The following is a 72,089-nucleotide window of genomic DNA, read 5'->3' as shown; positions in this document are numbered from 1 at the left end:
AGGATGAATCAAACAACCAAGGAAAAACAGTCTCCTACAGGAAAAGTGCTTTTGCCATATATCAAAGGAATTACTGATCAGATGGGAAAGCTTATGAAAAAGCATAACCTCCAAGCAGTATTCAGACCCACCCGAAAAATACAACAGATGCTACGATCAACAAAAGACAGTAGAGACCCCCTCACCTCTGCAGGAGTATACCGTATACCCTGCAGCTGTGGACAAGTTTACATCGGGACCACAAAGCATAGCATCCAGACAAGAATAAAAGAACATGAAAGACACTGCAGACTTGGACAACCGGAAAAATCAGCAGTGGCTGAACATAGCCTAACTCAAACAGGGCACAGTATCTTATTCCAGGACACCAAAATACTGGACAACACTTCCAACTACTTTGTCAGACTGCACAGGGAAGCCATTGAAATTCACAAGCATAAGCAAAACTTCAACAGGAAAGAAGAAACCTTAAGAATGAACAGAGCATGGTTTCCAGTTCTGAAAAACACCAGGCTAACAAAACACTCTACACCCGACAATAGCCCTGCAGAGAAGATTAGCACATCAAGCACCAATCCATATGCAAAAGAACCTCCTCAGGATACAGTGAAGCCTCCCGCCATTAGCATTCCACACCCTGGGAAACTCTTACAGGATGACTCAGCTCAGTCCCACCCCTCCTGAGTAGATATAAATGACCTGCCACATCTTTTCCACACTGTGACACTGAGAGATCTCTATCTTTTGGTGCTACACCTCTGAAGATGTCAGCCACAGCTGCTGGCAAAACGTCAGGAACTACAATGCCAAGACCACGGCAATACAGCTCGGAAAACCCACAACAACCACCTTATGAGTTATATCATCCTGCTTTCAGATAATACTGCCAGTCATTGCTGCATCTCAAAATAATCTAGGAGACTCAAAGTTATCTCAGAAGTCTCAGTCAACATGAGAGGAACAATCCTTACTGAAACTACTCCTTTTTAGCTCTCCAGAGAGCCAGCTAAAAAGAAGAAAGCAAACAAACTAAGTAACTGCAGACAAAAGTATCTCCTTTTCAAGTACAACATAGTTCTCTCTCTCATTGTCTCACAGCAAACATGAGAAGGGGGTGGGAGCATAAGACACTCTGTTGTGCCAGCCAGGAAAAAGGTGGGGAAATAGCTTCCAATGCTACAAAAAGAAACTTTTCAGAAACTTGAGGAAGCCAAGCAAGAAGTGAGAAGGAAAACAAAAGGGAAAAGGTGGGAAACTGCCTCCAGAGCTAAGAAAAAAAACCAACTTCATAGAGCAAACTGTATGCCAGCAACACCAAGAGAAGCGGCAGAGTGGAAAACACTAAAATCTTCACAGCTATTCTGCTGTGTCTGGAAAGAAATGGGCAGAAAGTCAGCTTCATGGCTGCAATAAAAGGGAGGAAAGTAGGGAAATTCTGCTGTAGCAATGCACAGAGCATACTTGCTGCAGAGGAACAAGTGCAAGGAAAAATACCTCTGCACTAGAACCTACAACTATATAGTCAAGCTTTTAAGGTTTCCTCAAAATCTGAAAATCCTTAAAAGAGTTATGATGACCTTGTCCAATCCTTAAGGCCACTTTTGGTACGTGCTCGAGAGGGAAAACTGGTCAAGACCAATTTGTCATCTAAACCTTGGTTTGATCAAAGCTGTATTTGTGCTAAAAATGCTTTAATCTATGCCTATAAGCTAGCACTGAGAGCTGATGAAAAGACCAGACAGGATGCATATCGTTCTCTTTCATTTTTAAAAAAGAAATATAAATCACTGGTTGCCCGCTGTAAGAAAGAACATACCAGAAAACTGTGGGCCAATATAATTGAAGCAGCTACGAGCAAAAACTCAGTGGTGTTCTGGAAACTAGTGTCAAACCTCGCCTCCACAGCCGCCTCCTCCTTGGCTTCCTGTATCCCCCCCAGATAAATGGACCCCCCCCCAAATGTATGATGATCCTATTCAACCCCCTCCTGCCCTAACAATAGAAAATCTGGCCAAATGCCCCCCAGTTCATGCCGAAGAGGTAAAAGCTTATATTAGCCAGTTAAAGAATGCAAATGCCCCCGGGCTTGATGGAATAACTCCAGAATTACTAAAAACAAATAAGGACTGGTGGGCAACTTTCCTAGCCTCCCTGTTTACTTATATTGATGAAACCAGCTACATCCCCAATGACTGGGGAATGGCTATAGTAGTCTTCTTCCATAAGAAGGGAAAGAAGGAGGATCCATCCAATTATAGACCAATCAGCTTACTAAGCATTGTAAGCAAGTTGTCTACAAAACATCTGCTGGAGAAATTTTTAGACTGGCTAGAACAGGAGGATATAATTGCTGATGAGCAAGCTGGGTTTAGAGCTGGCAGGTCAACAATAGATCACTGCCTAGTAATGCAACACCTTGTAGAGAAATACGCTACAGGAGACCAAGCATCACTTTACCGGGCATTTGTTGATTTAAAAGCAGCTTTTGACACAGTCTCTAGAAATAGACTTTGGAGGAAACTGCAGGCCTCCTCTATTGATAGGCGACTGCTGTTCCTTTTGGGGGCTATGCACAAGCAAACTGCCCTAAGTAAGGTGCAGCCGAATTGGGCATTTGACTGACCCCATTCAAACTTACAGGCAGGTGTGCCTTCTAGCCCCCTTTCTGTTTATCTTCTACATCAACAATTTGGTAAACCTTTTGAATGACCCTGGATTGCACCCTCCCAAATTAGCAAATAGGCACATTCACGTACTGCTCTATGCAGATGATGCTGTATTACTTTCTAGGACCCCCATAGGGCTGAAACGAGCCCTGAAAAAATTATCCCAATTCGGAGATACTGAACACCTTCTAACTAATTACCAAAAAACTAAGATCCTGGCTTTCAGTAAAAATTCAAAGATCAGACGATGGGAGCTTCAGGGGCATCAGTTAGAACAACTTACCAGCTTCAAATATTTGGGTGTACTTTTGCAAGCCTCAGGTACCAAAACAACACATAGCACCTTCATTGCTGATATGGGAAAAAAACAGCACACGGTATACTGATATTCTATAGATCACAAGGGGGGGCAGTATGTACCGGCTGCACTCAGATTGTTTAAAGTCAAACCATTGGCCCAATTAGTATATGGATCTTTCTTGGGGCTGCCATCCTCCTCTTTCTCTCAACTTGAGAGAGTGCAGTACAAATTCCTTAGAGCCCTATTACAAGTGCCCAAATGCATGCCTAACTCATGGGTTAGACTGGAAACAGGAATGTTAAGAGTAGAGGCCAGAATCACCATCCTTTCAATTTTCAAATGGCTGTCAGGACGTTTAAACCCGCAAGGTCTGCTCCCTCTGTTATTCCAAGACAAATTTCAATCTAATTGGCAAAAGGCGACTCTGAAATCCCTGGGAAAATTGGGTCTTTCCCCTCAAAGTTTGCTAGTCATGGGGTTAGACCGAGCAAAACCACTCATTAAGCAGAGAGTGACAGACATTGAAAGACAAACAGATTTACTTAGAGCACCAGGTTTTATTTCTTCAGATACTACTAAATATATTGCCGCTCCTGCAGCCTACTTTTACTTTCTTGAATCCAGTAACTTCAGAAGGGCTAGAAGTTCAACTCTACCCTCTGCCGTTCTGGAAGGAAAGTTTAAAGCTGTCCATTACTCTCTTAGGCTTTGCTCCTATCCCCTAAGAGAAATTGACTCAATGGAGCACATCTTCTTTAACTGCCCAAGTCATAGTAAAATTAGAGCGGAAACCATCAGTCCATTAGTAGAAAGATGCCCTGGAAGTTCAAATAAAATCAAACTTGATTATCTTTTGTCTGATCGGAATCACCAGACAACACATCAAGTAGCAAGATTCTGTGGCCAGGTCTACAAGCAACGTAAATCGCATAAGGCAGACTGAATGTATTTTAACCTTTTAAACAACTAATTTATGATGATCTTATTTTTTTACTCTTATATTTATTCATCGTTCTTCCCCTGTATCCAGTCTCGACTGTTTTTAAACTGATTTGCAAATGGTTTTATATGTACTGGTCACAGACTGTAATAATAAACTTGACTTGACTACCTCTGCACTAAGAACAGCAGAAATACCTGAACCTACTTCATGGGGTGAATTATCCTAGCTACCACCAGAAGAAGCTGAGAAATGGAGAAAAGCGGAGGGTGTGGTGTCGGTGTTGAAGAGAATGATAGCACATTGAAAGAGCTCCGTCTCTCCCATGCCTGAAATTTAAGATTTATGTTGGAAGGGCAAAATAAAAATATTTACCCTTCCAACATAAAGATACACTAAGAGATCCGAAATGCAGATTCATATTTATTAAAGGCACTACAGAAAACCAAACTTACACATTTGGCTAAATTTATGCCCCAAGCCAAGACAGCCTAATGAAATTCTAAAACAAAGTTCATTAGAATACACATGTATCACTTAGTATAATGTGCTCTAAACCATATTTTCATGACAAACCCACAGAAACAGCAGCAACATCATCTAAGAGTAAATAGAAACAGAAGGATTAAAAGTATCCTGCTCACTAGGTTGGAGGCAAGTTCTGACAACAACAGGGCCAACAACAAAGATTCTCAGGTCAAACTCCATGGTCAAGTAACAGATTCCAAAATCAAAGACTGTGACCCACCAAGGCTCAGGCAGCCAGAACCTAAGAGCTCACCAACAGCCAGGTCCAGAATACCACAATTGTGACTAGCTAATCCCATGCTAGCTGCGGCCTTATAAAGGGAGTTTCTCCTACAGGTGAGGCTGGGTTCATTAAGCTTCTTTCTCCAAGCTGGCTCATCTCTGCTACTCAGGAGTAGATCAGATCCTGTACTGGCTCTCCTGACATTTCCTCAGCAGGGAGAAGGCCGTGGGCTGCCAGGCATGCGCTCCTGTGCTTGGTCCATGCCTCTGCCCTTACCCTCAGCCTTCGCTGCTCCTGGGGTTCTTTGGGAGACAGTGGCAGGTCTGGCAGCAGGCAGGTCCATGCTAAGGCCACCTGTCTTGATGACACTGTGGTTGCCAACCCTCCTGGAGATCCCCACAAATTACAACTGATCTCCAAATGACAGATTTTAACATTCTCCAAGACATGGAGGCTTCTTAGGCTGGCCTATGTGGAATTATACCCCACATAGGTACTACCTGACAATTGATGTCAACCAACCTAGAGAACTCTGAGAGTTACAAATGACTTTCAAATGACAAGTTTAAATTATCTCAAACAGAATGGTGGCTTTGGAGTGTGGCTTCTGTGGAATTATACCCCACTGAGGACCCTCCATATTATGATTGCCGTACCTGGAGATCTCCTTCCATTTCAGCTGAACTCCATATGTCCTATTTTACCTAAATTGGAGACAATGGTGGTATTGGGTATTGGCAACCGGGGTGTCTGAAGCACCTCCTTACATTAGTTGCCAACTTGGGGTTATGGGGGGCTTATATTTTCACCACTTCCTTCTTCTTTTTTTTAAAATATATATATATTTATTTCAATTATTAACAAAACTGTTTACAATATGAAATACAACATGGGTAAATTGTTAAAAACTACATAACAGAGAAGGGTAAAACATGGAAAGACAAATTCAAGTTGAATGATCTGATATATTTTGGATTATAGATTCAGGATTGTTTGGTATATTTTATTGGGAGGATATAGATTTTCTTTAGAAATGTATTCAAAAAAAGGGAACCATTTTTCCATAAAATTTGTTGTTTGGGGGAAATTTTCAGCTTGATAGATTCCATCATTGATTTTTTCAAATAAAAAATGGTCCCATATTTTAGAATACCAACTGGTAATTGTTGGTACAGTATGTGATTTCCATTTTAAAGCAATTAAATGTTTTGCTGCCATTAAGAAGACATTGATGAGGTCTCGTCGAATTGGTGGGATCTCTATATCATCCCATTGATTCAGAAATATCAGCTCAGGTTTCTTTGGTATTTTGTAGCCAGTTAACAAAAAGATTTGGTGCAAGATTGTATTCCAGAATTCTTCTGTGTAATGACATTTCCACCAGCAATGTGAATATGATCCTGTATCCCCACATCCTTTCCAACATAAAGATGAACTGTGAGAGTAAACAGCTGCTAATTTTTTGGGTGTAAGATACCATCTTGTTAATATCTTATAGGACTGTAGTTTAATATTATTTGTTGATGAATTAAATATTTTAGAGGACCATAATATTTCCCATTGTTCTTTTGATAATATTTTGTCACAGTCTTGGTGCCATTTTGACTGATATGTTAAGGTTTCAAGTTTAAGGTTTTGTAGCAAAATATTATAAATTTTGGAGATTATTCCTTTATTTGAAAGGCCTTTCCTATCTATAACTTGTTCAAATGCAGTCCTTGGTTGTTTCATAATGTCCTTTAAGTTTACAGAAGAGGCTAGATTCTTTAATTGAAAATAAATAAACCATGATATATTACTATTAACCACTTCCTTATTCAAAGCCATGTCTAATACAGGGTGCTTGGAGGGAGGCCACATTCGAGGACTTAGGTCCAGAACCAGAGACTGGATCAGCACCAGCACATGTCCTCTTGTAGGGGACAGTCTCTGGATTTCAGGGGTGTGTGATTTGGGGTGATCCAAAGATTGTTTGGGGTTTCAGAGGGCTTATATTTTCACCACTTGCTTATTCAAAGCCATGTCTAATACAGGGTGCTTGGAGGGAGGCCACATTCGAGGCCTTAGGTCCAGAACCAGAGACTGGATCAGCACCAGCACATGTCCTCTTGTAGGGGACAGTCTCTGGATTTCAGGGGTGTGTGATTTGGGGTGATCCAAAGATTGTTTTGGGTTTCAGAGTGCTTTATATTTTCACCACTTCTGTATTCAAAGCCATGTCTAATACAGGGTGCTTGGAGGGAGGCCACATTCGAGGCCTTAGGTCCAGAACCAGAGACTGGATCAGCACCAGCACATGTCCTCTTGTAGGGGACAGTCTCTGGAGTTCAGGGGTGTGTGATTTGGGGTGATCCAAAGATTGTTTTGGGTTTCAGAGGGCTTTATATTTTTACCACTTCCGTATTCAAAGCCATGTCTAATACAGGGTGCTTGGAGGGAGGCCACATTCGAGGACTTAGGTCCATAACCAGAGACTGGATCAGCACCAGCACATGTCTCTTGTAGGGGACAGTCTCTGGAGTTCAGGGGTGTGTGATTTGGGGTGATCCAAAGATTGTTTTGGGTTTCAGAGGGCTTATATTTTCACCACTTCCGTATTCAAAGCCATGTCTAATACAGGTGCTTGGAGGGAGTCCACATTCGAGGCCTTAGGTCCAGAACCAGAGACTGGATCAGCACCAGCACATGTCCTCTTGTAGGGGACAGTCTCTGGATTTCAGGGGTGTGTGATTTGGGGTGATCCAAAGATTGTTTGGGGTTTCAGAGGGCTTATATTTTCACCACTTGCTTATTCAAAGCCATGTCTAATACAGGGTGCTTGGAGGGAGGCCACATTCGAGGCCTTAGGTCCAGAACCAGAGACTGGATCAGCACCAGCACATGTCCTCTTGTAGGGGACAGTCTCTGGATTTCAGGGGTGTGTGATTTGGGGTGATCCAAAGATTGTTTTGGGTTTCAGAGTGCTTTATATTTTCACCACTTCTGTATTCAAAGCCATGTCTAATACAGGGTGCTTGGAGGGAGGCCACATTCGAGGCCTTAGGTCCAGAACCAGAGACTGGATCAGCACCAGCACATGTCCTCTTGTAGGGGACAGTCTCTGGAGTTCAGGGGTGTGTGATTTGGGGTGATCCAAAGATTGTTTTGGGTTTCAGAGGGCTTTATATTTTTACCACTTCCGTATTCAAAGCCATGTCTAATACAGGGTGCTTGGAGGGAGGCCACATTCGAGGACTTAGGTCCATAACCAGAGACTGGATCAGCACCAGCACATGTCTCTTGTAGGGGACAGTCTCTGGAGTTCAGGGGTGTGTGATTTGGGGTGATCCAAAGATTGTTTTGGGTTTCAGAGGACTTATATTTTCACCACTTCCATATTCAAAGCCATGTCTAATACAGGGTGCTTCGAGGGAGGCCACATTCGAGGCCTTAGGTCCAGAACCAGAGACTGGATCAGCACCAGCACATGTCCTCTTGTAGGGGACAGTCTCTGGAGTTCAGGGGTGTGTGATTTGGGGTGATCGAAAGATTGTTTTGGGTTTCAGAGGGCTTATATTTTCACCACTTCCTTATTCAAAGCCATGTCTAATACAGGGTGCTTGGAGGAAGGCCACATTCGAGGCCTTAGGTCCAGAACCAGAGACTGGATCAGCACCAGCACATGTCCTCTTGTAGGGGACAGTCTCTGGAGTTCAGATCTGTGTGATTTGGGGTGTTCCAAAGTATTTTTCTGCTGCTGCCGCCGCCCCTTTCTTCTTATTGAAATGTTCTGTGGGCATCCTATTTTGAAGCTGTTTACTCAAGATCTGGGTTTCGTAGAATGACCCAGTATAGGTCCGCTTAGAGTGCTGAGTCTTCTGAACATGGAGGTGTATCATATGTGCCCCTGCAAACTTCATTTTGGAGTTACAGCTTTTCAGTTTTCCCACAATATTTTTCTTTGGCTTTGCGAATAACGAATAAGGAATAAGGAACTGAGAATAAGGAACTGGGAACTGGGAACCAACTTCAGCTTCGTAAGGATTTGGGACCAGTGGCACCTTAGAGGCCAGCAAGATTATCAGGGTGCAAGCTTTCAAGAGTCAGAGCTCTGAAGAAAGGAACCTTGACACTCAAAAGCTTACACCCTGAAAATCTAGTTGGTCTCTAAGGTGCCACTGCACTCAAAACTTGCTGTTCTACTGCAGACTTACATGGTTACCTAACTGAAACTATCTTTGCGGATCTAGGCTCTCTTCTACACTGGAGTATACTCAAGACTTGTTGATAAAATTTTCTCTGAAGATTTTGAATCAGTTTGAGGAGTAGAATCTTTGCATGCCCTCCCACCAAATGTTCCTGGACTCCATGTGACTTTTCACCCCCTTAGATTTCTTGGGCTACTTGCCCTTCAGATAATCAAACTTTAATTCATCTTGCCTCTCAGTCACCCTTGCATACACCATTTATTTTTGGTCCTGCATTTATTACTTCTTCCTAGGGCTTTTTTTCTGGACAAAGAGGTGGTGGAACTCAGTGGGTTGCCAGCACAGGGGGCAACTCCTGGTGGGAGGTGCCACATGCACACGTGCAAAGTGCGCACGGACTTCTGGGACCGCACAATGACATCGCTTTGGGTCAGCTGGAACAAGGGGGGAGTTTTTTAAAGTTTAAATCGCCCTCGGAGAAAAGGGTCACACGGCCAGTGGTCCTGCCCCCTGATCTCCAGACAGAGGGGAGTTTAGATTGCCCTCTGCGTGTGGCACAGAGGGTGATCTAAACTTCTTTCTGTCTGGAGATCAGGGGGCGGGGCCACCAGCCATGTGACCATTTTCAAGAGGTGCCAGAACTCCATTCCATCATGTTCCGGCTGAAAAAAAGCCCAGCCTGGCTTCCTCCCTTCATTGGCTGTCCCGGCCTCTTAGCCCACTCACTCTCAAACATCCGGCTTGCTGCCCCACCCCCTGTGAAATGTGCAGTCCCATCTGTTCCTTGGCCCTGTGACATGAGCTGTGACAGGCCTTTCATTATCTCCTTCTCTGTTTTCTGCCTACCTGTCAGCTCCACAGCCCACAACCCAAGCTGGATCCTGGCTCTCCATTTCTCTGTTCATCTCAAGATTCTATTTTCCCATCCAGGTGTCATAAATCTAACCATTCTTATTAATATCATATTCATTTCCAAACTTGTTGCTAGTGAACTTGTCAGTTCCAATTGGTGATTACAACTATATAGTGCTAACCCAAAGGGAATAATTGGAAGAAACACCGTTAGCAGTAAGGCTCCTCCCTCATACTGAAAAGGGCAGTTTATTAATGTAATATCAAATCCTTTCCTCTTATGCCATAAGCAAAAAACACTGCCTGGCAAGGCAAAATAGATGCCAAGGCTGGCTGGAGTCCTGAAATTACCAGAATGTGTGTCAGATTGACTAGTTTGGTGTAGTGGTTAAGAGCGGCAGAGTTCTAATCTGGAGAGCCAGGTTTGATTCCGCACTCCTCCACTTGAAGCCAGCTGGGTGACCTTGGGTCAGTCACAGCTCTCTTGAAGCTCTCTCAGCCCCACTCACTTCACAGGGTGATTGTCATGAGGAGAATAATAACACACTTTGGAAACCACTCTGAGTGGATGCTACGTTGATCTGAAGGGTGGTATGTAAATCAAATGTTGTTGTTGTTAGCTGCCCCTTGACAACCTGGAAAAACACTTAAAATAAAGAGGTCTCCCAAGAACTCCCAGTTAATCTCATCAACACCCTTCGTCCCTTCCTTGACCAACCTTTTCTAATCAGAGCTATTCAGTGAATCTCATAGCTCTCCCTGTCTGGCAATTGCTTGGTCATCAAGCCCTATTCACATCTTTTGTCCACCTCAGGTAGCGCCATTAAGCCTCTCCTAACATATTGTCCAAATCTCCGGACAAGCCATCAAGCCATTATCATTGAGGGAAGACGTCAGTTTTGCTTCAGGACACGTTTTGGCCAATAATTGGGCTGCCCTCAGCAAAGTATAGTGTGTGTTCTGGGACCCATCCATGCACCCTCCACTTATGTCTGAGCACTCCCTTCTCTTATGTGAAGCACTCGTCATTTTGCTGCTGTTCCCACAACTCTTCCTCATCTCCAAGACTGGTAAATATCACCCTACCCTGCATTGCTCTCCCCTTTTCCTCACTGCTTTCTTAGCTAGCTCTATGTGTATGTTGTGTGTGTGGTTCTCTGTATACTTGCCTTTTATTCCTCTATTAATAAAGAAATCTTTCCTGTTCAACATCTGTCTGTTCATTTGAGAGTTCTCTAAGGGAATGATCCTGGTATATATATATATATATATGATCCTGGTGTGTGTATATGTATATGTATATGTATATGTATATGTATATGTATATGTATATGTATATGTATATGTATATGTATATGTATATGTATATGTATATGTATATGTATATGTATATGTATATGTATATGTATATGTATATGTATACGTACATATAGGTGTGTATGTGTGTGTGTGTGTATATATAGGTGGAGATCCTGCAGTTATCCCCGTCTTGCTGCATCTCCTTGAGTGCTAATTCCCTCAACTCACAAGGAGACCCCCATTAGGATAACAGTGTAACTGTCTGGTGTAACTCAGTGTGTTATCTCTCCCTGTGTAAATTCTATGAGGCTAACCAAGAAGAGACCTTGACAGACAAACTTCAGAATTTGTCAGAATTTCATTAGCTCTGGAGGAATACCTCAAAGGCATACATGGGGATAATTGCTGAACTAAAACATGCAAAGAAGAGGACAGTTTTAGGGGAGTAGTTGTGTTGGTCTGCAGTAGATCAGCAGGATGTGAGGATCAACAAGACATTTAGGATGTATGCTTTCAAGCGTCAGAGCTCTCTTCTTCAGAAATGAGCCTTTATCTCCCAGCCAAGGGTGGGTGGGGTGCCTTTCTCCCAAGCTTTTTGCCTCATGCAAAAACAGTGCAGGGAAGTAGAGTTTTCTCCTGTCTGCTGCTGCATGTGCACAAAACATCTCCATGGGGAGCAGCAGAAATGGGAAAATGTCTTCGTTCGCTGTTCTGAGTGAGGCATTCATCTGTCTAGAAGAGTGGTATATAAGTGCAGTTATTATTATAAGGGAGCTGTTGTAGCATAGAAGTTAAGTGGTAGGACTGCAAATCAGCACTCTGCTGGTTCAACTCCCACTCTGGCCATGAACTCTGCAAGTGACCTTGGAGAAGCCACTCCTCTTAGCCCAGCTCTCCAGCTATATTGTGGGGATAATGAGAACACTGACATTGTCCACCATTCGGAGTGGGGCACTATTCTGTCTAGAAGAGCGGTATATTAGCACAGTTATTTTCATAAGGCAGGTGTTGAAGCATAGTGGTTAAGTGGTAGGACTGAGAATCAGTACTCTGGTGGTTCAACTTCCATTCCTGCCATGAGCTCAGCAGGTGGCCTTGGGGAAGCCTCTCAGCCTCCGCTCTCCAGCAATATTGTTGGGATAATGATAACACTGACTTTGTCCCCCTCTCTGAGTGGAGCACTCATCTGTCTAGAAGAGCTGTATATAAGGGCAGTTATTATTATAAGTAGCAGCTCACAGCATGGGGAGTGTCATTTGGCAAAAAATCCGTGGGCCAGCGCTGAGTGCTGCTACGAGCCAGCTCTGGCCTGTAGCCCCTGTAGCATGGGCAGTGCTCCTGTGACTTGACTTTTTCCTGAACATCAGTTGTCATCCAGGACAGCAGCCCATTGGGGAATTCAGGGCCTAGTCCACCCCAGCAGCTAGTGGGTAGAATGTAGGTTGGGTGGGAAGGAAGGAAGGAAGGCAATATGCTGGTAACACCTCCAGGCACCAGTGTGGAGAGGGGAAGTTGACCCAAGCCATTCTCTGTAGGCCCGTCAACTTGAGAGGACCTGAGACATAGAAACCTTTGGCCTCACCAGCCCACTAGGTTGACCACTCCGGGGCCGGTGATATGGATTGCATACCATCAAGAATTGCTGGTGATACAAAGCAAAATGTAACAGGAGCTTTGAACCAGCCAAGGAGCTGTCCCAAGAAGAGAAGCAGCAAGAGACGACTAATTCCCCAAATCTTACCTATGAGTCAGTCAATCCATACAGGGGAGTTGTGTGGGAGAAGGGCTGGCAGATCAACGGTTCGATACTTCTGCAGACTTTGTTCAATCCAGTGTGTGCACGGAGGGCAAAGTCAGCTTGTGCTCAGAGCCACACCGTAATTATTCTACGGCATGCTCTGAGGGGTATGACTACGACCTCATCGGAAAACTGCTGTGCTTGAACTAGTCTGCTGAAATCTCCAGGCACGTCTTGGCAGACCTGTTGAGATCTCCAGGGAGCTCAGCTTAGAGGCCACCCTACAGTTGTTCCAAGGCCAATACAGATATTAATTCTTGAAAGTTAGCAAATGGTGATGTACCAAATGAATGGTGCTGGGGCTGAGGCCTGCTGGAGGACTTCAGCCCGCAGATGTATTGATTTGCCTGCTTGTTAGCTACAATAATACACCACCTTTCCGCCATGCATTTAAAGCGCTGGTCAGTTTCAAACAGTTTTCTACTATATAATAACACATAGCACAAAAGCACAAAAGAGTGGGGAAGGGAAGGTGAGAATAAGCGACTCTGATACCAATAGATATATTTGATTTAAATAAAAATACCAAAAGATGGTTTGCAGTGTAGTGATTAGAATACGGGATAGTGACGTTCATGGGGTAACTGCTCATTCTCGTTTATCCTAATCTACTTCACAGGGTTGTTGTGAAAAGGGTGAAAGGAGAACCATTTATGTCACCCTAAATTCCTTAAAGGAGATGGAAATGCCAACCAAATCAAGAATGCCATCATTGTTTATAATAAATTCGTGATACGCCCACTACAGATTGGGTTGCTAATTGGGTTCGGCGGGCCTGTAAGATGGAGATGTTCCGCCAGGCATATGGTTGCAGTAGGGTTGCCAGCCTCCAGGTAGTGCAACCGACCAAAGGCAAATGCAAAGTGCAAAAACCAAGCTATCCCAACAACAGCACTTGCAGCCGTAAATAATACACAACTTACACCAAAAGTCATAGAAATTGCTTCTCAGTTATTTCAATAATATAAAGTGCTCAGTGCCAAAGTGTACTTTACACAATAATACACAAATACTGCAAAACCAGCGTTAGTAATAAAGTCAAATCTAGTCACGTCCCTTTAAGGCAGTCTCCCAGTGCTCTTTGAGTCGTTTGATTAGCGTGTATTCTCGCGTTAAGACCTAGAGACTTCCCTCAAGATGATACGATGTTAATCCAAAGTTTAGTTTGAAATGAACATGGGACCCTGACCATGTCCAAGAGATTCCAAAACCAGCAAAATGCAGGTAAGACTTGAATGGAAACGGACTAATTTTCCTCTCTTCTTCTTTATCTCCTTATGCAGGTGGATTTCAAGGAAGAAGGGAGAGCACAACCGGGGGCCCCCTGGCCCTACAAGCTGCCGGCTTGATCGTTCAGCTTGTTTCACGACACGTCCACTTCCTCAGGGGCCACTCTTGTTACCACCATAATAGGACAAAAAATTCATGTGCAAGAATTCAGTGCACTGTTTCAACCCCATTCCACCCCATTTTCTCCAGGTTGCTCCAGGTTTCACTCTCCAGATCTCCAGTTGTGTAAGTTGTGTATTATTTACAGCTGCAAGTGCTGTTGTTGAGATAGCCTCCAGGTAGCGGCTGGAGATCTCCCGGAATTACAACTGGTCTCCAGGCCACAGAGATCAGTTCACCTGGAGAAAATGGCTACTTTGGGGGATGGACTCTATGGAATTAAGCCATGCCAAGGTCTTTTCCTTTCCCAAACCCCATTTTCTCCAGGTTTCTCCAGGTTTCACCCTCCAGATCTCCAGGAATTTCCCAACTTGGAGATCGCAACCCTAGGTTGCAGCCAGCACTAGACCCATCTAATTAGCCTCCCTGCTGGTCTCCTGCCAGTGGGGGGGAGCATATGGTCCCTCTGCCTCCCCATGCTTGAGGAGTTAGTTTCACCAACCTACACCTCCAACCTTTTCTTCCCTTGTGTACGGTGGGCAGGGACAGGGGGAAGGGTGCACCATCTAGAATGCTGAAATCCATGTTGGTACTGAGATGTATTTTATTGGCTTTATTTATTGTAATTTATTTAAGATTGTAACCCGCCCTGAGCCTGCTTGCAGGGCGGGCGGTCTTAAAATCTAATCAATCAATCAATTCCATGTTAGGAAATTCCTGGAGATTGGGGTGGGGTAGTGAGGAAAGCAGTTAGGAGGCTTTTCCTACATAAGTAATAGTATTGAACTGTAAGATTGTGGTTTCAGAGATGAATCGATAAATGGATAGGGAGGGACTGTAGACTATACAACTATGTATTGCCTGTTGCTGTAAGTATGATCCTACTGGGTAGCTTCTGCATTGTTGAAGATATGTTTAAGATTGCTTATGCTCTGTTTCGGGATTGTTTCAACTCCGTATTGGATTTCTGCTTGTTTTCACATCTCTGTGACTTTGCATTTTCATACACCATTGCATAGTTTATTAACTGTCACTGTGGTTGATTGTGTTGACTTACATTGTGTAATCCACTTTGAGTCCCAGTGAGAAAGGTGGACTATAAACAAATAAATAAACAAACAAACAAACAAATAAATAAATGGTTATTACATACAAAGCTTTTCATGGCCTTGGCCCAGTATACCTATTAGACCATGTCTCTCCCTATGTCCCTCCATGGCAGTTTCACTCATCTGCACAGGGCCTCTTGTAGTTACCAGCCTGCACATGGGCGAAATCAACAGCAGCCAGTACACGGGCTTTCTCGGTGGTGGCCCCTACCCTATGGAACAGCCAGCCTGAGGAGGTCAGGAGAGCCCCCACTCTCCTGGCTTTCCACAAATGATGCAAAACCGAATTATTCAAACAGGCTTTTGTATTGTAGGGAGGGGGTCTCAGATGCTTCGCTAATGAGTTAGGAACCATAGACTTCACCACTATGTTGCCTTACATATTATCTGTTGCTTTGATTATGTACTCTTATATACTACCTATGCTTCATGTTATCTAATGTCAGTCCTAGAACTGATTATATTCTGTTTCAGCAGTTCTTCAACTCTGTATTGGATTCTTGCTGATACTATTTCTTTGGAGAATCCTATGACATTGTTTATGGAAATGTCCTTGACACTGTATGGAAATGTCCTTGCTACTGATTGTACTGATCTCACACTATGTAATCCATCTTGAGTCTCGGTGAGAAAGGCGGACTATAAATGACACAAACAAACAAACAAACAAACAAACAAACAAACAAACAAACAAACAAACAAACAAACAAACAAACAAACAAACAAACAAACAAACAAACAAACAAACAAACAAACAAACAAACAAACAAACAAACGTCTTCACCTGGAGGTTGGCGAGTGGCGACCCTAGCAGTGATTCACAGTGCACTGTTGAACAGAGTTACCTCTGTTTGGGACTGCATGGTTGACTGCACGAATGAAACATACCCTTCCTAGAAAAATACCCTGTCTTCAAAACAATATACTTTTTAACCTAGCTGGATGCACAAATTAAGCCATTTGTGCACATGATAGGGCATAATTAAATCCCTTGTTATTACTTGGAAAGAATGTATTTAAAATGGGGAAATGCACTTGGGGTTGGAACTACATCATTACAAAAATGATATTTGCTTTAACTGAGGATGTATCCCAGTTAGAGGCAAATACGCACAAACACCAACTGAAAGTTTCTGTTCTCCCCTAACAAGGCCAGGATCAATTTCTCTGATATGACAGCTGCCGGAAGAGAACTTTTGCAGACTGCATTGTTAGGCCGTGCCTCTTCATTCCCTGATGGCTGCTGTCTCCCTTTCTTGAATAGGTGCCAAGAGCCGGAAAACAGCATGGGGCTTAATTGCCCTCAACAAAACAAAATCAATTAACCTGCTGCTTAGAATCTCTGCGCTCTCGCTGTTCGACTGCAGTTGCGTGTTTGTCATTTCTTCACCACTTCCTTGAAGAAAACACATCGTTTCGGAGTCCTGGAATCAATTACAAACAAAAGACACACAGAGAGAGAATAGAATGTACTACGCATTGCAGAGGAGATGGAGAATTTCAGATGTTTTTTTTTTAATGATGAAACACAACTGAATTACATTCCAGGGTGAGAAAAGACAGCTATCACTATTACAGGCATATATCTAGCAATGCACGTGACCATTTGGGTTAGATTCAGTTTGGTGTAGAGGTTAAGAGCAGCAGGACTCTAATCTGGAGAGCTGGGTTTGATTCCCCACTCCTTCACTTGAAGCCAGCTGGGTAACCTTGGGTCAGTCACTTAAGAGTGGCAGGACTCTAATCTGGAGAGCCAGGTTTGATTCCCCACTCCACCACTTGAAGCCAGCTGGGTGACCTTGGGTCAGTCACAGCTCTCTCAGAGCTCTCTCAGCCCCACCCACCTCACAGGGTGTTTTGTTGTGGGGATAATAGTAACATACTTTGTAAACTGCTCTGAGTGGGTCATCCTGAAGGGCGGTATATAAATTGAATGTTGTTGTTGTTGTTGTTCATTTGCATCATTGCAATAGGAAATAATATTTTGAAACGCGGTATTTCCCCTGCTTTGTTGAGAAGTCAGAAGAGGATAATGGTAAGGTAGGGAGTTGGAAGAAAGTGGGGTTTTTTTGCAGCTGTATTACTTCGTTTTCCAATAGCAATGCTGGATCCAGTGTAACCCCTAGGCTCTTAACATAGTCAGCAAAGGGCAGCTGAACCCCATTGAAAATGGGAAGCACAAGGTGCTCCAAAACCTCTGCCTTCCCAGCCAGCATCACTTCTATCTTGCCTGGGTTCAGTTTCAATTTGTTCTCTTTCACCCCGGCAGTTGCTCAAGCCCTCTTCTACTGCATTGTCAGGGGATTTGCATAGCAAAATATAGAGCTGGGTGTCATCCACTTACAGATGACAGTCAGTTCAAAAGCTGTAAATGGTTTTCCTCAAGGCTTTACATAGTGGCTGAATAACGTGGGGGGTTAGACTGCAACCAGTGGAAACCCATAAGATAATTCCCTTAGTGAAGATAGCGGATCACCAATAGAACACTGAGTAACCCTCAGGATCCTTTGAAGGCTGGGTTGGGTGATGTCATGGCACACAATATTGCAATATTACTTCTGGTTTGGTACCTGGAAGTGACATCACAGCATCATAGAGATGCTCCGGGAACTTCCAAAATCTCTATGGTAAAAACCATAAAGAACTGGGAAATTCCTAGAGCATCAACATGATGCTGTGATGTCCCTTCGCCCATTTCCTCTTCATTTGGCTCCCACTGATCCACCAGCAGTGACAGGAGCTAGAGCCTTAGACACAAGACCTGGCTGCCCTAATCCTTTAGATATCAAACCTCAAATGCTGGAGACAGCATGATTGTTTTCCATGCTAAACACTTGCTAGCACGATGGTAGAAAGAATGACAGCATGGCCTTCAAGCAGATATTTCATGATTAATCTTCAAAGGGTGGCTGTTTCTAAAGTCATTTTAAGAGGAATATGTTTTATAAACATAAAAAGAGATATTAAAATGCCATTATCTCCCTGACTTATATGAGAAATTGGGGCTGAGTTTCCCTTCTGACAACTACATTTTCAGATTTTCTTTAAAAAAAAATATTATTGGATTAGAAATCAAATTATTATTCATTACAATCAATTCCCTTTAAGTATTCCAATTCTAACCCCCTCCCTTCCCCCCCTTTTGTTGACTTCCAACAGTTTTCCAACCCCTTATCTATCTTTTTCCTTACTCATTTCAAACCTACTTTATTCTATTAAACATACACTTTCGTTCTCTTCTAAGCTTATCTATTATAACACAGTGCTATCTCTATTCCCTTCCCCACTTAACTTATCTAACTAAGTATTACATTCCTAACATATATTCTTTAATAATGTAACATTTTATCTGTTTTCCATTCTCTATTCTCTAACTTGATCGTTCTAGTCTCTTCAATATGGGACAATCAATTTGTCCCCTGTTCTACATGACTCTAAATACTTCCATAAACATTGTATACATTCAATATAAGTCAATCAATTTAACTTATACTCCATATGTTACTGTTTACTTTCTTCCATCTTTCTTATATTCATTCTATTTTGATTATATAGTTTACCTATTATACGATTATCTGTCAGAAACATACTTAGTTAACTTATATCCTTATAATTCTTAAAGTAACACCTCTATTATTTAATACTGTATATAATAATCTAATAAAACAATTGCTTAGAACTTCTTATTTAACCTCCCTCCCCCCGGTAAAGTCACTTCTCTCTTCTTTTATTATATTTCAGTAATTTTCAAACTGCCACAGTTCTCCCCCCACCTCCCATTTTTTCACCAGATATTGCTTCAACTTCTCCCAATCCATATTAAACTGTCCTGGATCGAGATCTCTCAGTTTCCTTGTCATTTTGTCCATTTCCGCCATGTACAGCAATTTATAAATCCAGTCCTCCATAGTTGGCACTTCTTGTACTTTCCACTTTTGCGCGTACAAAAGTCTAGCCGCTGCTGTCATGTAAAATAACAATGTCCTATGTTGTGCTGGGATATCTTCCATTCCCAAGTTCAGTAGCAGCAGTTCTGGGTTCTTATTAATTTGAAATTGTAAAATCTCACTTATTACTTCTATTATTTCCCCCCAGTACTGCCTAGCTACCTCACAAGTCCACCACATGTGATACAAAGATCCTTCGTGCTTTTTACATTTCCAGCATTTATTAGACATGTTAGAATTCCCTAGCGCAATTTTCTTTGGTGTCAAATACCAACGGTAGATCATTTTGTAAACATTTTCCTTAATATTAGTGCATGTCGTAATCTTCATCGTATTTTTCCACAAGTACTCCCACGCCCCCATTGTTATCTGTTTGTTAAAATTTATTGCCCACTTCACCATTTGAACTTTAACTATCTCATCTTCTGTTAGCCATTTTAACAACACTTTATAAGTCTTAGAGATTTCCTTTTTATCCTCTCGCAGAATTACCTCCTCTAGTTCCGAATTCTCCATTCTTACCCTTCCCTTCACACATTCCGAGTTATAAAGATCTCTAATCTGTCTGTATTGGAACCAATTATAACTTGGAGACAACTCATCCTGCGTTTTAATTCTTAATTTAGAAAATTCTATTCTTGTTATCTCCTTATACGTTAAGCATTGTTGTTCATTGTCAACAGCTCTCGGATCTATTACTTCATATGGAACCACCCAGGAAGGGATTCCATCCTGTAGGTAAGTTCTGTACTTCTTCCAAATTGTAAAGAGGCTTCTCCGAATATAATGGTGTAGAAACATAGAGTCAGCTTTTACTTTATCATACCACAAGTATGCGTGCCATCCGAATATTTTTTTGTATCCCTCTAGGGCCAGTAGTTTGCGGTTTTTCAGTGTCATCCAGTCTTTCAGCCACACCAAACAGATTGCATCGTAGTAGAGTCTTAGATTGGGCAGTTGCATTCCCCCTCTCTCTTTTGCGTCTTGTAATACTTTCATTTTCACTCGAGGCTTCTTGCCTGCCCATACAAAGTCTGATATTTTCCTCTGCCATTTTTCAAACTGCTTGGAATCCCGAATAATTGGTATTGTTTGTAACAGAAACATCACTCTCGGCAACACATTCATCTTGACTACTGCAATTCTTCCCAACCCTGACAAATTCAATCTATTCCATTTGATCAAATCTTGCTCTATCTGTGTCCACAATTTCTCATAGTTGTTCTTGAATAAATCTATATTCTTTGCAGTCAGTTCAATTCCCAGATATTTCACCTTATTTGTTACTTCACAGTCTATTTCCATTAATTGCTGTTGTTTTTGTTTGGTCATATTTTTACATAATATCTTTGACTTCTTTTTATTTACATAAAATCCCACCAGTTCTCCAAATTCCTTAATTTTCTCTATTACCTTTGGCATATTCTCAATTGGATCCTCTACAATTAACATTATATCGTCCGCAAATGCTCTGACCTTATAGGAAAAGTCTTTTATTTTTATTCCACGGATTGCATTGTCTTCTCGAATCTGTATCATCAATATTTCCAGAACCAAAATAAACAACAGTGGGGACAACGGGCAACCTTGTCTTGTACCTTTACCTATGCTCAGTTTCTTAGTCATCTCGTCATTCACCACAATTGCTGCACTCTGGTCCTTATAAATTTCTTTCACTGCTCTTATGAATCTTTCCCCCATTTGTAGCTGTTCCATGGTGGCAAACATAAAGTCCCAGTTCAAATTGTCAAATGCTTTTTCAGCGTCTACGAAGAAGAAGCCAACCTCCTTATCACAGCGTTTGTCATAATATTCAATAGCATTTATCGCTGTCCTTACATTGTCTTTAATTTGTCTATTTGGTAAAAATCCAGCTTGTTCCTCCGCAATAACTTCGGACAACCATCCTTTTACTGATGTATTGTCGAAGGCTTTCACGGCCGGAGAACGATGGTTGTTGTGGGTTTTCCGGGCTGTATTGCCGTGGTCTTGGCATTGTAGTTCCTGACGTTTCGCCAGCAGCTGTGGCTGGCATCTTCAGAGGTGTAGCACCAAAAGACAGAGATCTCTCAGTGTCACAGTGTGGAAAAGATGTAGGTCATTTGTATCTACTCAGGAGGGGTGGGGTTGAGCTGAGTCATCCTGTAAGAGTTTCCCAGGGTGTGGAATGCTAATGGCGGGAGGCTTCACTGTATCCTGAGGAGGTTCTTTTGCATATGGATTGGTACTTGATGTGCTAATCTTCTCTGCAGGGCTATTGTCAGGGATAGAATGTTTTGTTAGCCTGGTGTTTTTCAGAACTGGCAACCATGCTCGGTTCATTCTTAAGGTTTCTTCTTTCCTGTTGAAGTTTTGCTTATGCTTGTGAATTTCAATGGCTTCCCTGTGCAGTCTGACAAAGTAGTTGGAAGTGTTGTCCAGTATTTTGGTGTCCTGGAATAAGATACTGTGCCCTGTTTGAGTTAGGCTATGTTCAGCCACTGCTGATTTTTCAGGTTGTCCAAGTCTGCAGTGTCTTTCATGTTCTTTTATTCTTGTCTGGATGCTACGCTTTGTGGTCCCGATGTAAACTTGTCCACAGCTGCAGGGTATACGGTATACTCCTGCAGAGGTGAGGGGGTCTCTACTGTCTTTTGCTGATCGTAGCATCTGTTGTATTTTTCGGGTGGGTCTGAATACTGCTTGAAGGTTATGCTTTTTCATAAGCTTTCCCATCTGATCAGTAATTCCTTTGATATATGGCAAAAACACTTTTCCTGTAGGAGACTGTTTTTCCTTGGTTGTTTGATTCATCCTGGGTTTGATTGCTCTTCGGATTTCATTTCTGGAGTAGCCATTTGCCTGAAGTGCGTGGTTTAGATGATTAATTTCCTCATTGAGAAAGTGCGGCTAACATATCCGTCTTGCACGATCCACTAATGTTTTCATTATGCCTCTTTTCTGTCGGGGGTGGTGATTGGAGTTTTTGTGTAAGTACCGATCAGTGTGAGTTGGTTTCCTGTAGACCTGGTGACCTAACTGAAAGTTTGCTTGATGTTGTATCCCTGTTTACCAAGGTTCCAGTAAAAGACACTATTGCACTTATTAATCAGATTTTCCCAGAGGATGGAACAGCTTTATTCCACCATTGTCTGACAACCAGTTACTTCCAATGGGACAACGAATTCTATGAACAGATGGATGGGGTGGCCATGGGGAGCCCACTCAGCCCAGTTATAGCAAACTTCTACATGGAACATTTTGAAAAAACAGCTCTAGAATCAGCACCCCACAAGCCTAGTGTATGGTTCCGGTTTGTGGATGATACATTTATCATTTGGAGCCATGGGGTGGAAGAATTGATGGGGTTTTTGAATCATCTCAACAACATCCACCTGAACATACAATTCACAATGGAGAAAGAAATCGAGGGAAAACTCCCATTCCTGGATACCTTGGTCATCCGCAAAGCAAAATCAGCAGTGGCTGAACATAGCCTAACTCAAACAGGGCACAGTATCTTATTCCAGGACACCAAAATACTGGACAACACTTCCAACTACTTTGTCAGACTGCACAGGGAAGCCATTGAAATTCACAAGCATAAGCAAAACTTCAACAGGAAAGAAGAAACCCTAAGAATGAACAGAGCATGGTTTCCAGTTCTGAAAAACACCAGGCTAACAAAACATTCTATCCCCGACAATAGCCCTGCAGAGAAGATTAGCACATCAAGTACCAATCCATATGCAAAAGAACCTCCTCAGGATACAGTGAAGCCTCCCGCCATTAGCATTCCACACCCTGGGAAACTCTTACAGGATGACTCAGCTCAACCCCACCCCTCCTGAGTAGATACAAATGACCTACATCTTTTCCACATCTGGACTACTTTGTCCAGTTCGGGATGCTGTACTTTAACCAAGACGTCGGCCTGCACCCCCCGGTGTGGTATCCAGGGGCAACAATGTGTTTCCTGGTGCTTGCTTCACTTTTTAAAAACTAATTTCATAAGAAACCCAAATCACCACTCATAATTTTTATGCTGTTGTTTGCTATCATCATAACAAAATAGCAATGGTCATAGAAATGAAAAAGAGATCAGTGATTCGGCTTGTAAAAAGAAGTTCTTAAGCTCCTTGCCACTCTCCCAAACAGGAGATAATAATTAACCATTTGTTAATGAGTGCCTCAGAGATATAGTCAGCTGGCAGCAAACAGGTAGTAACTAATTAGACTGGAAAGAAGTAAAGGAACAGTCACTCTGTAAAGTTGCAGCCTACCTGTCATTCTTTTCTAGCAGGTGGAAGATAATTGGGGGGGGGGGCAGGGATCAGCTCAGCACACCTGGGTTCATTTGAGCAGAGTCAAGAATGTTCCATGTTTTCTAGTTGCAGAAAACCCACCAGTGATGGAAGAGGGGATTTATTTTTTCTTGTTCTTCTGTGTTCTGATTTGTGTTTTGCTAGTTAATTCCTGGAGACTTCTGGGATCTATTGCTGAACACGCCCTCCAATTTTCTGTATTTAAGACATACGCCATTCATAGCTCTTAATTGTGTGAAGAAGAAAACCAGTATGGTGGTGAATAGTGTTGAACCGGGATCTGGAAGACCTGCATTCGAATCCCTGCTTGGCTATGAGGCTTGCTGGGTGCCCTTGGGCTGCTCACACTCTTTCAACTCAACCTAACCCACAGGGATGTTGTGAGGATACAGTGGGGAAGAGAGAATTGTGTTCACCACTCTGAGCTCCTTGGAGGAACCTATGCGGAAGAGTCCGGCTCTGCAGTTGGCTTTTAAGGGAAAAAATAATCGCCGCAAATCAGGTCTGAGCAAGTGACAGAAAATGCTGGAATGCAGTAGGTCGATCGGGACATTATCTAGATTGCCTGTAAAAATGAGTGAATGAAACATGGCAATTCCCAGAGAAAACATCTAGCATTGAACTGGATATTGACTGCTGCAGCACTCTGAAAAACAGCCCATGTATTAAGCCAGGTAAGATCTATAAGACGCTCACAGTCTTATAGTCTGCTAAGCACAGCTACACCCTCCCATGTCAATGGGCTCAGAAGGGTGTAACTTTGCATAGGATTTGGTCTGTAATTTACCAGAGGATGCTTTGTGGTTTTTCAAAGTTGATATAATTTAATTGTTAACAGAGATAGATATGTAGCCTCTGACTTGGTTTCCATCAGAGGTGGATGGGCCCTTTAATTTACTGTAAAGGATCTCAGTGGGTTGCTGCTGCTGTGGCCACTCTATACCATAGAGTTTCCAGCAATTGCTAGAACTACCGACTATCACTTTTAGGGTTTCCCCAGAAGTGACACTGTCATGCTCGTAGCAGAACCCCTCCGCCATGTCCCAAGACCACTTGCTTGGCATGTAGAAGGTTCCATGTTCATCTCCAGTTAAAAGGACCAGGTAGTAGGTGATATGGAAAACCTCATCCTGAGACCTTGCACAGCTTCTGCCAGTCTGATTAGAAAATACTGACCTAGATAAACCAACAATATGAACATAAGAACCTAAGAGAAGTCATGTTGGATCAGGCCAATGGCCCATCCAGTCCAACACTCTGTGTCACACAGTGGCCAAGAAACCAGGTGTCCTCAGGAGGTCTGCCAGTGGGGAAGGAACACTAGAAGCCCTCCCACTGATTGCCCCCCCCCAAACACCAAGAATACAGAGCCTCACTGCCCTAGACAGAGGGTTCCATCTATACCTTGTGGCTAATAGCCACTGATGGACCTCTGCTCCATATGTTTATCCGATCCCCTCTTGAGGCGGTCTATGCTTGAAGCTGCCACCACCTCCTAAGGCAGTGAATTCCATGAGTTAATCATCCTTTGGGTGAAGAAGTACTTCCTTTTATCCGTTCTAACCCGACTGCTCAGCAATTTCATTGGGTGCCCACGAGTTCTTGTATTGTGAGAAAGGGAGAAAAATACTTCTTTCTCTCCCTTCTCTATTCCATGCATAATCTTGTAAACCTCTGTCATGTCACCCCTCAGTCGTCGTTTCTCTAAGCTAAAGAGCCCCCAGTGCTTTAACCTTTCTTCACAGGGGAAGTGTTCCATCCCTTTAATCATTCTAGTTGCCCTTTTCTGCACTTTTCCCAGTGCTATAATCTCTTTTTTGAGGTGTGGTGACCAGAATTGTACACAGTATTCCAAGTGAGGTCGTACCATTGATTTATATATGATTCAGCATAAGGCAGCTTCATGTATTCAAGGTAACTTTCTGCATTCATGAAGCCTCCCAAAAAATGTTTCAACAGCATTTCATGGTGGTAGGAAATCTGTAGCTCTTTAATAATTTTGTTTGGGATGAAGTAAATTGGGAAAAGATGGCTCTTTTCAGTTGTAGAATCTTTGTATGTCATGTATGCCTGCCTGCATGCCTGCCATTAATGTGTTTTGCATTTTGTGCTGATCATAACTGTTTGCTGAGGTTGTATTCTGTACACTGTGTTGATCATCTGAGAGCGTGTAAACTGCTAACAGGAAATGTACTGAGCTAGCGAGGGTTGTCTGTTATCTGTTGAAGGTATTTACTTTGACTTGTAGAGTGGTCCAGGCTTAGGTTGATAGTAGGGTGAATTCGTATGCAAATTTGACTCTGTCAAGCTGGGACTGAATAGGGACTATGAATGGTTATCACATTATCACAGGTAACAGATTTCCTTTACAGAGGCGGGGTCTGGGGGAGCTCAGTGGCACCTGGCGTGGGCTTTCGGGGACCACAGATCTCTTTGTCAGATGCATCTGGCAAGGAGAGCTGTGGTTATCGAAGGCTCATACTGCATTGGAATTGGATGGTCTAGCTGTTTGGCTGCTACAAACTAACAGGGCAAACTCCTTTGAAGCCAACTGATCCACACACCAAAAGGAGATGTTTACATACACTAGCAAAGGAATGTTTTGGTTGCACTCTCCCCTTCCCCCCCTAATTGCCTCTTCTCTCTCCTCCCCTTCTCCTCCCTCCTCTTCTATATTTGACCAATCTCTGAACCATGCATCTGACGAAGAGAACTTGATTCTCAAAAGCTTATGCTACCAAAAAATTGGTTAGTCTTAAAGGTGCTACTGGACTCTTTTTGATCATTCTGTACTATGTCTAGCCTAAACGAATCAGTTCCCAAATAACTCTTTGGGGTTTTCGTGCCAGAATGTCAACGGACCCAAAGGGTGGGAAGTTTCCCTATAATGAACATTCCCCTTTTTGAATAGTCACTTCTGCCAATGCAGTCGTATAGATCACTTGGACTGTATAGATCTCTAATAAAAGTTACTTCAACCGATTTATTTATTTATTTTATTTATTTCAAATTTGTATTCCGCCCTCCCCGCGAGCGGGCTCAGGGCGGATAACAACATATTAAAAATACAATTAAAATACAATTAAAATTCATGTTCATTAAAAACAGCACATTTAAAACAAGATGGTGGACAGCCTTCACAGGGAGGGTTTTATATGCCCCTTTTTCCCAGGCTGGCAGAGGGCCAGCCTCAGCCATATGCCTGGCAGAACAACTCTGTCTTGCAGGCCCGGCAAAAAGATAGTAAGTCCTGCCGGGCCCTGATTTCAGCAGACAGAGCATTCCACCAGGTGGGAGCCAGGACTGAAAAGGCCCTGGCTCTAGTCAAGGCTAGGTGGGCCTCTTTGGGGCCAGGGACCACCAACAGCTGTTTGTCCCCTGATCGGAGTGTCCTCTGGGGAAAATATGGGGAGAGTGTCAGAATATAAACTCACTTGCACATGTGTAAAGGCTGTTGTGCCCTTTAACATAGGGTGAGTCAGCAGTTTTTTTGACAGGCTCACACCTGATCAATTAAATTGGTGTTGCAGCAAGGTTGCATCAGCCTTGTGCTGATTGGCTGACTCCACTTCACCCTATAGGCTAGTGGACACTTAAAGGTCCAGCCAAAGGTTTGTACTGTGCTGATCTGCTCAGCTTAGTGCCTGGTGCAAACCTTTGTCGCTCTCTACGAACTCGGATAACTCTGGATACTGACCTAAGGACTGGACTCTGGTTTTTGCTCTCTCTGTCTGTATGTATGCTGAGCACTTTTTGCCCCTGTAATATATGGACTTGTAAAATACACCATCTGCACTTTATCACAACGTCTTGGCTCCAGTGTTTTTGTTGTTGGGCAAAGCGGGTCGCTTGGCAGCACTAATTACAGACGGGTATTCCGTCAGAGAGACGGTCCTGTAGATACGCTGGTCCCAGTCCGCACAGGGCCTTATAGGTCAATACCAGAACCTTGAATCTGATCCGGTACTCCAATGCACCTGAGTGCTTGCTGTGAGGGTCTTGGGGATCTACCTGCCAAGGACTGACATCGTACTTCATTCTATCCTCTTCAGTATATATGAGACGGGGAAATAGATCAATCGAACAAACTGGCATCGCTTCCTAGCCATTTTCAAGAAGCTGCCAGCTTAATTTCCTCCCCAATCTTCTTTCATCGTGCAATAGAGAAGAGCTGTGGAGCTGAAAGAGGATTGCTTTCTTTGTTAATGCGTTCGGCTCAAGGATGAAAAGGAAAATGATCAAACTCTCCAGCATCTTTTTAGAGATCTCATAAACACGGAACGAAATTGGACTGATGCAATTTCATCTAGATCTTCATTGTATTGTTCCTTTTTTTTCCTTTTAAAAAAATGTTATTGGCATCCTACCCTAACTGGAAAAATTGGAAATGGCAGCAGAGCCGTCATTCTTTGCTCACACTTCCCCCAGAGTGATATTTGTAATAAATGTATGAGAAGAGCTTTTATAATTTTCAGCTGTAGCATTATCAGATTAAAGCAGCAGTTGGTAGAGAATAGTGAAAAAATAATAATGTAGTTCTGAGTCAAGGAAGGTCTCAGCTGAAGTACCTTTTCAGAGCTATGCTGAGAGAGGGTGGAGTTCTTGGCAGCCACAATCAACCTGAGGACAGATCAAGATGGGTAGCCGTGTTAGTCTGTCTGTAGCAGTAGAAAAGAGCGAGAGTCCAGTAACACCTATAAGACTAACAACGTTTGTGGTAGGGTATGAGCTTTTGTGAGTCACAGCTCACTTCTTCAGATAGAAAAGATCAAGAGTCCAGTAGCACCTCTAAGACTAACAAAGTTTGTGGTAGGGTATGAGCTTTCGTGAGTCACAACTCACTTCTTCAGATAGAAAAGAGCAAGTGTCCAGTAGCACCTCTAAGACTAACAAAGTTTGTGGTAGGGTATGAGCTTTCATGAGTCACAGCTCACTTCTTCAGATAGAAAAGATCAAGAGTCCAGTAGCACCTCTAAGACTAACAAAGTTTGTGGTAGGGTATGAGCTTTCGTGAGTCACAGCTCACTTCTTCAGATAGAAAAGAGCAAGTGTCCAGTAGCACCTCTAAGACTAACAAAGTTTGTGGTAGGGTATGAGCTTTCGTGAGTCACAACTCACTTCTTCAGTTGCATACGAGAATGCACCAACCTTACCACAAAGACTAATGTAGTACAAATCTTGATACCTTGAATGTCCCTCTAGCCAATCATGATAAGACACACACACACACGGAGTCCTGTAGATGAAGCAATCTATAATTGTTTATTAAACAATGGAGGAATGATGGTTACACAGAGAGTAAAAGGTCTCCTTGTGCCCAAAGCTTGTTAGAGCTACAATAGCAGTACAAAGCAATTAATACCTTTGGTTAATTATAATATTTGTTATCTTATTGGCTCAAAGAATACAGTGGCCCCCCATTGGAGGAAGAGGGTGACCACCTGTCATGATACAAATGTCTAGGGGTATTCTGATTGGAAGAAATGACTTAGAGCCAAGCTACAAGTGACTTTTTTCACGCGTAGAACGCTTGATCGTTTTCGCAAGTTTTCCTGGGAATTGAAGTCCCAGTGTCCTTCCCCTCTCTGTTAGAAGAGCCAGAGAAAGCCGGCGGCAGCAGCAGCTTTTGCAAATCCAGAGCAGCTCCCCGGGAGCAAGACGCCCAGGGAGAAAGCTGCAGCTGCCCGCCCCCAAAGATCGTTGAGAGCAGGCTTGAGACTGGAGGAACGATTTGCAAAAGCTGCTGCTGGAGGGCAAGGAGCTGTTCCAGTTGGCAGCAGAGGGTAGGACCCGAAGCAATGGGCTTAAATTACATGCACAAAGGTGCTGGATATTAGGAAAAACTTTTTCACGGTCAGAGTAGTTCAAAAGTGGAATCAGCTGCCGAGGGAGGTGGTGAGCTCCCCCTCACTGGCAGTTTTCAAGAAGAGGCTGGATGAATACTTGTCAGAGATGCTTTAGGCTGATCTTGCACTGGGCAGGGGGTTGGACTCGATGGTCTGTATGGCCCCTTCCAACTCTATGATTCTATGATTCTCTCTCAGAGCCCACCCACCTCATAGGGTGTTTTGTTGTGGGGATAATAATGACATACTTTGTAAACCGCTCTGAGTGGGCATTAAGTTGTCCTGAAGGGCGGTATATAAATCAAATGTTGTTGTTGTTGTTATAAAATCCTGCACTTGAGCATCCCCAGGCAATTTGCAATTCCTACTTCCTCTGGCTTTGTCTTTAACACTGCAGAATGTTTCCACTCGGTTGAGCCATGTACGTCTAGGGCTTAGTCTCCACGTGAGGTCGTAGAATCTTAAGGTGGTAGCAAAGGTCTGCACCACTTCAGACCGTAGGTCAGCAGGGGCCAGTTTTTAAACTTGACAAGCACTTTGTTTTCACTGCTGCAGATGAACACAGCAGCTCCCCTGGAATACAGAATGATTTTGAATGCTCGCTGCAAAGGAAACAATCCCCCCCCCCTTAAGTATTGAAGGCGGCAGCTTGCAATCTGTAATTACCTTGTGATTCGAGCACACAAGTGTTTGCGGAACGCTAAATAATTATCAGCATTTCTCTGCTGACAAACAGCAGGGGCAGAACTTACCTTCCTGCTGGACGTTCAGAGGCCACCCTAAATAATGATCAGGCTGTGCTGCTTTTCCCTCCCAAAAGAAACATTTTGGCAGAGTTGTTCTTTGCTTGGATTTATTTCTTTGGCCCTGCCCTCATCATTGGCTGGTTATAGGGAGGGTAAGAACGTAAAAGGAGTTTTGCTGCATCAGACCAGTACGTCACCTATTCCAACTTCCTGTTTCTTACGCTAACCCACCAGGTTCCCCAGAAGACTAGTAACTAGAGATGGGCACGAACCACAAAAAAAATAAAAATAAATAAACCATGAGGTTCATGGGTTTTCATGAACCAGGAACTGACACGAGCTGGGGCCAGTTTATGAACCAGTTCATGGTTTGTGGTTCGTGGGGTTTAAATGCGCCTTTCTGGATGCTTAGCAGCAGCAGGGAAAGAAACATTTGACAGTTTAAAGGGCCCTTTCCTCTCTTGCAAGCAGCAGGTCCCCCCATGCTGCCTGCCAACTGATAGTTTAAAGGGATCTGCTGCTTGCAAGCCGCAGGAAAAGTTTATATGGCCATTTCCCTAGGGAAATGGCCATTTAAACTGCCCTTTTACGACCCAAATGAACCAGTAGACCAGTTCGTGGAAGTTCGTGGAAATGAGCTTCCACGAACCACTGGTTCGCAAACCACGAACCGGCCTGGTTCATGCTTATTTTGGGTCGTAATTCAATTTGTGCTCATCTCTACTCGTAACTAGTAGGGCACATTGACCAAAGCCTCCATTTGTTGTTGCTCCCAACAACTTAATTTTGGAGGTAAGCTACCTTGCAACAAACTAGTTGCATTTAGCCACTATTTAGCCATCATGGCTAATGAAGATCCTCTCTGAGTGGTCTAATACCACCCACAAATTGCAAATCGTCTTGCTCGGGCGGGGGGGAATGCTCTGGAGAAAGCTGAGAAAGTTGCAGCTGCCCGCCCCCAAAGATCGTTGAGAGCAGGCTTGTGTCTGGAGGAACGATTTGCAAAAGCTGCTGTTGCCTCAGGCTTTCTCCGACTTTTCAGGCAGCCATTCTAACAGAGAGGGGAAGGAACAGAAGGAAAAGGGGTGGGGGAGAGGGACTTCAGTTCCCAGAAAGACTTGCGAAAATGATCAAGTGTCCTTCACGTGTAAAATGTCACTTGTAGCGAGGCTCTGAGAGGCATAGTTTGGAGAAGGAAAGACCTCAGTAAGTTATAATGCCATGGAGCCCACCCTCCAAAGCAGCCATTTTCTCCCGTGGAACTAATCTCTGTTGGTTGGAGATGAATTGTAATTACAGGGGATCTCTAGACCCCACCTTGGGGATAGCAATCCTAAATGGACTGTACACTGTTGCTGAATGCTAACACAGACATCTGAGTCTTGGGTAGGGATGCCAGCCCCCACCTTTTGCCCCCACCCCTCTCACCTGGTTGGTGGGAGGAAAGGAGGAGGAGGCAGGCTGGGAGCTACAGGAGCACATGGTAAAATGGCATGCATGCACACTCCAGAGGCCCTGATGAGGGTCAAATAGGCCCCAAACTTAGTGAAAATGCATGCACAAGGAAGAAAAATGCATGCACAAGGGCCCCTTGATTAACAACCCCTCATCCCCTGCCTTGATGGGAAGGGGGACTGGCAACCATAGTTTCAGGAGAGGGCAGTAGAGAGTCAGCATAGGCCTAGATAAGCTGCTTCCTGACCTTTCCTTTGTTCACTCTTGCAACTATCCATTTATTACCCATAATGCAATCTTTTAGGGTTTTTCCTTCCTTCTGTTCACTTCCTTTCTCTCCATTTTATCCAGCATGAGGCCTGGACACGCTTTATGCAATCTTTGTCCATCCTAGCTAAGTTGGATAGACACTTTTACTTTGCTTTTCTTGTTTCATTTGTTGCTTTCTTGATTTCATTTCTTGTACCTTTAAAAAAAGTACCTCAGTTTCTTATCTGAGCAACAACCCTTGATGTGAATTCATTCCTCAAGCAGCCAAAATATAGAATTCTGCTGTGCAGAGACTCAGCTATGCCTTCAAGTTCCATGGGTTAATTTTGGATTGTGTGAAGAGATTCTTTCTTTTGACAGCTGTGACGCTATTGCCCATTGATCTTGTAGGGTGACCCTGAGTTCTAGTATTTTAGGAGAGGACAAAAAACCTTTTCTTTCTCAATGTATTTTATTTATTTGTTTATTTATTATTAGACTTTTATTCTGCTACGGTTCCCATTCCCCCACCCGGGGTGGGGGATACCCCAATCCCACCCTTCCCCCTCCGTGCCCACTTACTTGGCCGGGAGGGGGCATGTTCCCATGCCACAAGAGCGGGCAGTGGTGGTGGTGAGAGCAGGCAGCAGAGGTGAAGAGAGCAGGCTGCTCTTGCTGCCGCCACCACCACTGCCAGCTGCTTTCGAAGCTGCCACCACCCACTCTTGCTGCTGTCACCACCACCCGCTCTTGCCACCGCCACCACGGCCCCTTTGTGCCAAATGAGAGCGGGCCGTGACCACGGTGAGAGCAGCCCATGCCGGCGAAGACAAGGGTTCGTTTGACCCGGGGCACCCTTTGACCCATACGCAATGACGTCACTCCCAATCCCCAGCCAGGAGAGTCCAGGGACCTGGGGATCTCCCTTCGAGGGACTCCAGGTTCCTGGCAATCCTGTATTCTGCCCTCTCTGCAAGCGGGTTCAGGGTGGATCACATCATTTAAAACACAATAAAAGCATAGTTTCATACAATTTTACACAACATTAAAACACTATACAATTACAGTTTCCAAGATGGCAGCAGTTCCTGCTCAGGTATTTACTTGGCTTCACTTTGAGTGCAACAGGCAGCGGCAGTTGAAAACAATTGAAAACATGGAGGAGAACAGATCTACTGGGAGGTTTAATCCACCACTTCCTCCTTCTACAGGTTGGTGGAGGCCTAGCCCAGCCTCAACCATATGCCTCAACATTTCTGTCTTGCAGGCCCGTCGAAAGGACAGCAAATCCTTCCAGGCTCTAGTTTCAGTGGACAGAGCGTTCCACCAGGTTGGGGCCATGCATGGTTTTATAAAGCTTTCTGTGCCCCCTCAGTCATTTTCCCCATACTGAAAACTCCTCAACTCTTTGTTTAAAGGGAAAATGCCCTTGATTGTCTGCTTGTCTCCATAAACATTTTGGGTGAAGACCAACACAAGGCTCCCATTTTCAGCAGCAGCCCTGTGGAAAGCAACACATGTAGTCCAGCCCTTTGTAGCTGTTAAGGTATTTTCTTATAGGGGAATAGCTGCAATTTCTGGTCCCCTATAAGTTTAATTGCTTAGCCAGGCCATGCTGAAAGTGAGTCTTGCCTGTTCCATTCCCTGTGCCCTCTCCCCTACTTCCTTACTTTCACTGTCTGCTAGAATTTGCAACGTAGACAAAGACAGTGGGACAGGAGGGTGTTTTGAATGATTTTTATTATTTATTTATGTCATTTACAGTCCTCTTTTCTCATTGGGACTCAAGGCGGATTACACAGTGTGAGATTAGTACAGTCAATATCAGGAACATTTCCATAAACGATGCCATAGAGTAAATAGATACAAGTTCACAAAGACGGAGCATTAGCACGAATCCAAGACCACATAGTGGTGAGGTTTATGGTTCCTAACTCATTCGTGGATCATCTGAGATCCCCTCCCTACAATACAGCCCTCCTATCTGAGTAAAAAACCTTTTTCAACAATTTGGTTTTGCATCATTTGTGGAAAACCATGAGAGTAGGGGCTCTCCTGACCTCCTCAGGCAGGCTATTCCACAGGTTGGGGGCCACCACAGAGAAAGCCTCTGTATTAGCTGCTGTGAATTTCACCGATGTGCAGGGTGGCACCTGCGGGAGACCGTTTGTAAGAGTGAAGCTGCCGTGGAGGAGCATAGGGAGGGAAGCGTAGGTATGCCAGACGAAGGCCGTGAAGAGCTTTGTAAGTGATAACTAATACCTTGAACTGAGCACGATAACTAATGGGTAGCCAATGGAGTGACTGCAACTGACCTGGCTGCAAGAAAACCTTGAATATTATTGCCTTGTCTTCTCAGCATCTCCTTACTAGCCTACGATTCTATCCCTTTGGTTTTCCAAAAGATAACATGAGGTGTCAAAGAAAGTGTTTTAATTATCATTCTTTTGCAGTTTACATGACCTGCCAGCTTTTAAAATTGATTGCTAATTTTTCCAGAAACCTATTGACTCACGCTTGTTTTCTTGTCAACTATTTTGTTCTTGTAAACAATTTCTTCTCTAATTCTATAAATGAGGGTGCTACCTATTAGGTATGCACTTTAACTAAATCTGTTTAGAGCACTTTGACTAAATCTGTTTATTGTTCCTCCAATAAACATTAATTGCCAGTTATTACTTGCTCTTGGATAGGAACTCCTCAAAATGGGGCTTAGCGGGAGATTTCCCCTCACACTAACACAGAGATATCATTGTTTAAGCAATGCTTCAGGGAAGAAAGATTTTTGTCGGTGAATGTTGATTTCTGCCTTTGAGACCTACCTCTCTCAGGTCCAGAGATTCTCAGGAGAAAGGTTGGTTTAGAAATATTTTAAAGATATAAGTAAAATAAAGCAGAGGAAAGAAAAATCGTAGAAGCATTTGCAAATAAACGAGAAGGCAAGAGACCATATCGCAGCCAGGAAGGCATTTTGTAAACTAGAATTTATTTTCTCCACCTAGAATTAAGCATGAGTAAGAAGTAAATAATAATCATGGTATTAAGGTTGTTGCAAGAGGGACACATTGCAACTACAAACACTCCCGAAATGTTGCTGGAATGTTCCAATCCAAAGGTTTATTACGGTCACAAGACCAGCCAAGTAAAGTACAGATAAAAAGAGCAGTTTTTAAATACTTAAAATGGGTAAATACATAAAAGATAAAATCGTGTGTGTGTGTGTGTGTGTGTATGTGTGTGTATATATATATGTGTGTGTGTGTATATATATATATATATATATATACATACATATATACATATATATAAAACAGTAAAACTCATTCACTTCGTTAATTCACTTCCCAGCAATTGACATTTCCTTCGTCAAGTGATTCTGCTTTCTGAGTACTATCACACAGAATATTAAAACTACATTATGAATATATTTATTTTAGCCTTGTATGACCAATTATATTCCTTGGATCTCTTTCCTTTGTGGCAGAAGGGGTATTTGGCAGTCTGGCTGCAATTAAATCTCCTCCAACATTTTGCAATAGGTATGATTTTGTGGCCTTGGACCTCCATTTTCATAATAGTTGCTTTTCAGTGTTAAAAACTGCCGTTTTGAAGTGTGAGAAAAGTCTGTAACTCCCTGTTTCCTACATACACTTACTCTGCAACTGTAACCATCATCGCTTTGATGTACTGCTGTTATAAAAGATTCCTTTAAAAGTCCCATTGCTGTGCCCTGATACTAGTTACTAATTGCAGCTCCAATCCAAAGCACCTTTCTTTTGCATAAATGTGGTTTCCTGGAATGCTATAGGACTGATTCGATTGTTGCAGGGGATATTAATGAAAAAGCAGGTTGTTGCAAGGATAAAAAGCTCTGAGCACCTTTGGGGAAGGACTGGATTAAAAGGCATTAAATAAATAAAACAAAAGAATCTTAACAGTGCAGTGCTGTTTCACATAGGAGCCATAGGATGCACAAGCTTCTTACCACATACCGTGTCCTGAGATCAGGGCATGCCAATCCACTGGGCAAACCTAGGCATTGGATAGCAAAAGAGCTATCAGGCCACAGGCAGCCCAAGGGGTCCAGGTTGTAGGAAGAGAGAGACACACATCAGCATTTAAGCAGTGGCTAGATGACCATTTGACAGCAATGCTGATGCTGTGCACGTAACAGCACTTGGGAAAGAAAATTAATCATACAATTAATATAAATTTATAACAAACTTTCTCATGTATTAAAGTGCTCAGTGCAAAGTATATATTACAAGATTGATCCACTTACAAAAATATCAATGAATATGCAAAGACGTATACATCCATTAATTACAAAAGAGGATTGTAGATCATCGACCGTATCCCTTTAAGAGAGTCTCTCAGTATACAGATAAAAAGTCTTATAATGTACATTTGTTCTTCTCATCGAACACCAGAAACTCCCATGTAGCTGACTATTCTCTGAGAGTATGAATGTCCACAACCTAGAAAGTCTATGGAAAACAAAAAGCTGGAAAGAGGAGGTCCGACTGGTCTCGGCAGCTCCTCTCGTCGCCACAAAAGAAAGGTAAGTATACTGACGTACTTGGAATTGATTTGAATTTACCTTATAACAATTCTTCTTTATAGGTGGATTCCAAGGAAGAATGAAGAGCTCCAAAGGGCTCCCTACAAGCCAGCTAGATCATTCAGTTTGTTTCAGCCCACGCAAACTTCCTCAAGGGCCAGCTTTACTTCCACCAATACAGGATAAACTTCACAATCAAACAGGAAAAGATTCTCACGTGCAATACATTTAGTGCACACCAGGACGGTTGTAGTGACCGGTGTGCGCTGAAAAAAGCTGAATGATCTAGCCGGCAGCTTGTAGGGCCAGGGGGCCCTTCGGGGCTCTTCGTTCTTGTAGCCGCCCTGAGCCCATTTGTGGGGAGGGCAGGGTATAAATAAATAAATAAATAAATAAATAAATAAATAAATAAATAAATAAATAAATAAGCCACCTCAAGCACCAACCAACAAACAAACCAATCAATCAATCAATCAATCCATTCTTGGTGAGCTACTTAGAAGTAGACATGGGCACGAACCAAAAAAATTTAACAAACCAGCGGTTCATGGTTTGGTGCCGACGACGAACCTGAACCAGCGAACTGCAATGAACATTTCCCACTGATGAACCGGTTCGAGGTTCGTGGTTCGTGGGTGTCAGAACGGCCCCCGTTAGACTTAGAGAGCCCATATTCCTAGGGAGTGTTTAGCAGGCTCTCCTCCAGCCAGCAACCATGTTTGGTCAAGATTGCAATAGGAATCTTGGAGTTATACCCTCTCCAATCCAAGGCCCCTAGGAAACTCCCATTCGATACAATTAGAGCCACCAGTTGACATTGGCCCATTGTACAAGGGGTTAGCCGTCAGAACTTCCTATCAGGGTTTGCAGGGATGAGATTGGAGTGCCCACGGCTACAGAACACCCCCCTTCCCCTTCCCTCCCCCGGGTGTCTTCTGCCATGTAACCAATTGTAACCAATTTGCAGCTGCATGGTTGGAAGGAAGACCTGCTGATCAAGGTAAGCTGGGCTTTGATTCGGGTTTCCAGGGTGACAAAAGAAGTGCAGACAGAGTTCAGGCATGTCCCCAGCTCCGTTTCCAAGGGAATTGATTGATGGTGCCTGACTGTCTGGCTTCACAAACCATGGGCAAATGCAACAAACTGGGCTTCCAACGAACGTTGGTTCGTTGGCCATGGACCCTCACGAACCAATGGTTCACGAACAGACAATCAGGCAGTTCATGGGGTTTTTTGGTTCGTAATGCGGTTTGTGCCCATGTTTACTTAGAAGACCTTAGAAAGTACTGCAAAAAATTCACGAATGATGCTATATCTGTTAGTGGTGCTAGTGAGATGCAACCTCTGGCATGGATTTTAGCGCTCTATAAAATGTGATGATTTCCTGCGCCTCTCTCTGTTCCTGTAACCCCTTCTATTGTCAAGAAAATTTATTGCTAGGGTTATGGGACCCACAATAAAGGAAAGCCTTGCATGTTGGGAGGAGGGCAGAGTTAGGAAGGACGAGAGGCAGATGTTCCTCCTTCCTCTTCCACAAGTGCTGAGAAAAAGGGTTGATTTCACCTTCCTCAGATGAGCCCAACCACCTGCCCAGCTGTTGCTCTGCATGGATCCCACATCCTTTAGGATGATCTTTCTGGAGGTCAGAAGGGGCTGCAGGAATAGAGAGGAATGAGGGAACCCCCTGTGCATGGACTGTTGGATACACACCCTTGTGTTTAAGTCCACTATAACTAATATCCTGACCTGGATAGTTAGATCTCAGAAGCTAAGACGGGTCAGCTTAGGTTAGTAATTGGATGGGAGACCTCCAACGAAGACCAGGGTTGCCGAGGTAGGCAATAGCAAACTACCTGTTAGTCTCTTGCCATGAAAACCTCACCAGGAGTCACCATAAGTCAGCTATGACTTAAGGGCAGGAATTCTTTTTTCCATATCTCTAACACAGAAATGCAGAATTTGACAAGCAACAGGGCAATTTTCATCTTGCCCTGCTTGTGAGTTTCTTAAGACGAATTGGTTGATTGCTGTTGCAGGCAGGACGCTGGACGAGATGTAACCATGGAGTGATCCAGTTATTATGTTCTTTCTGCACGCCAATGTGGCTCACTTTAACCCACATTTGTCTTTTCTCACCCTATAACTCGTGAATCAGCCCTCGCCAGTAAGCAGAACCTCAATCGTCTATTAAATTGCTGCCTTGGGTGATGCTTGCACAAAGGGTGTCTCCAGGGTTGCCTCCTTCCATACCAACCTAGTAGGGTTGCCAACCTCCAGGTCTCATCATAGGGATATACTATGGACAGTCAATGTGGGTACTAGATCAAATCAAACCTGATTTCTCCCTAGAATCTAAAATGATGAAACTGAGGCTGTCGTACTTTGGTCACATCATGAGAAGACAAGTGTCAGGTCTTGCCAGGTACTTCCTAAAATACTTCACTGCATCATGGGAGTGAACAATAACAACAACAACATTTGATTTATATACCGCCCTCTGAGACCCACTCAGAGTGGTCTACAAAGTATATCATTATTATCCCCATGACAATCACCCTGTGAGGTGGGTGGGGCTGAGAGAGCTCCAGAGAACTGTGACTAGCCCAAGGTCACCCAGCTGGCTTCAAGAGGAGGAATGAGTTCGAGTTGGTTTTATTAAAGAAGAATACCAGTAGCAAGATGCTATGACAGGAGCATTGGCGAAGTGACTCAAGGTAGCAAAGCAAGGTTAATTATAGGTCAAAGTCCCTGCCCTCCAGTGGGAAAGAAAGTCCATTAGGATTTTGGCTCACTGAACCTGGGAAGAGGGGAGAAGGGAAAGGATGAGCTCTGCTCAGTCTCTTGGAAAGTTGATGCGGTCTCTGCTGAAACTTCAAGGCCATGTTCTCAGGCCTGCCAGGAAATTGTAACCAAAACACCTGCAAGACAAGCAGCTAGTAACCATTCAGCAAAACAGGTTCCCTCTGCATGTTCTCAGAGGTACACTACACACTGCAGCAAGAAATCCATAACACATGACAGATATGCTGGAGGAGTATCTGACAACAAGGATCTCTGGAAAAGTCAATAATGCTAGGAAATGTGGAAGGCAGTAGGAATCTAAAACGAGATGGCTTGACTTCAATAAAAGAAGTTACATCCTCCAGTGTGCAGAGGTCTTTCCATCATAGGATCACCATAGCTCAGCGGCAACTTGATGGCACATAACACCCGCACCTCCAGGTTAGACCTGGAGGTCTCCTGGAATGACAACAGATCTCCATGCTACAGAAATCAGTTTCCCTGGAGAAAATGGCTGCTTTGGAGGATGGACTCTATAGCATTATACCCTATTGAGGTCCCTCCCCTCCCCCAAACCCACCCTCTTTAGGCTCCACCCCCAAATCTCCAGATATTTTCCAACCAGGTGCTGGCAACCCTAGAACATATCAAAGCCCTCAGCGGGGCAGCCTATATTTCATCCTAGGTATATATTTCCACAAAACATTCATTGACTGAGCTAATATGCTTGCAATAGATTTGACCCATGGGTCTGTATGCGGAGGTATTTTTTATTTATTTCAGAATTCCACCCGGCATATGATTGATGCATTTGGGACAGCTAGAGATAACCGTGCCCCTACTAAGGGTATCTACCACCCAGCCTTTGCCAAATATTTCTGGAGGTGGTTGGGTGGAGGTCGCTGGAAAGATCTGCTGCTATATGTTTTCTTAAAAATCTGCTGCTGTATTGCTTGATGTGTGTTTTTAAATATTTAGGGAGTTTTATTGGTTTAAAAGGTACATGTATTTTATATTTATTGCGTTAATTGCAGTCTGCCCTGAGCCTGCTGATGCGGGAAGGGCGGAATCTAAATCGAATAAAATAAATAAATAAATAATTTTTTATCCCACTTTTATTCCCAATGGAGACCCAAAGTGGCGTACAAAAATATCAAAAAGCAATTCAATAAAAGCAATCAGAAAACAAAAGCATTTTTTAAAAAAATAAATAAAAAGAATTCTGCAGGAAGGCACTTTCTGTAATGGTAGGTAGGTGTTATACATAGTAGGAAAGTATTACCAATAATAATAAGGTAATAGGATAATTGCCTGTGAAAATTAGCAGTTTTCTTTTCCTCATCCTTTATACTGCATCATTTGTTGGATGCAGTATTATACTCTATTTCATTGTTCTCTAATTGGATGATCCGGTGCATTAGTGTGTTTTTAGTTCATTATTCTTAAATTATGCAATTTAGTTTCGTTCTGTTGTTCGTTGGATGTTATACTGGTCTTGAATTGTTCTTGTATCTCTGTAACCTGCCTTGCGTCTCAACAAGAAAGGCAGATGACACATGAAAGAAACAAAGAGACAAACACACACTACGTCCGGGGCTGCTCCTCGATATGACGATGTGGCTCACCATGGCTCTTAGGCTGTGAACCAAAGGCTAAGCACTCAGGCCCTCAGGCTCATATGAACATACATGAAGCTGCCTTATACTGAATCAGACCCGTGGTCCATCATGGTTGGTATTGTCTACGCAGACTGGAAGCAGCGCTCCAGGATCTTAGGCAGAGGTCTTTCACATCCTAATTTCGGATCAGGCTCAAGGTTTTGGATTTAACTAGAAGTGGGCATGAACTGGGAAAATTCCAAACTGCACGGTTTATGGTTTGTAGCATTTCAAGAGCTACGAATCACAAACTTTCATTAACTTGCCCAGGTTCACAAACTAGTTCGTTTGATTTGTGAAAAAGTCACTTCCAGACATGAAAAGTCACTTCTGAGGAAGCAGAAAGTCTTCAGAAAGTCCCTCCTGCATTGCCTAGGAAACTGATGGACCAGCGCCAGTCTCTCTGTGGCGACGAACCAAAAAATAAACCAAACGAACCAGCCTAAAGTTCATGACAGTTTATCAGAAATGGGCTCTGATGAACCGCTGGTTCACGAACCACAAACTGGGCTGGTTCGTCATGAACTTTGGTTCGTGTTTCGGTTCGTGACCACCTCTAGTTTTAACCCTTAAGGCCCTTAGCAGACTGGGCCCAGCAGACTTGTGGGACCACCTCTCACTATATTTTACCAGGAGGCTGCTTCTCTCAGCAGACAAACATCTACTGGTGGTGCCTGGCCCCAAGAAGGTTTGCCTCACCTCAACTAGGGCCTGGGCTTTCTCAACCCTGGTACCAATCTGGTGGAACTCTCTCTCTGCGGCACCCTGGGCTCATTTGGATTTGTTATCTTTCTGTTGGGCCTGCAAGACAGAGATGTTCTGCCAGGCATATGGTGATTGAAGCAAGTGAGCCATCCCAACTGTCTAAACCAGCCTCCTGCCATGGGAGGGGTGTGTGTCCTCCCAACTCTGTATCCATCTATAACAGGCCACCCAATTTGTTTGGGCTGAGTGGGCAATGCAATATATGCGTGACTGTTCTTAATATTGTATTGTATTGTAGTTTGCTGATTTTTTTATTTTATGCTGCCAATTTTATTATTGCATATTGTATATGTTGTGATCCACTCTGAGCCCGCTTGTGGGGAAAATGGAATATAAATTTAATTAAATAAATAATAATAAATAAATCTCCTTCTACCTGATCCTTAACTGGAGATGGCAGGAATCGAACCTAGGTCCTTCTGCATGCTACCAAATTCTCTTCCTTAACTGTGCAAGTAACTTTAGTGAGAAGCTAGACAGTGAAGTAGGAGACAAAATGCTTGCAAACTATGTAAGTGCCTTACAGTCTTGTTTATCTTCTCTTCATAGGACCGCAGCTGCTGTTCAACCCCTGCTGTATGACAGACTGGTGCATCTATTCCAACCGGGAGATTGGGTGCTCGTGAAGTCGTGGAAAAAGGAGCCGCTGATGCCCCAGTGGAAAGAACCAGTCCAGGTGCTGCTCACCTCTGACAGTGCGGTTAAAACGACCGCAGCTGATGGCTGGATTCATCACACCAGAGTGTAACCTGCAAACCCACCAGGCGATACAGAGGACTCAGCAGGAGACAACCCTCGAGACACCACAACAGCGGCAGCAGACAGCAGTGGCCCTCAAGCACGTGAACCATCACAAGAACCTCCAGCAGCAGTAATGCCACCACCAGAGAGGGATTGGAGGACAATCCTGTGCCTCCGACCCTGTACAGCAAGGACCTGACTCCACCCCAGTGAGGAGGATGCATGAACAGAAACTTATCTGTGCTAGGTTGAGGATTTCTGGGAGGCTGATGGATTTCCTTTTCATTTGGCTGAATGTGGTGCTTTCCACGGTCATAGATCCAGAGGAATTAGCCATGTTAGTCTGTAGTTGCAAAACAGTAGAGTCCAGTATCACCTTTAAGACTAACCAACTTTATTGTAGCACAAGCTTTTGAGAACCACAGCTCTCTTTGTCAGATGCATCTGATGAAGAGAGCTGTGGTTCTCGAAAGCTTATGCTACAGTAAAGTTGGTTATATATTGTTGTAATTGCTGTTAATATGATGTTGTGACCTGACCTGAGCCTGCTTGTAGGGAGGGCGGGATATCAATCAATCAATCAATCAATCAATCAATCAATCAATCAATCAATCAATCAATCAATCAATCAATCAAACAAACAAACAAACAAACAAACAAACAAACAAACAAACAAACAAACAAACAAACAAACACGTTAACTGGCCAGGAGACGTGCTGGTACTGTGGAAAGAGATGCTGGTACTGCGTATCACCAGAAAAAAAGCCCCGACAAAGGAATGCAAACCAGACTCTTTGGGTTGAAGAGGGAACTCCCCTGGGGCTAGGCATCATCATTTGAAACCTCACGCTCATTGTCGCAGAGGGATGACAATCACTCTACACGTTACTTCTTTTACGAGTTCTCCACGGAGCCAACCCGTGCTCTGCGCATACACACATCACCTTGGGCAACAGCATGCAAATGTGCTCAGAAAACTGCTGCCACGGGGAGGGAAGGCTCCTGTCCTTTTCCCAAGCTTTTTTCCCCATGCAAAAACAGTGTGGAGAACAACAACATTCGATTTATATACTGCCCTTCAGTAACTGGATGGGAGACCTCCAACGAAGACCAGGGTTGCAGAGGCAGGCAATGGCAAACCACCTTTGATAATCTCTTGCCGTGAAAACTCCAGCTGGGGTCGCCATAAGTCAGGGCGCCACACACACAGGGCAACTTAACACCCACTCAGAGCAGTTTACAAAGTATGAGGTGGATGGGGCTGAGAGAGCTCTGAGAGAGCTGTGACAGACCCAAAGTCACCCAGCTAGCTTCCAGTGGAGGAGTGAGGAATCAAATATGGCTCTCCAGATTAGAGTCCTGCCGCTCTTAACCACTACACCAAACTGGGGAAATGTGTCTGCTTTGCATTGTTTTTGCAATATTCTCCCACAATGCAGTTGGAGGAGGAGCTTTGAGATGAGTCCTTGGCCTGAGATATCCTAGTGAGTTCATGACACCAGGAATGTTTGAACCCAGGACTTTCTAGTTCATCGCCTAGCATTTAGCTGCTTCACTAACTCGCTTTTATTTCAGTGTAAGGAAGCAAGATCTTGTTTGACAGGCCCAAAGCAGTCTTGTTGACCCAGAAGATACAGTTCCCTCTGCAAAGTGCAGTCCTTCCAATTATTCTTCTTGAGCATGCCAAGCAGTGCAGAAACCTTTTCTCCCATCCCCTTTCCTTCCCAATACTTTGCCAGTACGAAAGAAGAGTTCAGCCAGAGGGGCTCATAAATTTGAACAAGCAAGCTGTCAGCTCCTATGGCACAAAGAACAGTGATAAATATGCTCAGGCTGAACTGCGCTTCCACACACACACTGGCCCATCCTTCATTTTCCCTTCTTGTAGGCTCAAGCAATCCATTTCAGCGAGGATCCTCTGTTGACACAGCCAGCAACGCTAACACAGTTGGACCTTCAGGGCTATGTCTACCCCTCCTCCAAGAAGCAGATGCTAAAAAGATAACACTGCCAGCTAACCTAGGGAGAGCAGGCAGCAAAATCACCTGAATAAGGACTGAACCGGATGCAACCCCAAATGAAGGTTTGCTGACAATACTAGCAGTCCCTTGCCGAGCTCCCTGTTTTAATTAAAATGCTAGCATCATATGCATGAATATTTGCAAATGCATCTCCACCAGGTCACTAGTCCATCTAGCTTTGATTTTCTGACTTACACAACCTATGGCAGCTTCCCTGGTCTTAAGTAGACATGGGCACGAACAGGAAAAAAAAAGAACATGGTATTCGTTGTTCGTTGCCATCCATGAACAATGAACAACGGATATTGATAAACATGACCTGATCATGAACTTGTTCGTGGAGGCCAGCAGGCTCTCCTCTAGCCATCAAGATCCCTACCACACCACTCCCAGAAACCCTACATGAGCAGACAGTAGGAAAGGTACCAATAATAAATAATAGCTTGACCCCAGAGCCTGGCAGCAGCCCTGGAACCTGAAGGGGTAGATCCCTATCCCACCCCACACAAAGAAAATCCAAGCTCCAATGCACTGTCCCTGTCTATCAAAATGCCAACAGCAGCTGTCTCTCCGTCTCCACTGTCTGCAAAGAAAGCCAGAGCTGGGAGCCCCCTCCCCCTGGCCTTTGCCCCCTTGTAACAAATTTGGAGCTCCACACTTGGAAGACCTGCCTATCAAGCTAAATTGGGCTTGGATTGGGGTTTCCAGGGCAACAGCAGGAGTTCAGACAGAGTTCAGACAATCCCTGCCTAAGTTGCCAAGGGAATTGATTGCAGGTGCCAGGCTGTTTGGCTTGATGAATGGCTGATGAATGCAACAAATGAGGCTTTGCAATGACCACCTGTTCATTAGAATGGGGCCTCAGGAACAGCTTGTTCACGAACAGCAAATTGGTCTGTTCGTGGCCTTTTTTTTGTTCGTATTGCTGTTTGTGCCCATCTCTACTTCTGACTGGGATATAAAGGGCCAGGGATTTCCATTCCTGCTTGTATCTGATGAAAAGAGCTTTGACTCTCAGAAGCTCATAATCTTGTTGGTCTTCAAGCTGCTACTGGACTCAAATCTTCATGTCCTTAAAATAGCAGCACACCCCCGGAATGCTGGTGGCTTCTTCAGGCGATTTTTGTTTAAAATGGATGCAGGGCATTTTTTCGGCGCATATTGCCCAAAGAAGCCGCCAGCGTTCTGATAGTGTGCTGCTATTTTAAGGACATGAGGAAATGGCCTTTGACCCTCAAAGAGGGAGTAAGAACACTCAACCTTTAGGACAATTTAAAGGAATAAAAATGCGTACAAGGAGAACTTTAAAAAATTGTCCAAAGGGACAGGTGATTTTCACTGCTGTGAAACCACTAGTGAGAAATACCATTGAGTGGTTTCAAATGGTACTTACGATCTGAAGTGCAAAAAGGGGGAAAAAATGACAAAAATAGAAATGTCGGTTTAAAAAGCAAAGCAGCTGATCGGCATTTTTGCTGTATCCCTTTTGTTTTAATTATCACTTTACCAATCTTCTTTGTACCGTATGAACAAGCAGCAGGTGCCAGAAACGACAGGCTTGCTTCTTCTAGAAATGAAAGCTGATGGTGGAGATAATCAAAAGAAGCTGGAAGGAACTCGAGGTAACTTTGCCAACAGCAGAAGAAAAAAGAAGGGGAGATCCCTACTGCACCACTTCCAGAAACCTTACCTGAGCAGGCAGCAGACTTGTAGGACCACCTCTCACTATATTTTCCCAGGAGGCTGCTTCTCTCAGCAGCCCTGGAAGCAGCCCTGGAACCTGAATGGGTAGATCCCTATCCCACCACACACAAAGAAAATTCAAGCTCCAATGCACTCTTCCTCTCTCTCAAAATGCCAACAGCAACTGTCTCTCCCTCGCTGTCTGCAAAACCAGAGCTGGGAGCCCCCCTCCCCCCTGTTCTTTGCTTCCTTGTAACAAATTTGGAGCTCCACCCTTGAAATGAAGACCTGCCTATCAAGCTAAGTTGAGCTTAGACTGGGGTTTCCAGGGCAACAGCAGGAGTTCAGACAGAGTTCAGGCAGTCCCTGCCTCAGGTTGTCAAGGGAATTGATTGCAGATGCCAGATTGTCTGGCTTGACGAACGGCAATGAACAAGGCTTGCAATGACCACCTGTTCCTTTAGAATGGGGCCTCACAAACAGCTGCTTGTGCTGTTTGTGGCTTTTTTTAGTTCGTATTGCTGTTCGTACCCATCTTTAGTCTTAAGATTGAAAACAAAGTGGAAAACTACAACCAAGGGGATAAAGACAATTTGACAATTGATTAAGATATTTATACAAATATGTATATTTTTATACTAAAGTGCAAGATGATAAGGTGCTGATTCAATATAAATATAACAATCGTTCTTACAAAATGTGTATCCTCCAAAATATATAAAACATCCGCAATCCACAATAAATAGATCAGCCAGAATACTCCATTCAATAGTGTGCAATAAATAGAAGTTCAGATGCACATATAATAACCTTCTTAAGCTTCTTTTTCTTTTTCTTTTGCAGGTGCGCAGGAGATAGGTGCTCAGAGTGAGACACCGCAATCAACAGGCAAGTAACCACAAACAAATTCTAATCTCTTGCTTTTGTTTTCTTTTGCAGGGGGAACCAAACTCACAAGGAAAAAATATATCCTGAATGACCCAACAAGGGGCCAGCTAGTTTTATGCTCGTTTCATGCACTGACTTCTTCAGGGGTCATACACCTGATTCACCACACAACATGAACACTTGTATTTTCTCGTGTGTCTATGTGTCAGTGCACCGCAAATCTTGGCCATGCTATACTGACTGGCAGTTGCTGTCCAGGATTATCCCTACCAGATCATTCCTTTAATCATCCGTACTGGAGTTCTTTGATGTATACGGTCTTATGCAATAACTATAAATAACAAAAATATTTATGATATATGTATTATTCAGCATGAGCACTTTATTGTAACTTAATCGTCAGGCATATTACAATTAGAACTGGCAACCTAGTGCAATAATTATGTTCATCTGTTGAGTATACTGTTGGCACAAGCACTTTAAGAAAGAAAGTAATGTAAGGAAACATTATTCTGCTATCATTACTAAGAGTATACAATCTGAATGTGTTATATGATTCAAAAAAGGACTGTTCTGTGATAGCCAAATTAAATTGCCTTTAATTATATCCATTTTCTTGATTGTTATGCTTAGTTAGGTTTCATGATTTTTTTTCTCAGTCACTTCCAGGTGGTGGCTGGAGATCTCCCAGAATTACAGCTGATCTCCAGGCTACAGAGATCAGTTCCCCTAGAGAAAATGGCTGCCCTGAAGGGTGGCGTCTATGGTATTATACCCCACTGAGGTTCCTCCCCTCCCCAAGCCCCACCCTCTCTAGGCTCCCCCCCCCAAATCTAGGAATTTCACAAATGGATATTAGCAATCCTAATGGATCATTGTCTGATATTCAAATATGTCTCCTGGATTTTTGGTGACCTGTGCAGTCTCTATTAGTTCTGGAGTAAGAATAGGTAACTTTTTGGCCTGAATGGCCCAAATCCACAGCACCTACTCATGAAAATGTTGATGTAGCTTGCAAACAAACACAAACATGGAGGAGGAGGGAGGCATGAGGGTTTTATCTGGCCAGACACATGCGGAGCAAAATAAGCCAGAGTGCTTCAGGGACTAGGCTTAGCCCTTTGGCCAGAGACCCCACCTACACACTCAGCAAAATGTCCCTCCTCTCCCCAAACCCCAAAATGTCCTTGTGTACTCTATAGCCTTAGAGAAGGAATGGAACCAAGGGATCCTCTTGTCCAGATGAAGTAGGATATTACATGCACTAAATATTCTTATGATCCAGTTTGGTGTAGTAGTTAAAAGTAGTGGGACTGTAACCTGGAGAGCCGAGTTTGAGTCCCCACTCCTCCACTTGAAGCCAGCTGGGTGATCTTGGGTCAGTCACAGCTCTCTCAGAGCTCTCTCAGAGCCCATCCACCTCACAGGGTGTTTGTTGTGGGGATAATAATAACACACTTTGTAAACTGCTCTGAGTGGGCATTAAGTTGCCCTGAAGGGCGGTGTATAAATTGAATGTTGCTGTTGTTATTATTATTATCCTGAAGGAGATTGCATTTTTGTTGGTGGAATATCAAAAGTAAAGAAGGGCCTCAGAGCTAAGCTACAAGTGACGCCTGACAAAGGTTGGACACTTGTAAGCTTCCCTCAAGTTTTGATGGGAAATGTAGGCATTCTGGTCTTGCAGCTGTAATGGAGAGCCAAGCTGTAAAACCAGGACACCTACGTTTCCCATTAAAACTTGAGGGAAGCTGACAAGTGTCCAACCTGTGTCAGGCATCACTTGTAGCTTGGCTCTCAGAGAAAGACACAAAAACACTTTCCTTTTTTTGTATACTTTTTGAGATCACAGATGCCTACTGGTTGGCAAATCCTTCTGGGCTCAACCTGAAAAAGAATCAGTTTCTTTGGTGAGCACTTAAAAGACCTAAAAGATTTTGCAAGCATTTGTTGGGAATGCTCGCAATCTCCCACCCAGCCCCCGCTACACATGCACACACCTGCGCTTGTACCTTCCCTTACTGTTCCCCCCTTCTTAAGCAACAACCACGTTTTTTTGTGAACAAGGAGGAGTAACTAGCAGTGGGAGAAAGTTTGTGATAAAGAGGAGGAGCTCCAAACTGGCCCCTCCCTCTTGCAATTGCAGTCTTCTCGTCAGCTCAGCTGGAAGGGGTAGCCAGAGAAACCATATGGTTTCATGTTACAAGAAGTGGAACATTACAAGAAGTGGAACGTCAAGAAGATACACCCTCCCTGCTGTGTTGCCTGTTGTTTCGTGCAAGCACCTCCTCAGGGGTGGAAACACTATTCACCAATATAATGCCATTCAAGTACAAAAATAGTCAAATGCAAGAAGTCAACAGGGGAAAAAATCCAGGCGGCAGCTAAGCCGCCTGGCAACTTCCAGGGCTGGCTCGTAGCACAAGTGGTCTTCTGGGACATCATGATCTGTTATCATATCATGTCTTCTCAGGCACCCCACCTGTCCCTTGCAGGCTGGCCATTCTTCCCCTTCCCTTCCTCCAGCACCAATCAGAGAAGGACTTGGCTAACTTTGAAAAGTGCCAGCTTGCTTCCAGTAATGGTGATGGGGTACAGCTTTCTGCAGATAGCCGTGTCGCTGTCTGATTATTGGAGGAAACAGGGAGACTAGAATATGTAGCTAGGAAGCTTGATGCTGAGTCACGGGGAAGGTTTGGCCTGACTTGAAAATGGGTTGGTGAGAGCTGGCTTCAGACTCTCATCTCCCAAAATTTTGCTTCATTCCTGCAAAGCTGCGATACAAATGAGTTCCCCTGAGTGCTTGATCAGAAGCTCCATTACAGAGAACGCACGTCCAATCTGCGTACCCTGTACACATAGTTTTTCTTTATATGTGTGTTCAGTAATTCTCATGTTACATTCAAAGCATGTACAGTTGAATGTGTGATTTAAACCCCATGTTTATGCAAGGACTGGTCCCCAGACTCACTTGTGAAAAGAGTGCATGTTGGCTCTTATAAATAGAGGTATAACAACAACAGTGTGCTTATATGCTGCTTTTTTTAGACAAATGAGTGATCCACTCAGAGTGGTGAACAAAGTCAGTGTTATTATTATCTCCACAACGCAGCTGGTGAACTGGGGCTCAGAGGAGTGGCTTACTCAAGGCCACCTGCTGAGCTCATGGCAGGAGTCAGAGTCGAACCAGCAGAGTGCTGATTCACAGCACAGGCACTTAACCACTATGCTACAGCAGCTCTTCTAAACAGATTAGTGCCCAATAGAGGTGGACATGAACCAAAATATGAACCAAAGTTCAGCACAAACCGGGGCGGTTCATGGTTTGCAAACTGGCGATTTGTCAGAGCCCATTTCTGATGAACCACCGTGAAATTTAGGCTGGTTCGTTTGGTTCATTTTTCGGTTTGTCACTGCAGACAGCCTGGCAATGATCAATCAGTTTCCTAGGCAACGGGAGTTGGATTTTCTGTACAACTTCTGCTGACACTGAAATGACCTTCTGCTGACCAGGAAGTGACGTTTTCATGAACAAAATGAACTAGTTTGCGAACTGGGGCAGATTTGTGAAAATTTGTGGTTCTTGAAACACAATAGACCATGAACCTCATGGTTCTCCCCCCCCCCCGGTTCATGCCCATCTCTAATGCCCAACACAGAGCAGTAAACAAAGTCAGTGTTATTATTATCCTCACAACACAGCTGGGGAGCTAGGGCAGAGAGGAGTAGCTTACCCAAGGCCACCTACTGAGCTCATGGCAGGAGTGGAAGTCGAACCAGCAGTGCTAACTTACAGCTTAGCCACTTAATCACTATGCTACAGCATGTTCAATGCAGGATAAATGTCCGTTCACTGTTTTGTGTGTCTCTGTTGATTGGGAGGGTCAGTTGAGAGTTGGCTTCTGATCTTCCGCCCAAAAACTTTGATGCATCTCTACAAAGCTTGGACACAGCAAGAAGTTTCATGTTCATGTTGAAGAGATGGGAGCTGCCAAGCCAATCAATAAATTGGCTCCCTTAAAGCACCCGGAGATCAGAATTGGAACTAAGCTGGTGTTTAAGCATCCCTTCTTCTGAGCCCACACGTTGCTTCGGGACAGGAAACTCATTCTGGTGAATCAAAATAAGACGAGGCTTTCTGGAGAAATTGGTAGAGACCAACTGAATTTGCTTCTAACAATTCTTTCCAAAATTTATTTATTTATTTATTTTATTTATTTCAGATTTGTATTCCGCCCTCCCTGCGAGCGGGCTCAGGGCGGATAACAATTTGATTTCAAATATTCATCAGACATTGTAGAATAATCCTATGTTTGGTGAACATCACATCTAAGGATATCTCATTCCAACATCAAATACGTGTTTTATCTCTTCTTTCCTCATTATTGCATTTTCCCACATCAAGTTGTTGATGACATTTTTTTTTTGCAATACTAGTGTTTCCAGGATCACACTTTCTTTGACTGATTTGATTAAATTTCTAGCCCGCTCTCCCCACAAGTGAGCTCAGAGCGGTTAACAACAGCGGTCCATGTACATAAAGAGATAAAACATACCATAAAATAGACTAAAATACAGAACAATTCTATAAACATAAAAGCACTTCAAGATGGGGTGGACAATATTGCGCAACCTATACACTCATACACTCATCCTCATGAAATGGAGATGGTAAGCTGTTTAGAACCAACCAGCAAGAGCGGGAGCAGGGGGAGGGCTCAAGGCCTCCCAATAAGAGGCATGTTGGATCATTCCCCCATGCCCCGACCACCACCATAGGCCTGACAGAACATCTCGGTCTTGCAGGCCCAGTGGAATGAAAGCAAGTCCCACTGGGCCCTGGTCTCAACAGAAAGAGAGTTCCACTAGATGGGTGCCAGGCTGAGAAGCCCTGACCTTGGTTGAGGCCAGGTGAACCACCTTGGGGCCAGGGATCATCCGGGGAACATAAGATGAGAGGCGGTCCTGCAGGTATGTTGGCCCCAGTCCGCTAAGACCTTTAAAGGTTAAAACAAAATCTTGAACTTCATCTGGAGTTCCACTGCAAGCTAGTGTGGCTGGTGCAAAACAGATGTTACATGCAATCTAAACAGGACCCATGCCGCTGCATTCTTGACCAGTTGTAGTTTCTGGACCAGTCCCCTGCGTAGAGCAAGTTGCGTAGTCCAATCTGAAGGTGACCATTGCTTGGATCACTGCGGTTAGGTCGTGGGTCAAAAGATAGGGAACGAGTTTGACTTGTCATCAGGGGTCATTTCACAGAAAAAGAGCTGGAGGAACTCATCAGCATAAATCATTAGCATAACTCATTAGCATATGCCATGCCCCCTGCCATCGCCGGAAGTGGTCCATTAGTATAAATGATTTGCGCATGCCACACCCCCTGACATCACTTATCCTGGCTGTTTTGGACCCAATCCTGGCCATTCAGGGCTGAAATTGGGCCCAAAATGGCAAAAAGGGGCTGAAAAGGGCCCCCAAATGGTCAGGATTGGGCAGCTGCTGAACAAGAGAGCGATCCACCACCCGTCAGAGGCCCGATCCAGGCCACTTTGGCCCCAATCCAGGCTGAAACGAGCCCCAAAAAGCCAAGAGTCAGGTGGGTGGGGCCACCTGACATGTGACCTCTTTGAGGAACTGCCGGAACTGCGTTCCTGTGCGTTCCCCCTCGAAATGAGCCCTGCTTGTCATCCTGGTTGGTTTGGTCATGCTGGTTGGATGAATGTTCGTATGGCAATGCCCTGCATGGAGTTTGCCCAGCTTCCTCATCATTCTATAGTTGAAGCCAAAATCTCACATTCAGATAGAACTTGAATGTGAAAATTTGAAAACGTTGGTAGATTTTTCAGTATTTGTGACTGTACTTGTCATATCTTCAGGAAGAAGGCTGATGAGTGGGGTTGTTTGACCATAAGGTATCTTTCTCTGCGGCTGCTGAAAAGCTGTCTCTCACAACTGGACTTCCCCAGTTTCCTTGGCAGGCAAAGGCACAATTGGTTGCTAATGGGAATAAGAAACAAAATGAGGCAGGATAGGTATCCCCCCCTCACAACTGGAAATAGCTCTGCTTCTGGGAATGCAAGATAATTAATGCTCGTTCTCTTTGGAACTGTGCTCACTTTTCTGTGTAGACTTCTTTAATGTCCCTTTATAGATTGACCTATTCAAAAGAAGCGGCTTCACAATTGAAAGCATGGCGATGCATTTACAGGTTCTGGCAGCATTCAGAAATCCGTTGACCATTTGCCCTCATTACTTCTCCATCTGCCTTCTGAAACGTTGTCCGGTTTATCTCTGTCAGTCTTCTGCTTCTGCTGCGGCTGTTTACATCTCGAGTCGGTTTAATAATGCTCCAAATTGTTTTCTCTGTACACTTCAGAAAAAAAATAAAGCCCATATGTGAATAGGATCCGCGGAATTCTTTTCATGCGAAATAGCAAACAGATGGTGACGATGACGAATGATGAGAGTACACGGTTGTTTGATGTCAGAATAAAACAGGCGTTCCTAATAAGTTATGCTCGATTTTCAAGCACTTGCTTTGTGGGGGATTGCAGCACCGTTCCCTAAAATGAGGGTTTGAATTGACCAATAGACACAGAAGTTGGCACGTCAGTTTTTCATCTTGACTTGGACTGTGATCACTTTTCCCTCTCTTTGAAGACTCTCCGCTTATTTCCAGCGGGAGCATTATTGCAGCTCCCATCTATTTGCTCGCTTATGAATAATACGGACTAATGAATGTTCATATTTATTACTTGTATGTATAAATTATATTTATTTGATTGGCACATTGCACTTTTGCACGCTTTGCACTAAAAATTTGGTTATAAATTTTGAAGTCCTTGTCGATTGTATATTCCCGGCATTCCTTTTCCAGTTTCTGACTACCCGGGGTTTCCCTGCTCTTGTTGTTGCAGGATATTTTGGTGCCCGAACTGGAAAATCCAAGGATCCCTTCCCACAAATTAATTGGGGAATTCTGCAGCTTGGGCCCCATAGAAGTCAATGGAAGTATCAAACAGTCCAACCTGGATAGAAGAAGGAAGGATGTTCCCCGGAGCAGCTCTCATGCACGTACGCAAAAGAGATCCCGCTAAGGCTGAGCCAGGCTGATATAATTTCAAGTGAGCATCGCAAATGCCGTTACACACTCCAAATTACATTTTGATTAAATTTAGTTAATAGTAACAAACATAAGGACTATCAAGAACTAACATGCACTCACCATTGTGAGACTCACTAGTGAGTACATTCACTGCTTAATGTCTTTACCTGCTGGGAGGATAGTATTGTACCCCAATTGATCTAATCTATTTCTTACAACAATGCTACTGTGTCATCTACCTTTTCATCACCATTTTGAAAAAGGAAACTCAAGGGCTGGCGGCGGGTGGGAGGGCACCATTAGTACATTGCTATTAATCTAATCCAATACCATTCCATAATGATTAAAACGAAACTTCCATGTTTAGCGGCAGTATACTTCTGAATAACAGTTGGTGGGTGTTACATGGGGAAGCTTGGGATTCGGCTTCGGTGTGTGTGATTTCTGTGTTCGAGAAACAGGGGGTGCACATGTCTTTAGAAAATAAACTGGCGAGGCAAAAAAATGGTCAAATGAGGAAGAAAGAACAGAGGTATGAGAAGAGATGAGGTGGGAAAGGAGTGTCCTGGTCTGTTTTTTGAGCCTGGCCTTCTGCTTTGACTGGGCAGCAGAGTAGTATCTCCTGCCTGTGGCACATCATGCTCTATCTTGCCTTTCAAGCCACAGGTGTGAGGTCCTCTGAACCAGAAGACATGCCCTCCAGACCTTCTCTGTCCCGGAAAGGAATCTGAGCAACAAAATGGCGGCACAGCAGGATTCTCCAACTTTGCCACGAATGTCACTTCAGGTCAAATCTGGTGTCTATTCTAGTTACTCAGTTCTTAGCAGGCACTCGCTCTTTTCAGCTTTGCATAAAAAGCTGGCTATCTTTCTGTCTCAGCTCCAGATTTTATTTTCACTCTGCCTCAATGATAAAATACAGAAAGAAAGATGGATAGCTGCTTTCTCCGGCTGGCGCTCTGAGGAGGTGCGGGAGATTGAGATGACAAGAAGGCGGATGAGGCGAGATGCTATCAGCAACCACTACCGGATGCTTCAGTGCCTGATCCAAAACGATCAGAGCAAGGAGGAGTCCAAAATGTGGAAGATGTCCCCAGTGGGCCTGCCTTCCTTTTCTGTTCAATAACTGGCTCTGCTGTTGCTAGGATACTTGGCAATGGTCCTTGCTCTCGCACTTGACGGCGAGATGAAGATATAAAGTAGCTGCTTTTCTATGGCATCAGCTCATTGTCTTTATCGAGTCGAGCAACTGCATTCTGATTTTGTGAACCTCCAAGGTGTCCCAGAAATGTCCTGTGGGTTGAGTTCTTTAAACTGGAGAGACAGGGAACCTTGGGCATCAAAGCATATGGCTTGTGCCCCCTCCCAACCAATCCCTGCATTGAAGCTTGCATTTTTTATTCTATTTTAAACAATTTTACTTCATCTATATCCTGCTTTTCTCCCCAGCAGGAATCCAAAGAGGCTTACATTGCTCTCTTTTTCTCCAATTAACCCTGACAACAACCCTGTGAAGTAGGCTCATAGTAATTGTGGCGAAATGGGGCCTTTCCTCCCACTGGTAGACCCCGCTCTGCCTACCCCTCCCTTTTCGCCTCTGCCCAGGCACCTGAAGGGGCTGTCTCCCTTCCCTGTCTCCGGGTAGTTGCTGCCACCACTGTCCCCGTACGGGGTCCTGGTCAGGCGGAACAGCCTCCTAACCTCCCTCCTCTGCTAGTGGGCCCAAGCGGTTGGGGGACTATGTGGAACAGAAGATCTTTCTTCCTTCATAATTTCCAAAAAAATCATTTATTTAACTTCTAACTATACACAGGCAAATATAAAGTGAACGGAAGGACTAATACAACCTAAAAAGAAACCCCTACTCTATCTCCCTCATGCCCTAATTCGATGTTGTGTAGGGCAGGCCCAATCCTTTGATACCTGGGGTTACACTAGATCTACCTCTCCCCTCAGAGCCATCTCCCCCTCAATTCTCCAGCCACCAACTGTCAACTTCCAACTCCCGCTGACTCGCTCTCCCTCCAATCACATTCCATTCCAGAACTGACCCCTCCCCTCTGCAGCCCATAGAAAGTTAACTCCACAAACCAAAAGGGCGTTTCTCCACAGTAATAATAATACTTAAACATAAAAGGTGAGGTGTATTGGCGATGACTCACCTTTTATGTGGTACAGGTGCAGTCTGCACGCCAGGGGAAGGATGGGCCACCTCCCAGCCCTTCTTCACCACGATTGGCTGGCGCTGGTGGCAGGAAGGGCCCGTCTGCCAGTACAGCCCTCCGCTCACGGCAAGGAGGTGGCAGGATGGGCAGCCCTGCCTCCCAGCCTTTCCCCACTGTGATCAGAGTGTGGAGGAGGTGGCAATACCTGAACAGCTGCCCTGCCCTTCCCCTGCCGGGATTGGGGCACGGGGGAGATGTCCATGCCCAGCCACCCTGCCCTCCCCCTGCTGCGATTGGAGCATGGGGGAAGGGGCAATGCCACCCTGGCCTGCCCCAGCCAGGATCAGGGTGTGGAGGAAGTGTCCATGCCTGGCCTGACCGCCCTGCCTTCCCCTGGCTGGGAACGGGGAGCGGGGGAGGCAGCAATGGTCCTTTCTAGAGCCCATTGTATTTTTTGCCACAATGGGCATTGTTGCTAGTAACAACAATAAAACAACATTTGATTTATATACCACCCTTCAGGACAACTTAACACACACTCAAGAGTGGTTTATAAAGTGTGTTATTATTATCCTCACAACAATCACCCTGTGAGGTGGGTGGGGCTGAGAGAGCTGTGAGAGAGCTGTGACTGACCCAAGGTCACCCAGCTGGCTTCAAGCAGAGGAGCGGAGGATCAAACCCGGCTCTCCAGATTAGAGTCCTGCTGCTCTTAACCACTACACCAAACCAGTTAGGCTGAGAGTGTGGGCACGGCCCGAGATTACCCAGTGAGCTTAAGCGACAGAGTGGGGATTTGAAACTGGGACTCCTAGGTCCTGATCTTAGGTGAGTACTCGTGTTGGTCTGCAATAGAACAGCAGGATTTGAATCCAAGGGCCCCTTAGAGACCAACAAGATTTTCAGAGTGTAAGCTCTCAAGGGTCAGAGCTCCCTTCTTCCGACATGAGAGGTCTTAGAGCAGAACTACAAGTGACAAAAGGCACAGATTGGACACTTGTCAGCTTCCCTCAAGTTTTGATGGGAAATGTAGGCATCCTAGTCTTGCAGCTTGGCTCTCTGACTGCTGTCCAATGGACTTTTCAACTGTCACTTGTCCAAGATTCCACCAAGCTGCCTACATTTCCCGCCAAAACTTGAGGGAAGCTGACAAGTGTCCAACCTGTGCCTTTTGTCACTTGTAGTTCCGCTCTTAGTCTGACATTCTAACCACTACACCACACTGGCTGTCCTACACTACAGGAGACGGCACAGCAGGACTCAGAACTCAGCCTGAATGCTTGTATGGATTCTTCACGTCAGAATGAAATATGATTGTATGGCATTTGTGTAAGAAATTGTGCTGACTTTATCGATTGTGATTTTCTCCACCAGTTGGATGTTGTTAGTAAGACGTATTTATACCTGTTGATGGAATAGTAGCTGATTGTATTTATTATTGAGCACTGTTGCACTTTACACCTATAAATTGTCAATAATTTGTAATAATTCTTGAATTGTTTACTCCTGCCAGTTTGCATTGTTTGTTCTAGATTCCCCAGAGCAGCTCTTGTGTTTTTGATAATGGGAGGACTTGGCAGCCCCCCAGCCTCCCCATCTCCTCTCTGCCAAATATGGTACAAAAGTCAAGAATAATAGGTAGCCAGAGGGCAAAAGAAGTATTCAACAACACTCTTGTTCAAAATCAAAAAGAGTCCAGTAGCACCTTTAAGACTAACCAATTTTATTGTAGCATAATCTTTCGAGAATCAAGTTCTCTTCGTCAGATGCATGTTGGGCAGAAGGAAACTGGCCAAATATAGAGGAGGAGAGGGGGGGAAAGAGGGAAGGAGGAGAGGGGGGATGTAAACAACTCCTTTGATATGGAGATGCAGACAGCCCCTTTTGGTCTGGGGATCAGTTTGCTTGTGTAAAGGTTCAAAGGTGTTTGCCGTGTTAGTCTGTAGTAGCAAAATCAAAAAGAGTTCAGCAGCACCTCTGGATCTACTCTTGTTCAAGAATTCATGAATCTCTTATTAAGACTGGTAGGTCTAATAACACATGCAATTAATACATATGCAGTTCATACATCACTATATGTGAATTGCTTGTTAATATCACAAGAATAATACATATGCTTATAACAGAGTCCCCGCCTGAGGACCCGAGTGTACGGGCAGATGAAAATCAACCAGGTAAGTTTTGAAGTTGTTATTGGAGAATTTCAAAAGTAAATGTTCCTTTTTCTTCCGTTTTCTCTCTGTGTAAGCAAAGAAGAATCCGAGGTGTAGATGGCAAACACCAATACAGAACAAGCCCGGAACCACAGCCGGCAAAACTTCTCTTTACTTTTCAGTTCTTCATCATAAGACTTCCTCAGGGGCATTTACCTTATGATGTTACTTCTCAGATTCGCCTGCTACATCACCCATTGCGACGTGGAAAATCCTACAAAATCCTATGGTACAAAAGCATTGTTTTATCACCCAGGAGAGTTGATGGAATTATCCTTATAACTTTGTAATAGGGGAAAAAAGGACCAGATCTCTTGAGGCTGCTATTAGTCAGGGGAGCCTCAATCCCATCATTGTTGGCTATGCCCATTTTCCCCAAATCACACTGCTTGGCAACCATCATTATGTCCATTGTCTGATTTCAGCTCCAATCAGCTCCCTTTTCTTCTAAGGATTTGGTTTCCCATGGCCCGAATTAAGGCTTATTATGCTCGGTAACGGGCAAGCGGCATTGACAGAGCTGTGTGAACAGGTGGAAGGGGATATAATGTACCCCAGTTGCTTTGGTGACTCATCTAGAGTAAAGCACCAAGTAATTTTGCCTTCCCCAGAAGAACAGTTATCTGTTCAATTCAATTTATTTTGATGGACTGCCTTCCGTACACTAAATCTCAGGACAACTTGTAGCAAAGTATTATGTGAGCCTGCATCAGCCGTTCGCGGAGGCTGTTATTGCTTTTCAGAAGCTAGAGAAACCTGACGGTTACGTTTTCATAATTGCTCGACTATCTCTGCTCATCGACGCACAGGGGTTTGATTACCCAACTGGACCCCTGATTGCATTCCTTATATTCTTGAAATCCTTAACACTCTAAGAATGGTTGAACGTCATAACCACTGTTTCATTATTGTCATCGTCGTCATCATCATCATCATCGCTGTCGTCATCATTATTTTGTATTTTACAGAATCTAATTTCATTTTGGGCCAGCTGAAAAAATGGCAGGGTCTGGCCACCCCTGACTTGACAGGGGTATCTGTTTACCCCAGATATGCAGAAAGATCTGATATAATTCTTTCATTGTATTCGTTCCTCCTATACCTTTCACCCTTCTCTCTTCCTCTGTCTCAATTTCAATTGTAAGCTTCTCAGGGCAGAGGCCTGACTTTGAGATTTTCCTGCAGAACTGGGTGCTCCAAAGCACCGTGTGCATTTATGGTAGACTTCTTTAAATAAACATAACAGCAGCAAAAAAATTGACAAAGATTTTTTTAAGAACGCTTATTTCTTTGGTTTGGACATTTCTGGAAGAAGGTATAGGATGATCCTTTCATTAATTTCTTGTGCAGGGTAGCTCCACTTTTAGGTCCACTGAAGATAGGCTTAGACTGGAATAACTGCGTAGGATCATGCTATCAGAAAGGGCTTCTGTTCCCCTGGCCTCTTTTTGAGGCCACCGCTATGCTTATATTCTGGGAAGTAAACTCAGTCCTAGAGACAGGCAGCGGCAAATCACCTCTGTTGCTATGAAAACCCCACCAGGGGTTGCCTTAAGTCAGCTATGACTTGAGGGCACTCTCCACCACCAAACTAAGTCCAGCAGGTTTTGTTCTCTACAGAGTATACATAGAATTGCAGTCTGCGGCTTTTTGTTTACAAAACTGGAGCCAGTTTGGTGTAGTGGTTAAGAGCGGCAGGACTCTAATCTGGAGAGCCAGGTTTGATTGCCCACTCCTCCACTTGAAGCCAGCTGAGTGACCTTGGGTCAGTCACAGCTCTCTCAGAGCTCTCTCAGCCCCACCCACCTCACAGGGTGATTGCTGTGAGGATAATAATAACATACTTTGTAAACCGCTCTGAGTGGGTGTTAGGTTGCCCTGAAGGATGGTATATAAATCGAATATTAGTATTATTACTATTGTGTAGAAAAGAAAGCATGTCAAAAATTGAGAGAGAAGCCTAACTGGGTGGCATTACTTAGTAGTCGGAGGGCTGGATGTGGATGGAGATGATTAGTTGGGAGAGCAGAGGGCACACCATTCTCTTCACTTCAGAGAATCAGGTATGACAACACACCTGCCTACCGACCCAAGGTAAAAAATGGTAAAGCACCGAGTCATTACTGACCCATGGGGGGATGTCACATCACAACGTTTTCTTGGCAGACTTTTTACAGAGTGGTTTGCCATTGCTTTCCCCAGTAAGAGTGCCTGTTTATGGAGTTCAGGTTCTATTGTCCATCACACCTTTTCTGACCTGCTTGGGCTTGCAAAGCCTCAGAACTAGAGAGGGGAGGGAGTTTGGAGGCAGTGCCAGGATCCTCCCCAGAAATAGAATTTATCATTACAGTTTCACAGTTTACAAGTTGCTGCCTTAGGGCCAAAACAGATTATTTATTTACTCCATTTATACCCCAACCTTCTCCCAGTGGGGACCCAAAGCGATTTACAATGTTCTCCTCCCCCACTTTATCCTCACAACAGCCCTGTGAGGTAGGTTAGTCTGAGAGTGTTTGACGAGTCCAAGGTTCCCCAGCAAGCTTCCATGGCAGAGTGGGGATTCCAACCTGGGTGTAGTGCTTAAGAGCAGCAGGACCGTAATCTGGAGAGCCAGGTTTGATTCCCCACTCCTCCACTTGAAGCCAGCTTGGGTGACCTTGGGTCAGTCACAGAATTAAGGAGCTCTCTCAGCCCCACCCACCTCACAGGGTGATTATTGTTGTGGGGATAATAATGACATACTTTGTAAACCACTCTGTGTGTTAAGTTGTCCTGAAGGGTGGTATATAAATCGAATGTTGTCGTTGTCATCATCATCATCATCATCATCATCATGATCATCATCATCATCATCATCATCATCTTAATCTGACAGTCTAACTACTGCACCACACAAGGTCTTATTATGCAGAAGTGTTTTATCTTTAGATCAAAAGAGGGGCTGCAATATCATTCTTCCTGCTGTAGCTTTCCTCCCCACAGAATCTCCTCTTCCCTGGGATTTTCTACTTAGTCAGTTTCCAGTACCAGACATTAATTTAGCTGGAATAAAATAGTTTGAGAAGTCAGGAGGTTTCAGAAATCATGCTACTGCCAGCTCCACATCTCTCTTGATAGGGTTGCCGACCCCAGTTAGGCTTACTATGTTCTCAATTATGGTGGGTGATCTCCCGATGATTCTCTCTTGCCTGCTGCCACTCTGAGTGGTAACAAGAGAAAAATAAAATAAAAATAAAGGGGAGAAAAGCCACTGACCTCTGCGCTAGGTCATCACCCGGAAGTGACAATGGGTAGCTCTAGGAATTACCCAAAACTCTATGGCAAAATCTGGAAGTAATGCAATGACATCAGCAATGTTGCCAAGGTCACATGAACCCTTCCCCCAATGCTCCTGTTGGTTGCCAGGCTCCATCTGGCAACCCTCACTCTGGGAAATTTGGGGGCAGAGTCTGGGGAGGGTAAAGTTGGTGTGTGTGTGTGGGGGGGGGGGAGATCAGCATTGATATGATGCCAAGGGAGCCAAACTCCAAATCTTCCATTTTCGCAAGGGGAATTGATCTCTGTGGTCTGGATATCAGTCATAATTCTGGGAGAAGTCCAGGCCCCACTTGGAGGTTGGCAACCACAGCCTGGAAAGAGATCCCAGCCCCACCCCCTCCCTGGCCTGCTTCTAAGCCCCTTATGAGGTAAGGTTGCCAGCTCTAGGTTGTCAAACTCCTGGAGATTTGGGGTTGACTGGAGGGACCTCATCAGTAGGTATCTCAAGTGCCCACTGGGCCACCCAGAACATGTGCAGTGAGCATGCTCCTGATGGATGTGACAGCACCATTTCCAGATGTGACATCACTGTGCTGGCCACAGGAGTGCTCCTGCACTCAGGGCATGGGAACACTCCCACAGCTGGCATGATGACATCACTTCTGGAAGTGACATCATCACATTGGTGCCGGGAGCAGATTCCTGGTAAGAGCAGTAAAAGCAGACCCTCAATGGAACAGGCTTGCTCAGGAGGTGGTGGGTTCTCCTTCTTTGGAAGTTTTTAAGCAGAGGCTAGATGGCCATCGGACAGCAATGCTGATTCTGTGAACCGGGGGTCAGATCATGAGAGAGGGGGCAGAAGGGGTTGCATCAGTGCTTGGTTCTTGTGGCCCTTCTTACATGCCCAGGGTAATGCCGATCACCACCTTGGGATCAGGTAGCAATTTCCCACAGGCCAGTTTGGCTAGGGATCATGGAGGTGTTTTGCCATCTTCTGGGCATGGAACAGGGGTCAATGGGGCAGTTGGGGGGGGTAGTTGTGAAGTTCCTGCATTGTGCAGGGGTTGGACTAGATGACCCTAGAGGTGCCTTCCAATCTTATGATTCTAAGTACTGGATCCCCAGCTCCCATTTGGACAGTATAGGGAAATAGGAACCCTACTCATCAGGGTATAATGCCATAGAGTCCACCTTCCAAAGCAGCCATTTTCTCCAGGGAAACTGATTTCTGTTGGAGATCAGTTGTAATTCTAGGATATCTCCAGCCACCACCTGGAGACTGGCAACACTATTATGAAGCCAGTGCAGCAGGCTGCACATGCTCTGTTGACTCCCCTGAAATCTTGCAAGAACTAGCAGTCTCTTTCCCGCTCCCATTACCCTGGCTGGGCTAAATTGCTGGCAGGGAAGATTAAAGCAACACAATGAAAGCAATATAATACATACAACCAACGATGCAATAAAACTGAATTACCAAATGAAGGAACAGCACACCCCAAATATGCAATAAAACAGTGCGATAATACAAAGCAACCAGGCAACAAAATGAGATCCCAAAGTTGGAGAAACGGTGTGACAGTATAATATGTGCAAATGAACCTAACAATGAAAACTACCTATGATTTCACAATCAGCTGTGACCCTCCTGAACAAATTCTATTTTATATCGATGGTTGTTGTGGGTTTTCCGGGCTGTATTGCCGTGGTCTTGGCATTGTAGTTCCTGACGTTTCGCCAGCAGCTGTGGCTGGCACCTTCAGAGGTGTAGCACCAAAAGACAGAGATCTCTCAGTGTCACAGTGTGGAAAAGATGTTGGCAGGTTATTTATAGCTACTCAGGAAGGTGGGTTTGGGCTGAGTCATCCTGTAAGAGTTTCCCAGGGTGTGGAATGCTAATGGCGGGAGGCTTCACTGTATCCTGAGGAGGTTCTTTTGCATATGGATTGGTGCTTGATGTGCTAATCTTCTCTGCAGGGCTATTGTCGAGTATAGAGTGTTTTGTTAGCCTGGTGTTTTTCAGAACTGGAAACCATGCTCTGTTCATTCTATTTTATATCCTTTGCAGAATGGGAAATGTGTGAAAGCCTTCCTGACCTCCCTAGACAGACTATCCCACAACGTGGGGGCCACTACAGAGAATGGTTGGTTAATGGTGCCTGTCGATTGGGTTGCCATATGCCTACTTCTACCAGTCATTCCCTCCCCCCCCCCCCGCCAACACTCAATGGACTGGTAGGGGGAAACGGGGAGACTGCAGTAGGGAATGTTGGGATATCACTTCTGGTTAGGAACCCGAAAGTTATGTTGCACAATGTTCTAGGAATGTTTCCAATCTTTATGGTTTCTTTTACCATAGAGATCAAGGGAAATCCTAGAGCAATGTGGCAATGTCACTTCTGTGTTCGTAGTCGGACTCGGAAGTGACATCAAAAGCATTGTTGCATTGCCAAAATACAGTAGTTCTTTTCCTTTGTGAGATGGAAAGCAACGGACACTCTGTGAAAGAAAACAGATTTATTTAAGTAGTTTAGAGTAGTCTATGGGGGGGGGGGATCACACTGACAGAAGAAGATAATACATGAAAAAATAATGTCCTTATATCCTTTCTGCTGTTTGGAACCCTGAAAAATGGTAGCAGATGTAACTTTTCTTCCCCTAGTCAAACTGGACAGTACTGCTATTCAGTTTCAGGTAGCACCTGAGGTTCAATTATAGGGTCACCAGTTCCAGGTTGGGGAATTCCTAGAGATTTTGGGGGTGGACCCTGGGGAGGGTGGAATTTGAGGAGGGGCGGAGCCTCAATGGGGTATAATGCCATAAAACCTACCTTCTAAAATAGCCATTTTCTGCAGGGGAACTGATCCCTGTAGCCTGGAGATCAGTTGTAATTCTGGGAGATCTCCAGCCACCACCTGGAGGTCAGTAACACTATAACAACAACAACAACAACAACAACAGCAGCAGCAGCAGCACTTATATACCACTTTTCTAGACAGATTAGTACCCCATCCCGAGTGGTGAACAAGTTAGTGTTATTATTATCCCCACAATATAGCTGGGGCTGAGAGGAGTGGCTTCCCAAAGGCCACCAACTGAGCACATGGCAGTAGTGAGATTTGAACCAGTAGAGTGCTGATTTGCAAATAAACCACTTAACTACTGTGTTACAGAAGCTCTAGGCTTGAGCCTTGGAACTATTCCCTAATTTTTAAAATCTAACTACAGAGATTCCTTATACTGGTCTTGGCTAGACTGAAAGATTTCACACTCTCCCAGGCTACCTAATTGGAAGTATCTGATATACATGGTGATGCCCTCCTCCTTTCTACTCCTCTACAAGAAAGTACACATTTTAATACAGAAAAACAGGCCACCCCTTTGAACAATAGAGTGAGGATATAATGATAAGGCAAACAAAGAATGTTCAGTCTTGGCTGGCCCAAAGCTGTGTTATGAGAGGAAATGGAGAAAAATGTTTCACACTTCCCTAACTCCTCTAGATTACAATAATCTTCTGCGAATGTCAGTAGTCTTTTGACACAATTTTGCCAGTCTCTGCTTCCTAAATGCTCCGACTACTGTTGGAGCCGAGCCTGGCAACTCTAGCAGTTGACCTTACACATTTCCTTCTAGTTTGAATCTGAAGAACAATAGTTTTAAGACTCCAAAGCCCATAATGCACTGCAACCCAGAGTAAAATATGCTCGTGTAACAACATATTGGCATTAAGAAGGATGATAGAACAAAGTGCATTTTTATTTTGTTTAGCAGGCTAACGGTCCCATCCTAAACAGAGGCACACGTTTCTAAGATAATTAACTTCAATGGACACAGAAGGGTATAACTCCGTTTAGGATGGCACTGCATAGGAAATCCTATACAGACTTATTGCAGTCTGGTGGTGGTGGAGAGTGCCCTCAAGTGATAGCTGACTTATGGTGACAAGAGATGGGCACAAACAGGAAAAAAAAACCGAACATGATGTTCATTGTTTGTTGCCATCCACGAACAGGGATTCACGAACATTGATGATGGACATGACATGTTCACGAAAATGTTCATAGTTGGAAGTTCCTGGGAGCCAAAACAGCCCCCTTGGGACTTAGCTGAACTTGAGCCGGGGAAAGGAGGGTCCATGGGTCTCCCCCTTTCATGTCATTTTTTCTTTACAGTGGCAAAAACTGGACTATCTGCTGGAAGCTACTTTGAGGGGTTACAAACTGACCTTCCCAATGTCCAATACCCACCATATTTGCAGGGGACATAGTTCTCACTGTCCTCTGAAGACCACCCAAGTTTCAGAGGATTAGACCCTGAGGTAGCCATGATTCATGGGTCCCTCCCTTTCCTGTCATTTTTTTCACAGTGGAAAAAAATGGACTGTTTGCTGGAAGCTACGTTGAGGGGTTACAAGCCAGAAGGAAAGCCAGAAGGAGTTCAGTCAGAGTTCAGACAGTCCATGCCTATGTTGCCAGGGGAATTCATTGAAAGGTGCCAGACTGTCTGGCTTTACGAACGGCTAACGAATGCCACGAAGAGGGCTTGGAACGAACACATGTTCGCTGGGAACGGGGCCTCACGAACAGCTTGCTCGTGAACAGTGGATTGGGCTGTTCGTTGCTTTTTTTTTGTTCGTATTGCTGTTCGTGCCCATCTCTAATAGTGACCCCTGCTGGGGTTTTTATGGTAAGAGACTAACAGAAGTGGTTTGCCATTGTCTGTCTCTGCAACCCTGGTCTTCATTGAAGGCCTCCCATCCAATTACTAACCAAGGCAGACCCTGCTTAGCTTCTGAGATCTGATGAAATCAGGCTCACCTGGGCTATCCAGGTTAGAGCTATTGCAGTCTGAGTCCCTTGAAATCAAGTAACTTTGGAGTAAATTTGTATGGGATTGCACTGTTATAGACCACTTATATATTTAAAACATTCTAAGTGGTTTATACTAAACAATAAAAATATGGCTTTTGCATGGTACTGAATGAATTTCAAATCTTCAGCACATTCCTTCCATGGACATCCATTGCCTGGCAACTCTTAACTGTTGACTTACTGACCTTTTGAGGGTGTGGTAGACTTCCTTTGCTCAGATGAAATATTGCAATAAAGTGGCACACACATTTAGACACGATTCTTCGTTTGAAGTTTGAATACCAGTTTGATTATGCCACTTTATGTTTTTAAAGGTGTGTACGTGTAGGCGGAGGGGGCGGATAGAAATAACTGCTTTTAGAACAATTTCTGAAATCAGACCTCACAATTATTACGCTTTACTAGGAATAGTTTTGGTATGAAGGTTTCTTCTAACAGGATTCCATTAAAGAACACTTAAGACATCTATCATCAGCAGAACTAATTTTCCTCTTGAAGTTCCTTGAATCTCCAATTGCAAATAAGTGGACTGATTGGTCACACTGCAATAGCTCTTGTGTCACACAATAGGATGCTATTTTTGGCAACTAAAAGACGCTTGTGGTTTTATTCGTCTACGCAACATCAGCGGCCATATCAAATGTATTTGTCTCTCCCAGGTTCTTGGAGCAATAACGGCTCTCCGTGAAGAGCCCTGAAGACTTGCTTTTCACTTGGATGAGGGAGGTTAAATGGAAGTTATAGCCAAAGGCCAGCAAAGCCTTGGAGTGTAATCACCCAACTATGCTGTCGTTGCAAACACACTGCCGGTGGTTTGGGGTGCTTTAATAGTGTATTTATGGCAGCTGAACACCGTCGATCAATGTAGAATGCTGGTAAGAACAATATTAACCCACTAGGGAAATTACAGCAGGGTAGGCTGCGAAAATGCAACTATACCAGTCTGCTATTACGTGCTTTCGTTCTAAGTGTGTCCAGGTCAGCTGTTCTATAGACTGACTGGTCATCTGGATTTTTGAAAGACAAGAGGTGGGATATGAGGTCCTGATAGGGTTGCAAGGTCCAGGTTGGGAAATTCCTGGGGGGTGAAGGCTGGAGAGGGCAGGATTTGGGGAAGGGAGGGACCACATCAATGCCATAGAGTCCCCCCTCCAAAGCAGCCATTTTCTCCAGGGGAAATGATCTCTATGGCCTGGAGATCAGTTGTAATTCCAGGAGATCTCCAGCCACCGCCTGGAGGTTGGCAACCCTAGGTCTCGTCATGCCAACTTTCTACTGCATAGGAAGCTTTTTTGGGGGTGGGATGACATTCACACATCCAGGCTTCCTTATGAATTCTGATGTAGTGATAGTGTTAGGGAATTTCGGGGGTGCTCTGTTGTTTTCTATATGTGGTCTAAATTGAATAAAGAACTCTTCTTCCTGTGTTCTCATCACTCCTCATTCCATCCTGTATTTGAAGGTCTTGCTGTGTACAGTCTGTTTGCACTCGGAGAACAAATGAAGGCTACATAGGTTTCCTTCCTGCCCTGTTCTCAGTCTTGAGTATGTCCTTCCTCCGCAATGTAGAGATAATAACGGAGTCTTTCTGCCAGTTTATGTTCTGTGACCTGAAAAGAAACATAATCTTGACCTGTCAATCTATCATGTTCCGAACATCGTGAGACATTCACTTGATTATTTATATATTCCTGGAATAATCCTCTGTACTGTAAGCAACTGTTTACTTGCTTCATGCCTGTGTGATGGTATAAATGTAAGTGCCGCTTGTTTTTTGGCATGCACCCTGCTGTGATAGTGTGTGCAAGAGAAAATACAAAGGGCAACACTGTTTGGTAACAAGGTAATATAAGTAGCAACCCACAACAGTAAGGGCTACAAAACCAACACAATATGATGACACATAAATATGGCAAACAACCAACCACTTTTGTATAAAGTACTTCTGAATAAAGCTGATGATTATGTCAACTATTTTAAACTTTCAAAATAACACAAGGAATGCACAACCCAAAAAGCCAATTTCCCCCAGAGGGTAACGTCCCAAAAGTGTCTTTTGGCAATTATCAAATGTATTCTTTTCTTCTTGAACTGCAGTGGTCTACCGACGAGCACGTTCCGATGACCAACTCCCAGATGGGAGAATCTGCAGCTAGGACGCCAAGCCCACGGGGAAGACCACGCGCTCAACAGGGCACAAGCTGAACTCCTGTTTCGGAAATTCTTTTTCAAGAGTGCAGTATAATGATAGTTGTGCCTATTGATAAGAATCACGTATATACAAAATGTAATAACAGCCATATGAATAAATAATTAAGCAATCATGAATAAATTATTTCTCTCTTACGGTTCCGCAATGCTTCACTCACTCCTCTAGCTCCAACTGGATCCCAGATATCAGGTGTTAACAACCATGACTGAAACAATATAAGTACATTGCCTACTGCAAACTACATCTAGTTAAAGGGATAATGACCAAAAGCATACCCTACTGTCATTTACCCTTACATAATCAGAGACATTTCCACAGTCAAATACAACCATTATAAGTAACAGGACCAGTCCAAATTTTGATTAAGCCCCTCGGGTACCATTGAGTCCAATTGAAAAATCCAAAAGGATTCTCTTTTTAATAGCCCCTTTTTCACCTCCCCGAAAGCTGTAGGTTTAACTACCTCTAATACAGAGAATTGAAAATCCCTAACATTTCTATGTTTATCTATGAAATGTTGCACTAGGGGAGCGTCAAGCACCTTGTTCCTAATGCGTGAAATATGCTCCTGTATGCGAATCTTAACTGGGCGGCTGGTGCTGCCCACATATACAAGTGAACAAGAGCATTCAGTGATGTAGATCACACGAGCTGAATTACATGTTGAAAAATCCCGTAACTGGATTACCTCTTTGCTAGCACTAATTGTGAAGGAAGAACCTTCACAAGCCAGATCGCAAATGTTACATCTTCTGCATCTATGATGACCTGCCGGCTGCTGACCTACCCTGGTGTATGTGTGAAAATCAGACCTCACCAGAGAGTCGCGGAGATTCCTGGTGCGTCTGAAAGCTATGGTCGGTACCCTTTCACAGCCTGGGATATCACTAATAAGCTCCCATCGACGTCTAATGATCTTCCCTATGTCGCTGGCCAATGGGGTGTACTCAATGGACCAGTGTAATTTAGAATCCTCACTCCTACTTTTTTGTAGGAAAAGCGAATCTCTAGGGATACAGGCTACTCTAGATGCTGCAGAAGTAATTACCTCTTTAGGGTATTCTCTATTAAAAAGCTCACGTCCCAAGCGGTCTCTGGCTCCAATGTAGTCATTCCTATCAGTGGCATTCCTGCTCAACCGTTGGAATTGACCTACCGGAAGATTACGTTTGAGGTGTGGGGGATGGAAGGAATCAAAGGAAGGAATCAAAGGAAGGAATCAAGGAATCACCCTTTGTCCCACCCTGGGAAGGCAATGTTTTAGAGCAGAGACTCTCAGTCCTGCCTCAGGGCATGTTACACAGTATATCTGTCTGTCCTGCCTTGTGCTCAGTGTGTGTGTGTGTTCTGGACCCTCAACACACCCTCAGATGGCATGTCTGAGCCCTTCTCCCTCTTGCCATGAAGTACGGGTCACTGAAGTTAATCTCCCTTGGACACTCTCAATCTTCTGGACCTGGTAACTATAAAACCAACTCTGCAACTCTCTCCAACTTTCCTCCCTGTTTTTTTCTAGTTAGCTCTGTGTGTGTGTGTGTGCTGTGTGTTTTGTGTGCAATCAATCAGTAGTATTTGAAATAAAAACCCCTTTTTGATTGAATATCTGCCTGCTTATTGAAAGGGTTCTCTAGAGGAATGGATCCTCGTAGACATTGGCGCACAAGATCCCATAGTTATCGGCCTCTCGCATAGCTGTCTTTCTTGCTTGCTAATTCCCCCACAAATTCTCTTACTCGCAAGGAGACCAGTTCCGGTAACAACAGCTCACTTCTTCAGATACCAAGTGCAGATTTGAACTTGGGTCCCCCCAGGTCTAGTCTGGCAGCACTCCATCCATGGTGAACTATGCCTGGGCAGGGCGAAGCCAGAGGAAACTCTGGTGGAGGTCCGTAGCTGTCCTGATGTGCAAATTGGCTGTCCGACCTGGGTATAGGGGTGAACCATCTAGCACTCCATCCTGGCTAATACCCCAAGAATACTTCTGAAGAAGTGAGCTGTGGCTCACGAAAGCTCATACCCTACTGCAAATGTTGTTAATCTTACAGGTGCTACTAGACCCATGCACAGTTATTAATCCACACGGGTCCTACCTCATGGGGAATCTACTTTTCTAGGATCAGAAGGTGCTACTCGAGGGCAGGGAACGTGATAGCAATCATGCTACCCTGGTGCTGATTAGGCTCCAAGCTGTTGAGTCCAAAGTGATACAAACGATCTGCCTGCAGTGTTTGATCTGTGATAGCTCATCCGTGCATGCAAGTCATGCAGTGACAAAGTGGCGAGAGAACCAGATGCGCAAGGCAGAGCCTGGCAGATCGGTTAAGATAAGGGGATGCAATGAGGCGGGTAATGATGCCAAGGAGACAAGTGGAACTAAAGAAAGAGCAACGCAGCAACAGGACAGGGCTATAAAGACGGCCTCACAAGAAAGAGAAATGCCAGGAGGTGAGACGGAGGGAGCAACACATGGTAACCTATATGGATCCTCACATGAGCACAACCGGTACAGAACCTGGGACCCCCTTGCAAACATCCCCTCTTCCCAAACTTATCTCTTCCCACTCTTCAGGGGATTATGGCAGGAGTTGGAAGACGAGGCATTGTACCTAGAGCAGGCCTGCCACGTAAGCAGAGTAGAGATTTAAGCAGCAGCCCAGGCTTCCTTCATCACCCCCTTGGCTCAGCTTCTGGGCTTCCAGCCATGCACTGAAGGAATACTTACTGGCCTCTCTGCTTTTAGACTGGCTCATATTCCTCTGAGCTTTGGAACTCATTCTCAATATTACACCCCGGCGGCTCTTTAGGGGACGTTCTTCCATCACCTGCATTAAATAAAGCATTCCTCTGATAAACCCTAGCGCAACAGTTGGGTTTAGGATGGCACCTGGCAGGAGGCTGGGGTTTGGGGAGTTTGGCATCAACAGGACTTTATTTTTGAGGTGAACCTAAAAGTGACATCAGGCCACTCTAGGATTCGGCAGAAACTCTATGGTTTTAGAGTTTCCACTGAATCCTAGATAGAATGATGTCACCCCCAGGTTTGCCCTGGAAACAATGTCACGCTGTTGACAGAACAGCAATTTTTGCCTTATTTCCTGTTCATTAGCCTACCATTATACTGCTAACTCACCTACCTATTCGCTATCCAAGCCTTGTTTGGCTTGTGCATCTGTTGTGAATTAGACCAGGCAAACAGCCTTGTTTGTTGTGCTTACCTCACTTTGGTTCCCTGTCCTCACTCAGCCTCACCAATAGAGTCACCCACACAACTGTGCTCTGGATCCCCTCTCAGAGTCTCTCTACATGAGACATTTGACACATGAA

General features: G+C 44.2%; 1 long non-coding RNA gene across 2 annotated transcripts; it reads left to right on the top strand.

Annotated features, from left to right (window-relative positions):
* Nucleotides 1-23,558: 23,558 nt before the first annotated feature.
* Nucleotides 23,559-47,524, top strand: LOC129329738 (uncharacterized). Of its 2 annotated transcripts, XR_008597018.1 has the most exons (4): nt 23,559-24,217; nt 36,270-36,400; nt 42,154-42,554; nt 46,990-47,524. It is a non-coding gene; the product is annotated as an uncharacterized LOC129329738 (long non-coding RNA). The 2 variants fall into 2 exon arrangements; XR_008597017.1 differs by lacking the exon at nt 46,990-47,524 and having other exon boundaries at nt 42,154-43,040.
* The last annotated feature ends 24,565 nt before the right edge of the window (nt 47,525-72,089 follow it).

Source organism: Eublepharis macularius, chromosome 5 (genome assembly GCF_028583425.1).
Source record: "Eublepharis macularius isolate TG4126 chromosome 5, MPM_Emac_v1.0, whole genome shotgun sequence".
Classification (NCBI taxonomy): Eukaryota; Metazoa; Chordata; class Lepidosauria; order Squamata; family Eublepharidae; genus Eublepharis; species Eublepharis macularius.
The sequence above is the reverse complement of the archived record's forward strand: the minus strand, read 5'-3'. Positions and strand labels throughout refer to the sequence as shown.